Here is a 70,190-nt window from a genome sequence, read left to right on the forward strand (position 1 = left end):
ACTGCACCGGTATCGCAGAGGTCATGGGTTCAAATCCCGTTCAGGCCTGAATTTTTTTAAGGCCTTCTTTTCACTACTGCTTAAGTAGTGTTCATAACTACGAAGATGGCTTTCATATTCACAGCCTGATACGGTAAACGTAACTTGAAATGAGACAAGAAATGTACATCAAGGTAATAGATACTGTCATTGATGTGTAATAGGAATGTACATGCAACACATAACAAATTTAACTCCAAGAGTATTGTGATTTAATGTTCTGCTATACATTAATGATTTTCATCACTGTTTAACGAAATTAGACTGCCACCTTTTTCCGATGATGCAAATGTCTTTTATTCTGGAAAGAGTCTGACCGTATTAGATTTTGTGATAAATGCTTAACTCCTTAATGTTGAAACTTGGCTCTCTGCTTGTAACTGAGCTTTCTCTAAAGATTATCAAGTCTATTTTCGTCATCTTCCCCATCCAAAGACGAAAAAATATAAACCTAGATTATCCATAAATGGAAAAATCTTAAATGAAGAAACTTTATTCGATATCTTGGAGTAATTCTTGACGCTCATCTTTGTTGAAATATGAGATTTTGCTAATAGCAATGCGCTCGTAAATCTACATTACGCTCTAATTCATCTTTTTCCATTTTTTTTCCTTCATAGCGTGGGGTAATTCCTAGGTGTCGAATCTCAATCCCGTATTTTTTCATCAAAATCATGTTATTCGTTTTATCACTTTCTCCTCATTCCTAGAACGTACTGGCCTTATCTTAAGTCCTTAAAAATCCTGAAATTTTTAATGTTTCCAATTTATTCAATAGCTATTTTTACGGGTATAGCAGTTGTGCATCTTCTTAGCCGACTGACTTCTGCTTCCTCTAAAACTGCGAGCATTAGGTAGAGAGAATTAAAATCTTGGATTCTCTCCTTTGTCAGGATATTATGAACTTCAGGGAGAGCACAGTCTTGTCAGATTGTCATCAAAGATAAGGCTTTTGTATAAAGTGAAGTAGTAACGTATTAAATCAAAACTTAGTTAAGAACACTCCCATATCTTGACTTCCATCCAATTGCCTCCAAGACTCTTAGGGCCGCAGGATTGTGATAGCAGAGCGAATGGCTTGTATCACAACAAATATCTGCTTTTGAACTCTCTGCCAGTCTTTCTTCTTTCCTTGTTCATTCGCAATATAAAATGAGTCCATAATACCAGGGAACTTAGTATATGCTTCGGACTTAAAATAAGTTGGAGAAAACACCACGTGTCTGTAAGGAAAGAAAAAGACTGACCGATAAGATTTGAAATAAAAATGGCTTACCTTGCCTTAGTGTTATTTCTTCAATTGTTTATTTGCTTTTGAAACCATTTCAAAGCCACAATTTACAATCTGTTATCTATCGCTGAACAGACGCGCGGCAACATGAATTTTTTTCTTAAATGGTTTTCGAGAAGTATTGGGAAATTAAAAATCATTTAAAGGTTCAGAGCATTACCTGAATACCACGAGGGTTTCTAAGAAGACGGAAACAAATTGTTTGTTCCAGTAGAGCTATCAGCAAAATGCGAGCAACCCATATTCTACAGATCGTATGGGGCTTGCTTTTCTTTTGGTTATGTTGTGTTTCAAATTTGCTTTAGCAACACCTTTTGTATTCATTTTTCCGGTGAGGAGTTAAGAGGAGTATGTACAACCATGACGACGACCGCGGTGAAAACATGCTTGTCGATTGGCTCGTAAAATTACCGGCCTTGAGATGATTTTTTATTTGTTATATAACTTTTTATTTGTAGTATAACTCGAACTCTAAAACTTATTAGAACGGCTTTGAAATGACTTCAGAAGTGGACAATCAAAAACAATATAAAAGAAATGCAACGCGAGTAAGCTACATTTAAAAATTCAAACATACGAATTTTGAGTCTTACTCTGTTGATCCCCAGACCTTCTCTCATAAAGTGCTATTTTAACACGGCTGTCACTGACTTTAGGCTGCCTGAGGTTAAAGTGCTGGTACTGCTCTTTTCTTGTGATGTCACGAATTCTCTTGAACACAGTGTATATTCTTAGTGGTCTTACTCCGTCTCAATTACTTTTATATTTCAATTCTCTCTTTAAGTTTTATTTATTGAGGGAAAGATGTCTTAAAACATTAATAAAAAAAACTCCATTAATAAAAAATGGCCAGGTTCCAAGCACGACATCTTCTCAACTTATGCAAATATGTGCGTGATTTAAGTGAAGTGGACTTTGAAAATGATATGAAAAATTGGTCACTTTACATGTGCCCAGACGCTATCGACTTCTTTGCTATTATCTCAAATCGCTCTATTTCAATAACCAATATCAAGTTATTGTGGTACAATGGGAAGAAGGATCTTCCGCCCACCTCAAGAAAGGCCTATATGAAAGCCCCTTGTTGTTAATGAAGGCTCTGTTAAGCTGTTGTAAGCGATCGTTGATTATTCGAACCTGCAATGCACTAACATGGAAAAGAGACAAAATCATAAAGGTGTCGAGAACGTTATTCGGTTGAACATTGAAAAAAACATTTTTACAATAGAAATAGAGGAACCTCCCACCATTTCACAGACCTCTGCTCAGTGATTGTTGCATGATTTGCGAAACATTTTCTGCCCGCTTGTAAAGAGTTGAATATTCTCAGAGGACTGCACTGGTTTACAAACTGTTGTTTTTGTTGTCTCTTAGATCACGATAGAGTCTCTGTGCCTCAGTGGTAGACCTTTAGCGCAGAATTCAAAGTTTTAGGGTTTGATTCCTTATGTAAAATCAATTTATTTCTTTTCCTACACTTATGACGAGAAGAAAAAAAAAATTCAAGTTACTGTCGTTGTTGTTGTTTGTGCTGTTTCTACACACTTGTAGCAGCCTATACTCACTCTTCATTGTCTTGGGTTTTCAAATTTCTTTGAAACTCATTTGCAACTGCTTGTAACTCTTGGGTGGCGTTTATCAAAAACTCTGTTGGATACCAATAATTGAGAAAATCAGTGCATGAAAAAAGATCACTTTGTGTCCACTTGTACAAGTTAAGATCGAGAAAAAGATCCATTATTTTTGCACATAACCTTAAACAATAAACCATTTCCGTTGAAATTACTTAGTTTAGCTGGTTAATTCAACACACCTAAGGTAATATTATTTGTCCTCAGTAAGCTGCTGTATTTGACCGATGGATCATCTACAAGGCGACAAATGGCCTCAGCTTGACGAACCACATTAAAAGGTGTGAATACCGAGCCTGCGATATCAAAGCCCATTTGTAGCCAAAGCTGCGCAAATGTCAGGTAGTATTTGATGGTTTCCGATGAGTGGCGGCGTGGTATATGAGCTGGATAATTTCCAGACGTCTAATCAAATAGAGAAAAAACTAAGTAAAAAGTTTGTACTTTTTTTTTGTTAAATTGAATTGCAAACAACATTGATAATGATAATAATGGTAATAGCAACGATAATGAAATGTTTCTGTGTTTGAAGTGTTGGGTGCCTCTTCAAATTTGGAATAAATCGTTGGCATTTGAGGCTTAAGTCGTTTAAACATCATTTTAATGTAATAAATTTTTCTTGGACTAAACCAAACTAGGAATTTTTATGGTCAAGTAAAGTAAAGACTTTGGGGATTTATGATATAGCTCTGCCCAAACTTAAATAACAGAACGAAGGGAAAAGAAGAGTCTTGAGATCAGGATTATCTTCAAGCTATTCATCTTACTTGATCAGGTTGAAAGGCCGCTATATCCACACATGGCACACCAATCCTGTACTCAAAAGCAAAGCACCCTCTTCCTGCTCTATCAAACAACGAGAGGCTGGAGTGGAAATAATAAAATTATTCCAGGGTTAAATTTCAAGAAAAACAAGGATTTTGAAATGAATATGTGGTTCTCAGTGAAACCTTAAAAGAAATGTTTCTAAAGGGCATGTAAACCCAAAAAACGTTCATTTTCTTTTGACATAGATGTTTAGTAAATATATCAAGTACACCAAAGGTGCCATTCGTTTTTTCTTAAAAAAATCCATTTTCCAAATTCGAAACATTCGCCATTTTGAATGGCGCCATCTTTCCTGTGACGTCACGGGTGGAACCTCCAAAGTTACGTTTAATAATCGCGTGAGACACGGAGTCTTTTCCACAGCCGTTGTTTGCCGGTCTCGTCATGATTTTTTTACTTACAGTTTGCTTCAATATACTCAGTTTTTTCATGATGGTAAAGCGTTGTGTCGTCCAGTTTTGTACTGATTCAAACAAAACTGGGCATACAACGCAAATATTTCCAAATGACACAAATTTGAAGCCACAATTTGTGAAACTTGTTCAAATGAAAATAGCCGATTTCGTCGAGCCGTTCGAACATTCTGTTGTTTATAGCAGTCATTTTTCTTCCTGGTGTTGTACCGACAATTCAGGCCCTACCAGAAGCAAATTATTCGGAACTAAAAACAACTAGCTGTAGTACTGTATTATTAAATCAATGAAAGAAACAACTCAAGCAAGTCGATCTCAAAATGTAACAAAACAGATGAAACGGAAAACATTTAGCTTACTCGTTTCCGGTGTGATTCTCTGTGCCTTACTGCTGCCTGTACGCGTAATAGGCCGTCTCAAGCACCCAGAAATCGAGGCAAATTGACTAAAAACCTGGATACTCAGTGATACAACTTATCTGGGTTTCAGACCCTCGCTCTTCTACTTTTTGCCACAATTGCCCGATTTCTGTACAACAAACACTTTCCCGAGTTGTCGGCGTTGGTCGATAAGTTCCACACTCGCACCTTTGACAATTTTATATAAAACACCCTCGGAAGCTCAGCGGGTTTAAAAAATTTCTGTTGTATTCTTTTAGATTGTGCCCTTGCTTTATTGGATTTTCATATCAAATACAAATAAATCACACAGTAAATTAGATACCAGTCTGAGTTTCCGAGGAGGTCGCATCGCTGTCAACATGTTCTGCACTGTGTTCGTGCGGATCGCTTCGGTGAACCCTACGCAGCTCATATTGTTAAGGACGTGGCCCAGACTCTCCTAAAGATTCTAGATCATCCCCATCGCCTTCATATACTAAGCTTAGGGCATTCGAGTCGCCATCTTCTGAAAAGCATCTTCGAACTACCGCTACTTACACGAGCTACCACACCAGTTCTACTAGGGAATATCTGTTGCGCAATATTTTAGTTCCTCCGCTTACGTAACGACTCTCGCTATTGTTTTTACCGGAAATGGAATTTCAGTTGAAAATGCCGATTTTCTCCTAAAATAAGTCGAATTGGACAAAACGAATTTCAGATTCGTTTTCTACGCCACTTTTTACATAGTATGAGAAAAGCATGTATTTTTGGGTTTACATGCCCTTTAAGGCACCTGCACTCAATATTTAACATGAGTTCACCGTGTTATAGTTTTACTAACAAACAATAAAGGACAGCGAGGACGTTGATTTCTACAACAACCATATAGAATTATGTTGTCGTGTGATCGAATATCCATTTGCAAACATGTCCACATTTAACACTGCATGATAAATTTTCTTTCAGCCCACACACCAAACTTTGTGGAATACCAATGCATGATGAGGTTTCCTTGAACTTGTATCTGATGTTGAAACATACTTGCTTTGATTTCCAGCTTGCTGAGAATCTTTCTCCTTCCACATTGAATACAACGTCTTTGATATGTTCTGTGGGGCAGTGACCTGCGATCGATACAAATGTTAAGTTAAAAATTTGTGTTAGCGATGAGATAATTTCATATGCGAAAACAAACAGCTTTTCTGTTGTCATTGTTTTAGTCATGCTCAATCTTGTTCAAAAGCTGAAAAGTGAACACCAACTTATTCTTAGAATAAATCCACTTTTTTTTCAATGGCTATGGCTGATTTCATAGCAGGTGTTAAGCTTTTTGACACAGACCCTCGGGGAGCTATTTTCGGACAGTACAAGCAATTATTTGAATGCATCCATAACAAGTAGTGTTTGATGCATATCAAAAGTAAGTTGTTTATTTTGTAGCTGACATGAGGTTCATGCATCAATGACTAAACACTTATTCACATAAAAAGCAGATATAAAACCTTTTTTGCTGTCTGAAGGGCTCTTTGTTCCAACAACGGACTTAATGTCATCACTATTTCACCTATAACAAAACATACACCATTTTTTCAAATGTGTCTCAGAATTGGAAGGATTTTTATACCCCTCGAAGATTCAGAGATCTTCCAATTGGCGGCCGAATACTGTACCACTAGTCACTATCAAGTGACTGTCTGGGTTATGGTAAGTAAATCATGAAAGGTAGAGAGAGGGTTTGTTTGAAAATTTTATGGAAAACAATATTCGTCTTGTAATTGACGTGAAAGCTTGGAAAAACAACCCAAAATTTCCGATGGAGGATGTTTAACAACTAATAAACAATAAGAAAACAAAACACAAAAAATTAATAAGCAATAACTGTCTTACATCTGATACGTGTGAAGGGTCTATATAGTAGGCTGAAGAGTTAGGTATGAAGTATTTCGAAGATAAGGCTGATTCATGCAAAACATTTTGGTTAGTTTTACTGCTCTGTTTTGGGTATAAGACTTAAATATCGTCCTTCAATGCTCATTTGTTATTGGTCAGACGATTTACCTTCTCCAGCCCTATCTACATTGATGTAGGCTACCGCACGTGCATCGAGGATTTTCTGATACTCCTTTGGTAGATGTGAAGGAAAACTGATTAAAATGTACACTTCATTCATGTAACAATACGACTCACGTAAACTAAAGAATGTTCTAATAGAATTGTATCATTTGATTATCTGTGTCAATAACAGAACGAGGATTGCAAGAACTCAACATTAGGTATCTCATCGTAATCTGATCGGTAAGTTCTCGTTAGATTTGCGTTATTTACAACTCATACCCTTCTTATCGTCGGTAGAAAAATCCTAAAAGAATTAATCGTAAAATGTTCTCTGAAGTCGCTTTTGTTGCATTCAATGCCCTTCTCAACGTCAGCAATCATTATAATGCATTACGGATGATATTTGCTATTTTCAATTCAAATGCATCTCAAACTGATTTTGCGACCTATTGAGGTCGTTCTGATAACTCGAGATGTCAATTCTCCTTTAAAAAGTACATTAAAAATAATACATACTTGATTCTTCCTTTGAATGCTTCTCTGAACCCTACCGGAGCTAAATAAATGTCAATTAGGAAGTACCATACCTCGATCCATTGTATAGATCCCATGTTTCCGTATTCACCTGCTCCCCAGCTGCAAATTTTCATGCTTCGCCGGGAAAACCAACCTGAATGAAATTGTCGAGTCAACTCAACTTAAGTTCGACATAATACTTCACCGACAAGGTAATAAAGCTCACCAGCAGCCATACAAATGCACTATACGGTGAAGAAAATTCTTTATTTACCGTGTACTAGTCGATTTAACTGATGGAGATCGTCTCCACCTAATTAAAATTTTCATGACACAAAAGACTTAATCAGACATGTTGACGAAAAGAATAGTACTGAAGTACCTTTCTTTCGAACAGAAAGAAGGATCCTTGTGATCTCCATGAGAATCGCTGTGCCGCTTGATGGACGGTGGCTACCGAGTAGTACATAACGATCTGCAATAACATTTTTTTCTATGTGCACATTTAAATTCAATCGCTGACTTTTAGTTTCAAATCTATTTTCTTAACTAATAACAGTGGATTTATGTCTTAAAAGAAAAATCGACTTCCAATAACTCGAACCGTGAAGGAATATAACTTAACTTCAAATTGGCGGAATTTCGTCATATCCAAGTGAGACTCCAAGGGAACAGGTATCATTCACTTGAAGGGGATCAATAAGTATAATCTAATTTCGAATGATTCTATGCGTGATGCACTTTTACTCCGGCAGTGTTTGTAAAGTTGGCTTTTGAAACCTTCAAGCTGGATGTTTATCGGAAAACAAAACAAAAAAACAAAACAAAACAAAAACAAACAAACCAAAAAACAAAACAGGCCCACATTGTTAACATCCAGGGAAAAAAAACCGAAGAACCACACTTTGGCTTTACTGGTATTATTTTCAAATGCTGTGTGATGGTCAACAATCATATCCAGAGAACTGCTTCCCTTACCTGGTTCTATTTTCCCTTTGATGGTTCCAACTGTATCACAAACGTATTTTTCAACGAGGGAAAGACTCACGTTCAAAGTGACCGTTCTGTTTTGGAGAAATTAAAGCATAGCCTCATATCATCTTGTTAAATTCAGTCTTTTAGAAGTACATTATCAATTTTCTTGTGGCCTAACATTCCAAGGTAAACGCTTGATAACTCTAAGAGGTTCTCTCTAAAGATATGACTATTACACAGCTTCCATGGTATCATTATTTACAGTTGCAACTCGGCCTAGGCCCACGATCTCAATCCCCTCAGTGCGCTTACGTTATAGCTGATTTCACTTCATGATTTGTTGGATTCTTAACTCGTAAAATTTGTTCAGATCTTCATATATTTTCGCAAACTTTGAAAATATGGCTTTAATAGTGAGCAAGACAGCAATGAAACACAGGAGTGAACTTTCTCGCTTTAGGACATACCTTGTGTCATTTGGCTTCATCTGTATTCTGTAGTCAAAGTTTAGTCCACCCTGCCAGTCCTGGGGGGGGTTGTATGGTTAAGCATCCTATTAAATTGATTAAAATGGGACAAACTTCAATTGACGAATGGCAGGAAGATAAACAATTTCCTTTCTTTTAGTTGTGATCCCCTTTTAGGTGCTTGTATCTTAACAATTTTTTTGCTAAAAGCTTCAGGTCCATCGCAGTTCGCCTTTTTTCCCATCTCAATCCTTCTCTTCAGTATTTAGTCTGGTTCCCTTATTAACTCATTTATCCTCGTTTTACTCTTGTGTGAGAAGGGAAAATGTGAGAAACCTCCAGAAACCTTCAGTTTACCTTAATAAAATTTCCGCTTCTCTTTGGTGAATTGGCTGCGCAGGGATCTTGGGGAATGGAATATCATCTATTGTCTCTCTGTAAATTCCAGCTTTATGTAAAAAAAATAATAAGCAAATAAACGTTTAAGGTTCGATGAGTTCCGATGAAAACCGGGTGCGATAAAACTATTGTACTTTGCAGAGTGATAATATTTATTGTACTCATCTACGTGTAAATTGAGCCTAAACCAAACACAATAAGCTTGATGACTGACCTGTGGCTGGGTAACCAGGCGTTACTGGGTCTCCTCTGTTGACCCATAGGCCCATACTCGGTCCCTCATTACTTGGGTACCATAGAAGTGTTGTGGTACCAGAATAGTCAGAAGGATCAACATATAACAAGACTCCGGCTGCCGACCATTTTTGTGCATTGGTAACCTGCTCATCAAGTAGGAAAAGGATTGATCATTATAATTTCAGTGGTTCTTTCACCGTTTCCTTATTTCTTTCTCTTTTTTAACATTTTTGAAGCCTTTATAAGTATCTTGGGTAATGGAAGGGCGAGTAAAAATCACTTTGACAGAGCAAAATTACCCACTGAATTGGAAAACACCGTGTAGAACGTTTAAAGGAATTAATTACTTTTAAAATAAAGTTCTAAACATGATGCTAAAAAACCGCATTATCTGGTTTAAGGCTTGATTCCACTCATCTTCATTTCTACCTTAGAATAGAAGTTCTGTTAAAAGTCCGTTATCTTTCCAAACTCAAAGTTGATGTGCACTTTTAAGGCACATTCAAATCAAAGATTGATTTTGCCTCCCTTACTTTTTTATACATCCACTATATATTATAAATAGTATCTGCTGTGGTCCAAAACATTTGCTCTAGGAAACCTATGATTTAGACTTCCTCCATTAAATCAGCTAACGGCGAAACGATTTTTCAGTATCAAATTAAGAAGCAGTGTTGTACATGAAGCTTAAACTCTCGTCTCGCATTTTATACTTAACAACATAACGCAGCAATAACGTTATTTTTTTAACCTATAACGCTAATATTCAAGAGTCGACCCTATATTTGACCTACCTCTCACAGTAAAGTGACTGATCGCAGCGAAAGTACTCTCTGAACTTTCCCATTCTCTAACACATAACATTGACTTCTAAATAATACATAAAATAAATGAAAACTCAACGGACACCTTATCAGCCTCAGATATTCTTCCATATCGTAGCATCACAATTTTTCCCTTACACGATATGTTTGTATAGTCCAAGTAGTTGAAGTCACTCTCTCTTCCATAGTTGACATACACCAGTTTACCAGACACTGCACCAGAAGCTGAATTGGTGCTAAAAGGAATAGCGTGCTTTGGACCATTATCTTTGTTAGTTGAATCTTCTTTCAGAATTGAAGAATAAACTTCGGTTCCGTTCTGAGTATTCACTGACAGCACGCTAGGCCTCTCGGGATACAACAGTAGAACGTCATAACGCTTCAACTGCACAGCATCGAAGCCGAATGAATTCCATTCGTTTTTGATGAACAGCGCTTGCGCACAACTGTCGTTTGTCCCATCAAGATGTGCATTATTTGCGAAATACCTAGAAAGAGGGATGCTAAACCATTATTATTGGTTCACAATGTTAAATATTTTCCTTCATCTTTTTTTTGTATATTATTTGTGTAATCTAAAGAACCCTTGCTCTAACAACTGAATTGACTCAAATATTGTAACTACATAAAATAGGAAAGTGAGTAAGGTTCTACTAGGTTTTTTTCTCGTTTGAAATTTCTTTACAACCCGATTTGGACAGGATAGGAAAGGAAATAATCACATTGCAATTGAAAATAAGACCACTGATAACGTGAGAGAACGGGAACCCCAAATTAAAATTAAGTACGTTTCTATTTAGAACCAAAAAAAAAAAAACGCTATGTCTAGGTTGAGGTCTGGCTCTCTTAAGGACGGTATAGAATTCCAGCCATAGTAGAAATTGGAAGAAAAGTATAAATTCGTTTTTTTAATCGACATTTCCCTCGGCGTTGCCGTCCTGACTGCTGAAGATCCATCTTGGAAACTCATGCATGAAGTAATTGTATTTCCATGTTGAGAGATATAAAGAGATAAAAGCATGGCATACTTGAGAAATGAACTGAAAGAAGTATTAATATTTAGTGCTTCTTTAAAAGGAATATACTTGAGATACTTGCGAGCCATTTTACGCGGCCTTTGGAAAATGATAAGTTAGAATTATCTATTTTGCTTGTCTCATGAAAATTCAATTTAGCAAGCATCAGAGTAAACTAGTGAATTTGAATTCTGATCATTCAACACGGATCTGGAAATTCCGCGTTATTCTTCAAAGTCACTGAAACCAAATTCCACTCAGCCACGAAACATTTCAAATATTTGATTTTCAGCTCAGTCTAAATTAGCCTGGTGAATTTTTATTTTTCTTCTTGATTGGCTGTCCACTTGTCAAGTTAACCATGTCAAAATTAACCTTTAGTTTCATCCTTCTCTTCAATTTGCTGAAAGCCTAAGATGACGATCCGAATGAATTCACCTATTTTTAGTATTCATCTTGGTCCTACATTACAGGAGCCTTTAAAATTGATTGAAAAGATTCAATCTCATGCACTGGTGGCTCGTATATCTTCTCTATCTTTCAAGTTAGTAGGCTTAATTGTAACGAAAACCAATGTACATGACGACTTGTACAGTTTTTGGAGAGATTTTGTTACTAACACAGCATTTAAACAATAGAATGTCTTCACTGCTAAAAATGATTGATTCCTCAGCTGGCATTGAAATGTGCTCTAATTTTGCTCTGTTGGGCACAAAAATTTAAACGTGGAGATTATCTTTTCAATTAGTGATCATCTGATAGTTGCGTTTCCAGCGAAAAAAGAATCAGGTTTAAAGGGCATGTAAACCCAAAAAACGTTCATTTTCTTTTCACATAGATGTTTAGTAAATATATCAAGTACACCAAAGGTACCATTCGTTTTTTCTCAAAAGTCCATTTTCACTTTGTAAAAGCTCTTCCAAATTCGAAACATTCGCCATCTTGAATGGCGCCATCTTTCCTGTGACGTCACGGGTGGACCCTACAAAGTCTTGTTTTATAATCGCGTGAGGCACGAAGGAGTCTTTTCTACAGCCGTAGTCGCCGGTCTTGTCATGATTTTTTTACTTACAGTTTGCTTCAATATATTCAATTTTTTTCGTAATGGTAAAGCGTTGTGTCGTCCAGTTTTGTACTGATTTAAACAAAACTTATTTTCAAATGACGCAAATTTGAAGCGACAATTTGTGAAATTTGTATAAGTGAAAATAGCCGATTTCGTCGGCTCGACGAAATCGGCTATTTTCACTTATACAAATTTCACAAATTGTTTGTAGCAGTAATTTTTCTTCCTGGTGCTGTACCGAAGATTCAGGCCTTACTAGAAGCAAATTATTCGGAAGTGTAAAAACGACCCATACAGTCGGTAGACGACGAGGATTCGGAAGTGGCCGATCGAACTGAGAAAGAAGTTGAGCTCTTCAAAAGTTAGAGGTCAACGGAGACAGTACAAAATCGATTTACATGAAAACGTTTCGTTAATTAAACAACGATAGCTTTATTGGTTCTCTAAAAACATCTTTTTTCTCATCTAATGAAAGATTATGGGGAAGCCAGTTGTTCGGGAGCCAGCGCTGAGCCCATATAAGACACTGACTCCTCTGATCCTTTGCCTGAATTCGAAACACGTATCAAAGAAAGAAAATTCGTTGATGTCAGTGTGTAATAACGTGATCTGGAATTTTGTTGGTTCGATGCAAAGAATTCTATACAGGATCCCATAATCAACCCTTATGTTGTATAAGAAAATCCATGCCAGCCCCACTTGGTGCTTCCTTTGAGAAACCCTGCAGAGAAACAACAGAAGAATTTGTGTCACGATTTTCACAGCAGTGAAAATACATTCAAAGGTCAGTAGGACAATATTCATCATTTTGAGTACAACTTAAAAGATCCTGATTTCAGCTAGCAAAACTATCTTTTCAGTATTTCAAATCGAAGCAAACACAAACAGGGTTGGATAATTATGAAGGCCTCACAAGGAAATGTATATGGTACAACTTGTTTATCGATAGAAATGCTTCGGAGATGAAGGAAAGCAATACATAGATATCTCATAAAGAACGGGCATAACCTCCAGTGCTGTAAGACATAAATAACTAAGATCTGCATTAACATATACCTTTATTTCTCTAAAAGGTTTGGCGGTTTTAATCCAGTGTAAGGCGATCCAAAATCCGCTGGAAAAATGTTTCGGATATTGCTTAACGCACAAGATGGCACAGCGACCCTGAAGTGTTTGCCGAGATATTCCCAACACCAACGAATAAGCTATCTGTAGGCAATTTAGCGAAATTTCCTGCCAAGAAAGAAGCGAAAAACAACTAGCTCTAGTATTGTATTATTAAGTCAAATCGATCTCAAAATGTAACAAAACAGATGAAACAGAAAACATTTAGCTTACTCGTTTCCGGTGTGATTATCTGTGCCTTGCTGCTGCCTGTACGCGCACTTGGCCGTCTCCAGCACCCAGAAATCAATGCAAATTGACTGAAAACCTGGATGCTCAGTGATACAACTTATCTAGGTTTCAGGCCCTTGCTACTCTACTTTTTGCCACAATTGCCCGATTTCTGTACAACAAACACTTTCATGAGTTGTCGGCATTGGTTGACAAGTTCCACACTCGCACCTTTGATAATTTTATATAAAACACTCTCAGAAGCTCAAGTTTAAAAAATTTCTGTTGCATTCTTTTAGATTGTACCCTCGCTTTATTAGATTTTTATGTCAAATACAAATAAATCACACAGTAAATTAAATACCAGTCTGAGTTTCCGAGACGGTCGCATCGCTGTCGACATGTTCTGTACCGTCTTCGTGCGGATCGCTACGGTGAACCCTACGCGGCTCATATTGTTAAGAACGTGGCCCAGACTCTCCTGAAGATTCTGGATTATCCCCATTGCTGTCATGTACTAAGCTTAAGGCATTCGAGTCGCTATCTTCTGAAAAAATATCTTCCAAACTACCGCTACTTACACGAACTCCTACACCAGTTCTATTGGGGAATATGTGTTGCGCAATATTTTAGTTCCACCGCTTACGTCACGACTTCTCGCTATTGTTTTTACCGGAAATGGAATTTCAGTTGAAAATGCCGATTTTCTCCTAAAATAAGTCGAATTGGACAAAACGAATTTCAAATTCGTTTTCTACGCCACTTTTTACACAGTATAAGAAAAACATGTATTTTTGGGTTTACATGCCCTTTAATAAATGTCGGTTGAAGAGGGACAAAGCTCATAATTATAGAAACCTCCTTGTAGCATTATGGAAAGAACTAGAAAAGAAAATTGATGAGCGTCTTAATATTTGATGTATTCAATGTTAGATCCAGAAGATTTGAAAACTTGAATGTTTAGCTCTCACAAGGACTCGTTATTCACAAAACGCCTGTGCTAATTATCATTCTTTGGCAGCATTATCAGGATTGATGCTCGTGTTTAAATTGCTTAAACGTAAATAAAGTGGTGCATAAGTTCATGCCTCTACGTATTATGGTTATGTAAAATGGTACTCACTTTAGATAATAGGCGATCTTCCGTCCTGAAATTAGTTCGAAAGCTTCTTGCTCAAGTAATTTTCTTGATGTGTCATCATTTTCATTTTTGGCGCCACAGCAGTTTGAGTACTCAGCACCCGGGCAGGAAAAATAACCGGTGATAAACCCGACGATGAAGATAAAAAAAATGAATGAAAAGAAACCTAACACAAACTTCTTTTGCACTGACATTCCCGTTAGAATCCTGGTGGAAAACCACCGATTTTCACGCGGCTAGCTACTTGCCTCTCATTACAGTGTGTTCACGTTTATATGGAAATTTTGTTTGAAGTAAGTCCAGTGTCAACATGATCGTTAGACATCTGTAAACACACTGACTGACAATCAATTTTCCAGCTGTTGCTTAGTTCTTGAATTCTACCGGTGGATTTAAAGGTGCCTAATTATTTAGTCCCCCTCAGTTTGCGAAAACAGCCTTCTCTTGAAAATGTTAACCAATGTGGGAAGGCTTTCAAAACTAGGCTTCCAGGAATGCGTTATTTCGATCAACTCGTATGGTTTATCAATTAGAATTATCGCTGAATAATCTTATAATTACAGGGGCATGAATCGATCGAGAGAAAAAAGCCGCACGGCCCAACGCTAATTAGAAGGATAGTGGATACAAAACACGCAACAAAAGATTTGTACTTGTGGGTGAACTGGAGAAGCTTTGAATCTTTGTTGCTGTCTGTCTGGTGATATGGGAAGGTAAGAAAAGAAAACTCTTTGAAAACAAACATTAGTGTACATAAGCTTCTTGCAAAGAAGAGTTTGTTATAAAGGAAGTTCGGAACAATTAGACATTAAGAATTTATATGAAGGATTCTTATCATCTTGAAATATGTAAATCTCTCGTGATCAAAATCAGAAATGTCAAGGGCAATGATGACAGGAAATTTGCCTGTTTTTGCATTTGCTATATACTTATAGCAATTTTCTTTAGTATCGACAGTGAAATATTCCGTCTGGCGTCAGACAGCCAGTCGACCAGAATTATGGTGAATGACACGTATCATTAACTAACATTAGAATTCAGCGTTACCATCAGGATCTAACACCAAGTCAACACTGTTTTAGTCTTTATAAAGACGCGTTTCCCTGTCGAAAAACGTCTTTGCTAAATGAAAAAAGAGATAAATATATTAATGAATAATGAGAACGAAAACATTCCCAGTACAGAAACCCTAAGAATTCAGTACTCAGCTTGGGAAATAATGCCATTTGCAGAGGGAAGAGAAATTACAAGGAGCACTGTGACAGTCTTTCAGCTGCTTCCAACACGTATATTCGGAGGAGTGCCTCTTTTTAGATGCAGGTGTTTTAGACCCACTCGGACACAAGCGAATTTTCTCTCACTTTTCCATATACCACGGTATACGTTACCGCAGAACTTGATTGGACGTCAGTTTTGATCAATTTTGATGAGATGTATGTTTGTCTGTCTGCAGTTGATGTTAGGGGCGGAGAAGTCAAACAAACCAAAGGCTAATAAATTGGCTTTTGTGACTGTTTGCATCTCGATTGGCTAAAACAAAGAAACCCCACCCACAACCGTCGCAGCTTAACTTTTCAGTCAGGCGTCCCTTCGACACAATAAATGGAGGCCATCATGTCTAGGTTGTTTTAAAGTTTTATTGTTCAGATTAAAAACAAACTGTACTTCGCTGGTCTTTTTAAAGTGATATTTCCCGGTTGACTAATCTCAAAACTTTGTCACGAAAACATTGTGCAATATTCCGTGATTGATGTAGGAATTATCGTTTGACAGTCAATTGTAATAGTACTCTATTTTTCGATTTTAAAGCAGAATATAATGTAACAGCTATAACTTGAAAATGGGACATGTAAAAATATCAAATTGAGGGTGTTAAGCTAAGATCATTTAAGACTATTATGTTCAAATTGCGTATATTGAGCACCCTCTGGGCAGGTTTGTAAAGATGATCATATTACCGATCATGGCGTAAGTGCTATAGTCACGAAGAAATACAGTTCTGAAGCTATCCTTATCAATGATTTAGTAATTCGGTCTGATTTCGCTTTGTCTTGTTTTTGCATCCTTCAAGAAATGCTTTTTCCTTTAACTAAGAATGTCTTTATAAAGAGACTATTCGAACTCATGTAGTGGAGTTTCTCTCGTCTTGATTTCTTTCTTAATGTACATTTAAAGGTGAATGGTTACGAGAGTGTTTTGGGTTGTAAAAAGCAATATTCTTTAATATATCAGATCCTACTATTTTATATCTTAGGTGACTCAACCCGACTTCATTGTTGTATTGTTACGAAGAGGTACTAATTTTTCATGTTTAGATTCCAAGTGAGCTTTAAAAGCGTGGGTACATGTAGTAATTACAATATACAGTGGATTCACATTTGTGACTAATTTACAACTTGTGGTTTATTTCTCTCTGCAATGGCCCACAATTACTTCTTGAAATTTTCAGATTTTAGGGTTGGCTCATAACTCCTTTCACTTTGTTCCCATGAAATGAAATTGACCGTAATTTAATCGAAAATGTGAGTACGGTGTGAGCAGAGCTTCAAACGCAAAACTGACAATTTACACACCCATCAGTACAATCTGAGATAAAATTGAAGAAAAATACATATTAGAAGCAAGGAAAGATGTACAGCAAAAGAGGGCTGATAAATGTGTATTTGGGTCCTTGTAATTGAGGACGTTTTAGTCAGTTTTACAGTGGCTTTGGTAAATAGGCCTTCTCTGGGACCTTAAGTCGCCGTAACTTTAGGTGACTTTGGGCGATTTAAGGCGACTTTAGCAAAATTGGCAGAAAAAATATTGCGACTTTAGGCGATTTAAGGCGACTTAAGGCGACTTAAAGCGATAAAACCAAAGTTAGCAACTGTCTCTCCACAAACTTTAAAAATGTCTACAAAATCCCTTGCAATAAACACAACAGTCGTTTCGGTTACTTTGGTATGCTCGTAAGTCACCATAGTCTAAAATATCCAGATTTCAAATCAGTTTAGCTAAAAATGTTCAGGCAGAATAACCACAACAATCATTGTAAAATTATACAGTCAAAGCTGGTGAATAAATAGCCAGTTAACCAATTTAGCTGAAAATGTTTAGACAGAATTACCGCAAGAGGTGTTGTAAAATTATACAGTCAAAGCTAGTAAATAAATAGCCAGGAAAACATCATGGGTTATATGCCCAACATCAAGCAAACCTATCATAAATAAGCACATAGTGCCATAAATTTTTAATTTAAGAAAAGAGACACAAATTTGATGAAACTAACCATAAATTTTCCACATAATTAATTAAAAATAACATGATTATTTACGTGTATTAATTATTTCACAAAACTCCACAAATTATATAAATTATTATCTTGGTAAACTTTTCTCCCATACTTTTGGCACTTGCACTGTCAATTTTGGCATGAAAGTTTGGCAGGTCGCATGCCTTTCCGACAGCGTCCAAAATTGTACGACCCAACCAATTTGTTATTCTCCTGCCTCAGTTAGACAAAACACCCCAATACCATACTGAGAACCAAATGCTAAGGTCCTTCGTAAAACTACTTCTCTTCCAGTCTCTCCAACTACTTTTCTAGCTGCAGAAAACTATGATTGGAGTAGAGTGGATAGAGTCAATTGGGAAGGGTAGAACCCTTATGACATTGCGTAACCAATAGCAACCTAAGGAAAATTAAGGCGACTTAAGGTGACTTAAGGCGACTTAAGGTCTCAGAGTAGGCCTGTAAATGTTGATTCTAATGTTTTAGAATTAATAACAAACGCTTCACAGAAAATTTGGAATCCAAGCAATATGAGCAAATGAAAACAGATATACATACAGACTTGTTCTCGTCGTAGTTAGATTGTAATTTTCCCACTTCGAGGTGTTGGTATATGTTTCAAAGCCATTTGATATAAATAACGCTGCGCTGGCTGATTTAAGCGAGAAAGTGTAATCCATCAAAAGATGATTACTCATCTGCAATGACTAAAACGATCATTCTATGGCAAAAATAATGCATATTAATATAATTACAGAGCACATGTGTTACAAAATGGGAAACATCTCTTCTCTCTGAATAGAATAAGAATGATGATCTCTATCTTAATACCCTAATTGCGGCACTGTGCGTTCCAAACTTCATGATGTGAAACACTTTTCATACTTGAAAAATCTACGCTACCTATGGTACAATCTGCACATAAACTAATCATAACTAGATCTCCTCTATTAATTGGAGACTAGCACAGTTGTAGCCTTTTTCGCTTTACAGACTGAGAGAACCAAATATCCTAAAATGATTAATATTTTTTACATGTATGACTGGGTAACCCTTTAAACCATTAGTATAAAGACGAACAAAATGTTTATGAAAGCATAAAATTAAAAAACTTGAATTTTCTCAAACTAATTCTTAACTTTGCACAATTAATTACAGCTGGCAGTAAGATTTTTTTGAAATAAGCAGTACATCAAGAAAGTATTTTTTCCATCGGTTAAATAGATTTCAGAGTCATGACATTAGTGGCAGATTGGATATAAAATACTGCAACAGACAACTCCTTCTCCACTAGTTCCCAGTCTTTGCTGTTAAGCTGCTGCACGGAGTACAAGGCATCCACCAATCCAGGGAAGCTGCTGCCAGCGTAAGCGTTGTGGGCACTGGGAGCGAACACCACGTGACTAAAAAGATATGAGGTGGCATAAAAAAACTGAACAAAAAAACGAATTTCTTAAAGACATTTGTCACATGAAAGATTTAAGGTATTACGAGGTGTCTCTGGTAGTAGGGTATATTGTGTTTAACCTTAATAAAGAAGAATTTTGTTGGATATCTACCGAGCCGCCAAGTAGGAGGTTATTACGCACCATTTTTACTGTCACTGGGGTGAATCAAAAAGAATGTAACTCTTTGTGCCAAATTGCACATGAGAAGCGTGTTGTTTGGGTAGTTTATATAACTTTACTTAATAAACACTTCACGAACTTTTTCCGAAACTCAACCCCGTCATTTTAAATAGGAAATTGAAGATTAATTCCCCGTTGAATTATAATATTACCGCATGTAAGGCCTTCCCGGCAGTCCTTGAGGGTTGATAAAGGCTCTCTCGAGCTGCATCAGGCGATCATTGGCTATTCGAAGTTTCAAGGAACTATTGTTGGAAACATAAAGTTAAAACAAATAAATATCAGGTAGTATCGACAAACCGATTTCACACTAATGAAAACGTGCTCTACAATGTATTTTACTCACTCCTTTTGGTCAACAGAATTCAACCATTCTTCGAATTCGGAGGTTACGTCACTGAAGTTAGTAACAGTAGACATAAGATTATCTAAGAGAGAAAAAAAGGATTAAGTTACTTTCTGTTGGCTCGGGGGAAATCTGTCTTTCTGACATGTCACGATCTGAAATTTCAAAATTCGCAAAAAATGACCGAGTCCAAATAGGCCACTTACCAAGGACTATATTGTGCTGATTGAGAATTTTATCGTACTTAGTTTGGACGTCTTTGGCATAGTAAGTTAATCTGCTAGCATATTGTGAGCAGTTGAAGGGCAGCAATGGCTGATCAGTCAAAGTCAAAGCAATCTGAAGCCACAACTGAGTCAATGTCTTGTGATATTCAAAATCACGATCAACAAAGGTCTTCATCCAGTAAAATGTGTCATGTACACTGTGGTAAACTGGATAGTTAGAAACAGGCCACTTAACCTGTAAGACATAAGAAACGATTTAACAAATCGATAGTGGTTTAGCGTGGTCTTTACTCTCATCGACTACGATATCCAACATCATAGTGATCAAAATGTTGTAAACTAACGAGGCACAGCCGAGTGAGTCCGCAGCAAGTTAACCAAAAATAACCAAGCTAAATCGCTGTTGGTTTGTTTTTTTTTAACATAATGTCGACGTCAGAATTTCCGAGTCATCCATGTTTGAGAGCTGATAAAGGCATCGCGTGACAATTTGACGTGAGCAGCGTTGTTTGTATCCTTGTCGACAATTACTGCCAATTGGGTTAGAATCTATGTTTTAGTTTTGTGTAAGGATGTCATGACCAATGTATTAAACATAAATCTTTGTAACACAGGAGTTTGTTAAGACAACCATCGTAGCATAATCTTTAACGATCTTGTTTTCTAGAATTGAACCCGAAAGGGAATTGTTAATCAAGGTGTTTGGTGAATGAGAATTTTATGGCGCAGACAGCTTGGAAGCACAGATTATTTTACTATTTTCCATTGCAGGTTAAAGGTCATGTGATGATCTAACCTTGTCATAAGTGAACTCAAAGTAAATTGATGGCACCCCCAGCCGAAAGTACACGGTCTGGTGGTCACTTCCAGAACCAACCTTTGAAACACTGAAATTCAATAGAATTAAAATTCATAGAATGTATATATCCTTTATATTCATATCCTCACAAGGATATTGATTGACTGCGTGCAAATTAATGAGCCACACTTTAGGTGATGCTTCTCTATAAATCTTTCGAAAACATAACCGACTGAAAAATACTCACGTTGGCAGCTTTGGATTGTCTTTATTCGGGACTTTCTTCTTCCAGTCGTCAAATAACATTTCAGTGGATTCTCTTACACCAGGAGGTTTGATCTACAGAAATAATGATATTGTTTTGTATGTTTTATTGCCCATGAACTCGACTTAGACCAGAGAGTGTATTGATCATTACACCGGTAAATGAATGGCCCGAATGCCTTTAGCGTGAGGGCGTGCTAAAGTTATATTAAGTGTTCCCAACTTACCTTTTTAGTTGCCTCCATAAAAGCAAATTCTAAGAGGGGACTGGACTGAACCATTAAACTGTAATTCCCTAAATTTGAAAGAAATATATATTGATTCACAGCGAAGGTGACAAGACAACTTAGATGAACACTTTCATCTGGTGAACAATGTTCCAGCGAGGAATTAAAGAGATGAATTCCACTTGTTGAACAACTTAAAAAATATCACGCCCAGATCTTTGAAAATTGCGACGATTTTTTATATTTCCTTCGTCTTAATTATAAAATAGATTCCCCTTGTCCCTGTTTAAATAGATTACAGATAATACACTGACCTGCGCAAAATAAGGCACTTCTCTGATAAAGAAGTAAGGGTTACCCACCTACCTTTCACAGCAACGTCAACATTGAGATAAGCAACAGCTCGATTGGAAAGAAGATTGGCAAAATCCTTTAATAAAGAAGAAAAATGACGAATTATTACAATATGCGATTATCAAAGCGACCAAATTGTGCGAGTTTAAGTTCTATTTTGGTGATTTTTTCAGTGTATTTATTTCAAGCATGATCCATGCCTCTTACCACGGAGTAACGCGCATGAACCAGATTAAACCTCAACATTCCTATAATCAGTTTCAGATCAGTTTGGGATATTTACAAACAAGCAGATACCACCCATATTTCAAAAATTGTATGTTTGTTACGTTTCTTCGTACTGTTTAACTTACCTCAGCCCATTCAGTTGAACCAAGCATCCCATGCTCCTCTGCTCCCCAACTACAAAGCACTATGGTCCTTCGTGGTTTCCACCCTATGAAATATACGCACATAAGATACGACCAACCGAAACCTGCCAAATCCACCAAACCATAAGCTGATTACGTTACCTTTTTTTCGCATTTCTCCTAGTCGCATGGAAAGTTCCATCAAAGCCGCTGTACCGCTGGACGCATCTGCAGCACCAAAGATCCAGGAGTCTCTGTGGTTGCCAAGTAACACCAATCGATCTGTTTGAAAAACAAACCGTACAACGTAAAGAAATGGAATAATCATGGGTGACGAAGAAGTGTGATTTTCAATTAACTCACCTGGTTCTTCTTGTCCATTTATATTGCCGATAACGTTATACACGGCCGTTTTCTCCAGCTTCATTTTTATGTCTAAGTTGACTTTCCTGAAAGAGACGTTAAAGCGACGGGGAAAGAAGAACATGTAAGCGTAAGCTCGGGAATGAATGAATGAATTAGAAGCTAAAATAAGCTTAACGATCATCCCTGACTTTGCTAATAAGATTTCTTTACCTTTTGTCTTGAGTTGCCATAGTAATGTTGTACTTGATTTGTAATTCTCCCTGCCAGTCCTCAGGGGCTTCATTTCCAGTCAGTAGTCTAAAGATTTCATACAAAATGCTATATTCACAAAATTTCGGCTGATTATAGAAATAGTTTTAAGCTATAAAATTTACGAAATTTCTGTATAGTGTACGTTTTAGCACCCAAGTTAATACAAAAAAAGGAATGGCTCATAAAACTACTCAGTTAAGAATGCAAATTAACTTAACTGAAGTTAATGAAGCATAATAAGTAGTCGTCGACTACATGGGGTTGGGGATTCAGGATTTTTCTTCATCCCCAGCTATAGTGTTTGTTCTCTGCCTCGCTTATTAAAATCATTCTAAACAGTTTGATTATATATGTTCAATATTTCCAAGTGTGCCCGGGAGTGCTTGCCTGGTTTTCCTTGCAAAAAAAGTTTCGACAACATCATTTGCGTACATTTTAGGAAGGAATCATGTCAGAAGTCAACACCTACTTTAAAAAATGCGCAGCGTCCTCGTACGAGATGGGGTAAACTGGAATACTGGGGAGAGCAGCTTTGTTTTCTGAAATTCTGTAGATTCCGTCTTAAAAACAATATCGAAAAATCATTGATATTAGGACAGCTTAAAAACTATTCCATTAAACGCTAAATCGTTAGCTTAAAGCCGATTTGTAACACTCAGTCAAGCAATAAATGCAACCCACCTCTTGCAGGATATCCTGGGGTTAGAGGATCTCCCTGTTCGAAATTAAGTAGAGTTCCTCTTTGTATTCCCGAAGGAGGAAGCCACCAACTGTTTGGGAAAGTGTTGCCAGCTCCCTCAAGACTGACGTCAGATGGGTCTGTGTACAAGATCAGTCCAATGGCGCCTGCTTCTGCTGCGATTCTCGCCTGAAAATAGATTGATCCAAAATCCGCCTCACGACAAGTTGCGACACACATTCAGTTCATCTAGTTTTCTTTTTTTTTTTCTAGTATACTTTGGCTTAATTTATTTTATATAGCAGATCCCGGTTTATAATCTACTCGACAGCCTGTTTGAAAGAGGTCTTCAAGCGCCTTATTCAAATGGTTATATGTGAACATTACCTGCCCAATCTGTCCGATGATACTCACTTTGTCTCCTCTGTAAATTTTTCCGTACTTCGCAATCACAATCTGACCCTTAACGCTGATGTTCATTTCGCGGAGTTCCTGAAAATCCTCCACCATTGCATAGTTGACGTAAACCAAACGTGCCTGTCAAAAATTAATACAAAACAGGTTTCTGTTGTATCGTGAGGAAAACTGCCGAAAGTTCTGTTCTGTATAATATTTCCTAATGTGTCCCAACATGTAAATGAATCTTCCCCGAGTTTCATAGTTTATCACAATAAACTTAGTCTCAGTTTAAAGCTTCATTAATTTAGAACCACAATTACTTCTTAATATGTCTTAACATGTCTTGTCTCCTTCATTTTATACAGAGATACCTCTGAATGAATCGATGTAAATAGGCCTGGTCTCCATGTAATTGCCTTGACCAGGTTGTCTCAAAATTTGGAGGCCGGATCAAGGCCAATCGGAAGACAGCCGTTCAGACACGACAATCGTGAAAGAATTTTTCGAGACTAAACTTAGTACTTCTGGATAGTTTGACTTCGGGACGTAGATAAAAAATTATCATATGTTCAATTGTTGATGGCAATTTTCTGATTTGTTACGCTAACCTACATTTTTCAATGTGCAGGTTGTGTGTGAGTGTTTGTTGGTTGGTTGGTTCCGTGTTTTATTCTCAAACTAGAGAAAAACTCCCATGCTTTAAAGAGAAAATTAATATAAAGACGATATATGTGAGTTGATTTGATTTCAGGGTGGAACCACTCTTAACGATAGACGCAATCGAAATGTATCTTGGTGTAACCAATTTTTCCGGAATCCGTTGCATCTGCCGAATAACAGTAATTAGTGTCGACAACGGCGTTTCTCAAATGCTCGAGGCTATTGCTTGAAAGCCATTGCGTTGCTCAAGTCATCTTGATCGTGCAGTTTATGTCTCATGACTAAAGGGATAATCGTAACAACCCAAGCGATCATGGATAAATAAGAAGGTTTAGAAATTAATTTGTCAACTCAACTATTACAAGAGAGAACTGTATGAGTGTTCATGTGTAATGGGGTCACCATATCACCTTCGTTCATTTCATGCCACGTGTAAGGATATAAGACAAATCTCGAAATGTGCCAGCTTCAAAGGGGTAACTGTAAGGGTTATGCATCTAAAACTATTTAGCATTAGCATTTGTGTTTTGAAATCCGCTGGTTTTTCAATCTTGTGTGTCATTAACCACCTTTTTATCTTTTGGTGCATTCTTGTCGGGTTATTGTTTTTCTTCCCTGCTAAACTTCCTTGTCTAAAGCATTTCCTCAAATCAACTAGCTTAATTTTCAACGAACTCATAGAAAGACCACTCAGAAGATAGCTTCTCCTCACTTTGTTTATGCAAAGTACCCATCCTCAGCATTTTTATCATTCCTCACTTACCGTGACATTTCCACTACTGGAGTAAGCATTAAAAGGTGTAAGTACATCTGGAGAATCCTCAGAACGCTCGAGTACTTTCTCCTCTCTCTGAGCAGTAAAGACAGTTGAGCCGTTGGCGGATTTTATCGACGCTATGCCGGGTCTGTCCGGATAGGAAAGCAGTACATCGTACTTTTTCAGTTCGACTTTGTCCAGTCCATACTGTTCCCATTTCTCTTTGATGAATTTTGCTTGCTCATAGCTGACTTTGGACCCACTTGGATGAGGCGCTTTGGAAAAATATCTAAAGAATCGCGGAAAAATACAATGCAGTTATCGAGATGAAAAATATTAAGTTTGTCAACAGTAAGGTTGTCAACTTAAGTACCCACTTTCTCCCCCGTCCATCAAAGTAAGCATGCTACGTCAATCCTATTTTAAGCAAAATATACCACTATAATATTTATACAAAATGAAATCTCTGCCTGTAGATAGGAGAACTAAATATATGAACAACTGTCAAGGAGGGGATGTCTGTGATGATATTCACCAAGCATTAAAAGAAAGAAAAGAAAGGAATACGAATTAAATTTCTGAAGTTCGTAGGTACTGATCGGTGATTACAGCAAGTCATATAGAGTTCGTTTAGCTAAATGTTGCTAAAGATTGAGATATAAGTAGATACTTCGTTGAGCAATCTTCGTGTCTGACGATTCTCTGTACTGAACTAGTCAAAAGCTCTTATAATAATCACAAAAAAACATTTTAAAACACTCTGTACAAAGCAAGTACCTCCTCTGTCAATTTGTTAAATTGTTTTTAAAGAACCGCTTTTAGCGTGACTGCCTGCAAAACTTCGTGACAGAAACTTGTCGCCTTATTTTAATAATGCATGCTAATTTTAACATTGACTTACCTTAAAGACTCTTTTATGTTTCTACTCGATATTCTATTGATAAATGGCCCGTGGAGACTGTCTAAGTCTTCACGGGACGAGACTGTTGCTTTACACTCACGAATATTTTGTGTCGATATGAAATAACCGCACACAGTTCCTAGTCCACATAGAACAAAATGATGAGTGTTCTCATTACAAAACGCCTCGATCTCCATTTGATTGGAATAATTGTGTTTGTCTCCTCTTCGTCGGGATTAAGACGCGAGTATCTTCTCCCTCGAAATTGTCGTGAAAGTTCAAAATCTGTGTGAGAGTTGAGAAGCGGTTCCGAGTCATAATCGTCGTAGATATATTCATCTTCTACTGGAAAATCCCCTCTTAAAAATCCATCGTCGAAATTAAATTCACTTTGTGTACCACGTGGAGAGATAGAGTCTGACAAAGCCATCGACTACTTGGCAACACGTTGATTATTTCCGTTTTGTCGCTTGTTTTTTTTCCTTCCGGGAACCAATTTCAATTACAGATGATACCTTCTATCTAGATTTCATACAAGAAGACTTTGTAAGTGCATAATTATTATTCACTTCCAAAAAGAGTGCCGTATACAATAATTTGCCACCAGTAGCTTTGTCTGTTGTTATCATCGTAGCTAAGGGGTTGGTAATGAAAAAAACTTCTTTTTAAAAAAAGGTCCAGTCTCTCTCGTTTCAAAATTCGCAACCCTGCACGTTTTATTTCAAAGTCGTCAACATGAACCAAGAAATAAAGAGCTAACAGTTTTTTCGACGAGTTCAACATGTATGTAACTGCTTCCGTTGAAGCTAAATGTCACCGCTTCCGATAAAAGCTGCGAAATATTATCTGGTTAGATTGACGCCCTCTTGATTAGTTCCGTTAGACGGAAAATTATAGTTAGCGTTTCATTTCAGGATAAGACCCCGTGTGATCAAAATCGTTTTTTGAATAGAAGACAATTTAGACCGTAATCCTCGATCAAAATAATCAAGACCCACGAACGTTGGTGAGCAATAACTTGGTTTGTGATTATATTACCTAGCTCGTAGTTGTTACTCAAAGCCAAACTTATCGCTCGTTTTTTACCTTTTTTTTTGTTCCTTTAATTGCCACGTGTTCGTTTCCAAAATCGAGATCATTCTTAAGCTATGATCACAATACTTAGGTAATTTCTTCACGTAATGATTTCAGTTGACCGCTTCGATATATTAACGCCCCAAGGAATAGGAAAAGGAATGAAGAAAGAAAAGATCCTACATTGGTTTGGTGTTTATCGCATGCGCGTGTATCAACCCGGGAATCGAGTTTCCAAATCTAGCTTGAAAGGAAACATTTACACTGTAACGTTATGAGCTTTAACGCATAGTTGGTTTGAAAACGCCAGCTTGAATTAAAAGGGAGGAAGGTGAAAAAAAAAACAACAACAACAACAAAGACTATTTAGCACAAGAGATTTTCGGAGGGCTTAGGCCGAATGTTAATTCCGGAAGTGAAAAAATTGATGGTTAAGCCCTTCAACGAATTCTATGTTGTTCAGCCATGGAGCATTGACAGATTCTTTGTGGGGGAATCAGATTTGTTTTTCTCGTTATTCTACGCTTGTAACAAAAGAATTGCGTCTTTCATTACTGTTATCATTTTCAATGCTTGAAAATTTTAAAATAAATATGTTAAGTACGTCGTCCTTTCCCCATTTCTTCTTAAGTTTACCAATGTCCTAAAATAAGACTATTATTATTGGCGAAACTAGAGCAAAACAGTTGTAGGCCCAACATACTTGTAAAGAACTAAACACCCGTTTATTAGTATCTTTTGTTTTTGCCCTTTGGGATTTTTGAATGGTAGTTTGTCGTGCGTGCGGAACATATTTTAGCGTGTTAGTCGAGTAATTTACTGTAATATATTAGTATCTAAAGGATGTGTAAGCCTCTTCGGGTCAGTTTTTTCGCTTGCCATTTCCAAGCGGTCATTTTCGCCCTACGGCAGCTAGATTTCACGTTATAGTTCGTCGCCGCTCCAGTGCAGTTTTTTCCCAGCTCCTAACAAATGTAAGTGTTACTTTGGTCCAACTTTCCGTTGCATTTTAGTTCACTTTGTGACGTTCTTTTCTTTGTTTGTATTTTAGTTTTAGCCGCTTTGAACAACCGCAACTTCAACATCGTTTCTTAAATGAAGCGCGTTAATACAATGCTAGAGTGTTTGGAGTGTTTAGTCCACTGTTGGAAGTTCTAATTCTCCTGTTAGGCTAAATACCATTCAAATTATTCATATTAGAACTCAAATGTTCGAAATGAATTGTGGGGCAAGGACCGTTTCTCTGGTGGCCTACTGGATGATATGATATCAGTTCTTTACTCTATCAGTAACTGTACTTTTCTCAGTCACTACCACTAAAATTTTAACAAGAATGGATGCATTTCAAATGCATGTAATTCACGTAGGTGCATCTTAGTCCCACCACGCAGCCGCAGAAACAGAGAAAAATCATCAAGGCACAATGTATATTTGTTATTTGTATACCTCCAATGGGCGGCCGGAGTCACGAATCAAGAAGAGATTAATATTCGAACTGAAAACTGTGATAAATGATTGTTAAATTTGCTTTAGGAAAAATACGCCTTTACGATACATGCCAATTTAAAATATCGCTAAAAAGCTCTTAGAAACCTTGTTCGTGAAAAAATTCAGCAAAACTGATCTTTAATAGCTTGAACGCCAGAAAATTGATTTTGTAGTCTAACTAAACACTTTAATATCAGAATTCAACCAGGTTTTTCTCAGATCAATTGTCACCTTTAGGTCGTCTCCATCCAGGAACTGATAATCGTCGTTTAACTTTGGTAGCTTGGTGGATGTTTTTCGGAAGATTAAAGTGCAATTTTATGTAGATGACACATCAATGGACGGTTCTGATAATCTGAAGTTAATAAAGCCTTTAAAAGTGCAAAAGGAAATGGTTAAAGGCCAATCGTAATGAAACAATCTTGTTAGTCAAAATAAAACGACTGCTGCGCCAAGACAGAGCAGGTAATAATTGATATGCAAGAAGAATTGAAATAAGCTTCACCCTGGACAGCTGGAAGCCTACACTTCCCAAATTATTTCTCGTTTCAATTTATTTAAAATTATTCCTTAGCCTTAGTTTAGTTTCGTAACATCAATTTTTTTCATCACTAGTTCTTTTATTGTGAAGACGAAGATACGATTCACGATACGTCCTTGGCTAAAGCCACCATGCCTGAATGTGATGATCGTGGAAGTCAGATGGAAGGCTTGATCTAAATGATCAGAACTTACGAACTATAAAATGGCATGTCTCGTTTTTAAATAATGTTGTAAGGTCTCTACTAGAATTAAAAAGAATGCGAAAAGGTCCCGGCAACCATTATATCAAAAACTGTTTTCCTTGAGTTTCTCACTGCTTAAGTACACACTGCAACCTCACGCAGCCTGATTTCGAAGCAGGATATATTAAAGAGATATAGAAGTGTTTTGGTACAAGGGCTTGTAAAAACCAATGTTTGGTTAGTCCAATGCCTTGCCTGAACTGGGATTATATTTTTCTCGACATGATTCACTGACTTTGGCATGGCAAGCATGTGTACCTACGTTTTAATGATATAACCAAAACAAGATTTTATGCCGTGACTCCCAATAAAATATAAACGCGAGAGCGCCCTGATTTCCCTTGAAGCGGTTTAAGCCGAAAAAAAAACAATCATAGAAGAACATCATAGGCGTATTTTGTTAGGAAAACGCTTTAAATGGTGTCTCAAGTGGATTTCTATAAGTATGCACGACTAGTTGAAGCAAAATGTGTACAAGGGTCAAACAGATGTAGCATTTGCACCCTTCCTCACAAACATTTAGCTCGTATTAAAAATACTATTTTTTTTTCTGGGTGATTTTCCCTTACTTTACATAAATGATAAGTTCCTGCTATTTCTTTTTTATACAAAATATCGAGCAACTAATTTGATATACTCAATTTATGTATCCACACCGTTCAGATGCCCCCATCTCGATATACACTTAATAAGGCGGTGGTAGACTCACCCCAAATGTTCTTCTATCTTCTCTTTAGAGATTGCTTTTACAGCTTCCTCGTGCAATGAATCTGAATTTCCACCTTTCTGTTTCTCTTATTCTTTGTCTTTATCTCCGCATCCTGGTTTGATAGCTCGTGTTACCAAGTAGCCACCAATAAAAGCAGCTATAAATAATACTACAACTATTACTGTAGTTATAGCTATGCGTTTCTTGCCGCTTCGACGACTTTTTCGTTCGTCTTGCGGGCTAAGGGCTGCATCCTCGTCTCCTTTAACGGGGCTAAACTCTACCCTTTCAGCCATATCTTGCAGGGATACTCGTGCTTGCAAGCTTCAGTGTTTCGGGACGGTGCCCCATTAAGCGGACGCTAACTAAGCGAAGGCGATTTAGGAGGTGTTTACGAGTCTTGATCCATCAACTGGTCTCGTACCCAAGCCTTCCACGGCCAAGCGGTCGCCTGCAGTTAAATAGTGCTTCATCTTGCTATACTCGTACTCATTCCGACTATGCCCCCCTTTGTCTTGGTATCAAGGTTAATTGATTGTTCCGGGGCCATATCCGGCCAAACTTGCGCAAACGGTTGGTTAGAGCGGCTTACACTGTGGTTTCCAGCAATGAACTCTTGGTGAACTGCGGGGTGAGTTAACTGCAACATGTGCATGTCAGAGAGATAGACTGGAAACCATCTGGAATAGTTGACCCTGTCCATAGAGAAAAAAAGGGGAACCATTTCTGTTGTGGCGGAGAGCTGGAGTTTCCAGTTTCCGGTTCGTTCAGCTTTAACGAACTGCAGAAGCAGCAGCACCATATTAATGTATCCTTCCCAGAAACTAAAAACTTTGGACTTTTCTCTGCCTTCAGATTTGAACCGCTCAAACAGTGTCATGAGAGGATTGACACAACCTTGAAATGCTTTCCAGGCATCGTTAACGAAGCAATCCTGCCTCACTGTATTCCGACACTCCCTGCTTTGGTCAGCAACACTCTGTCTGACTCGGTCATCCATACCAACTGCTTGTCTTGACAGTCAGTCTAGGAAGGCTTTCCACAACAACCTGAAGAGCGCCTCCATGGTTAACTTGTGGGCACGAATACCTCTGTTATATGACTTGCCAAGCATCAAAACTGAGGTAGTACCAGCTGCATAAACCCCCTACTCAATCAGTAAGTCTTCCAAGCCTGACTGTGCATACTTCTTTCCAAGCAGAGAGAGAAAGTTAAGGGCAATGTGGAACCCTCCCATTCTGATCACAGTGTTTTTAAACTCCTCTGGGTATTTCATTTGTAGCTGCTTGGCTTTTGCGTAGAGGGCAAGATCAAAGGTAGTTACAGAATCGTGCTGTCTCATTGTGTCGCATATCTTTTGGGCCAGTTTCATCAAGGTGTAAAGAGTGCTAAAGTTGCTAGACTCTGCATGGATCATTGGGTGATAGCCGATGTTGGTCTTCACAGGAATGGTGGGGTGTGTGATGGCATTGAACCCACTCCAACCAGGTATAGTCTGTTCCTCTGGAGACTGTTGATTAAATGCCATGAGAGGATCAGAAAGACGAAGTAACATCCAGCAAAGGTCATCCATGCGGACAGATAGAAACTGTTGGTCGCACTGAAACCAGGTAATAACATCGTTCCCAACAAAATTAGTTAAAGCAGGACGTCTGCCTCCGAAACTAACTTCCTGCATGGCAGCTACATTTTGAGCAGAATCCAGTGATCGCTTCTTCTTAGAGTGGTCAGCAAGCACAATCCATTCTGGCAGAGGACCGTACTGTTTTGGCTGATATATAGCAAGTGTTGTTGCATGCGTTGTGTTCTTGCCGTCGATGGTTTCTTCATTAATATCGTTGTTATCAGCCGCCCACTGAATGAATGCACCAGGTCTTATGTTACTAGGGATGACAACACCACTGGCACGTGCTCTCGCTAAGCTTTCATTTGCCAAGCTGGTCTCCACTTGTTCGATCTCTTCATAGGAAGAACAGTAACCCATTCTGTTTAAAAGTGTTATCAGTTGTTTGGAACCAGTTAAGTGCTTGACGGTCATAACGAGACCTACGTGCTTGGGCAGCTTTACTCTGGCATGTGATGCACAATGAATAAGATCCTGCCCAGCCATTACAATCTTCCGCTCATCGGTTGTACTCCTTGCACTAGGAGGTGAGTCGTCGCTGTACTGTTCTCCAGTAACAATCCACCTGATAAGCCAATAAAGGCTCTTGGGAAGAAGAGATTTTGCAGTAGTGTAAATCTCGGATGTCAAGTGGGTTGATGTTAATGCCCTCACATCTCAGCATCTTCCGCCTGATAATAGAAGCTATAGTGTAGATGTCTAGGAAACTGAAAGTTTCTGACTCTGGCTTATCCATGCTGATAGAGTTTGTTTCGTCACGTAATGGACAAGTGCTCGCTGCATTTATGATATCAATTAAGGAGATGGAGCTGCTGAAAACAATTTCCGGTCTGGATTGTTGAGGTGACTGATGGAAAACAAGACGTTCCTTAAAATGAGCCATTAATCGTGCTTTCAGCTTCTGCTTTGTGTAGCTACCTGCATCAATTCCTATCTTTTCCAGCTCCTTCTTGAACATTGCCAGCAAAACATTCATGTCGTAGGCTTTTCCTTCCTCAATTTCGAGGGTTATGACCTTCAGTAACTGATTGAAGGCTTGATCAAAAGTGCTTTCCTCTCTTGTGGATGTAGCGACGTTCTGTTTCCGCTTGATATTAACCTTGCTGATATAACAGGCATGACACGCTTTGTGGTATTTTCCCTCCGCTGCAATAAGATCATAGCTAACCGACCGAAGTATGGCTAACAGTTTATGGTCTCCTCTTGCCTCTGCAGATTCCTTTATACTGTTGCATGCTTCAAAGGTGGCGATGTTTATTAGCTGTCGGTCCTTTTTTCTTGTTGCATTTTTGCAGAAAAGACACTTTGACCAATCAAACACCATGCGTCGCTCTTAAGATTCTGCTTGAACATCGCTTGAGGATTGTACTCCATAATACCGTAAATTCTGTTTGCTGATATATGTTTCGTAACACGATGAATGCCACAAAATATCTTTCCCGGCTACATTACGGAGATCGTCAGCTGACAAACGATGCGAGATTTCATCTTGCCGAACTTCAAGAGCAGATATGACTTTCTGTATTGAAGACAGTTTTCCAGAGCGAAGGACGTCCCTGCTAAAAATGCACTCATCGAAAGAAGTTTTCTTTTCTCTCTTTGCTGGCATGGGAAAAAGCTGCCAACCATCCTTTTCCTCCGTGTCGTCTACAGCATTTGTGAGACTTATTATCTGCGCAGATAATTTATTTCCAGACGTTTTCACTTTTAAATCGGCTTTTACAAAAAATACATCAGAATTACGTATCTGACAGAGTTTTAAAATAAAAAAGAGCTCTGTCTAAAAATCCTGCTGATAACCTCAACACATTGCTAAAACATGTTTTTTAAAGGAAGGAATATGATCAAGCAGGAAAGGAAGTACAAATGATAATATTACTAGCAAGTGCAATAGCGATGTTCTAGAGTCTCAGCGCATGAATTTTGAGAAAAACGAGAGCAAAAAAGTCGCCGTAATACAGTTAAGATATCAAACCTTATCTATCTGATACAAATCTGATTCTGAGGATCCAAAATGGCGGTCTGAAAATAAGGCCTGGATACTAATTTGCCATGGCTTGAACCATTCCTTATCTTTCAGAGAAGACAAGGCATTCATTGTTCCTAAAGCAACCATAACCGCTGAAGCTCAATACTTTAAACCACACCAGACAGAGCTCAAGGATATTTAAGGCGGTATATAGCCTTTATAGAACGTTTTGTTGAAAAAAATATTAAATATTTCATAGAACTTTGAAATAACACTGCAGTTAACTGATATTCATAAAATCTGAATATATATATATATAAGAAAAATGTTCATTAAAATTATATTCTTGTGATATTACTTTTTTTACATCTTTTTCATACCACTTTTTCAAAGATTTGACCCGTTTTGATCGTGCTTTTATTCCAGCCTCGTTTCCATGTAAACAGTGACGGAAGAGAGACCAGCACTAACATTGTCGATTTTCTGGAGTTCTACGCTTCCAAATGTTTTTTTTTGATGTAATTCGAAAGTACACGACTTCTTTGTATCGTTATATGATGAAAAGCCTGAATAAGTCCTTTACCCTAGTCTCAGCAGGATTTGAAATATGTCAGGATCGACCAAAGAGGCTGCTTTTTGAGGAAAAAATAGTCATGTGACAATCACGTGACATACTGTCGTACCATGTGAACACTCATATTGTAGGCAGGTGCATGCTCATCACTTTTCCAAAAAGGTTTGGAGCACTTTAGCGGAAGAAGATGAAATTTGAGGTCAATTTCTGTTTGAGCCTCGTCTCTATGCTGAGTGCCATGTCATGATATAAAGCCCCATTTTTCTCGTCAGGGGTATCACAATTCGGGACTACATAGTATCTTAGCTTAAAGAGCAGGTATTGGTCTATCAGAATCAGCTGTCAAACCTTTTCTGTCAGGTGGGTTGAACGAAACCATTTTTTGCTGGGTCTGGCCCCTTGACTAGGTTTGCATGGGCGATATACTTCACCTCAGCAGATGTTCAGTACCTCATTATACTCTTCTGACATTTAAACCGATCTAAGAATCACTCGGTAATGTTCTATTTTTCGAATGATCGTCATTTTTTGTCATGCAACTTAAAGCAATTAAATAACTGTCGAGAATTATGGTACGATTCATAAATTAACGAAGGATGAATGAAGCACGGGACCCTAATCGAGGTTAAAAAAAAGGCTCGTGATCAATATAAAAACAATGATCATCATTACACGAGGGCAGAAAAACGTTACCAAGTATATTCAGAATCGTTTGGCACAAACAACAGGGTGTTAATAAGCTGGCCGTATAGTAGCGTTTGAAAACAGGTAGGAAGAAAAAGCAGCAGACCCTTCAGAGTTCTCAATCTTGTTTTTATTGACTTTTGGAATTAATTGTCGACCTATTTTCAGCGCCGGTGCTTCAGTCCCTTTTTCTTGTTTTATTTCATTCTCTATGTGTCATATGTTATTCATAAAACATTGTAACACTTCCATTTCTCACGCACATAAATGTTACCATTAAAAGTGCTCAGCAGAAATTCAAATTTGTATAGGTAATCACATGATTTCGAGTGCAATTTAGAATAAATAAGCACGAGTTTATTTTTTTAAAGACTAAAAAAATTATACGAGCCCGTAGGGCGAGTGCAATTTGTGATATTTGAAAAAATTAACAATTGCTTATTTATTCCAAATTGCACGAGAGAAATCATGTGATTACGTGTTAATAATAAACATGAAAAAATACGAGATAGCCTATCATAATTAAGCATAAGCCAAGAGCGTGTATCAAGTGCAAAAGTAATTTATTCAAACCGTGCGTTCAGTCAAAACAATAATATGCAATGATATCTTCACATCTTTAAGACGCAAAAAAGTTCAAAGTCCGGCTAAACAGTTCAAGGAGTTGTTCAGTCCGTGTCCGAATCACTTTCGATGAAATGGAATCGTCGTTTCCTAAGTTTAACCATGTTTGTTTTTAATTTCAGCATTGGATCACTCGAACAAAGTGTTAAGCTGGGTCGGTTCGTAATTTTCGATTTCCTTGGCAATTCCCATCTCTAAACACCACTTTTTCCAAACCGACAACCAAAAAGAAGTGATTTTTACAGTGTTTTTGTTATTTGAGCTGTTTTTCAGCCGCGGTGGCGAAAGAAAACCTACCTAAAACGCCAGCCATCGTTTCACTCGCAAATTTACAAATTTTGTCGCGGCATCCAAGGCTCGCCCCAAGGATTTGATTGGCTGTCAATGAGTTTCTTTGATTGTTGACCAATCAAAATGTCTGATTTGTTACTTTCTTTGCACTGAATTAACCCTCTTCTGCACTGAATTAACTCTCTTCTGCACTGAATAACCTGAAAACTGCATTGATCTTAACCAATCAGAACTGAACGACAGATCTAAACCCCAATCTAACGAAGATCGCGGGCTCACTTATACAATAATAATAATAACAATAACATGAAACGCTTTCAGACATAATTTAAAATTGCACTTAGCTTTAAGTCAACTTTTTAGTGGAGCAATTGTTAATCTAGTACTATGAGATTACAATAGAAATGTCTTCCTTTTACTTAAGACCTCTAAATGGCGAAAAGGACATTGTGGTTCCCTTTGGCAAAACCACGATCGGAAGAGGTCCTTTACTTGGGGTAGGATTTGCAAAAGCATAGCAACATTTTGAGTTGGTTCTTTAGAAATTCGCTTCGTGTTCTCTTCAAGCTATACTTACCATATCTATTTATTCTTTTCCAACAGGTGACAGACAAACGAGTGTCTAGATCGCATGCGGTACTGGAGGTGAAAGATGAAAATCTTACTATTCTGCCCGTAAGTGATTAAGCTAAGTGATGACTGTTGCCTAATCATTTAGTGGAGACACTCACTCTTTAATTGCTTTCTGAAATCTATCTTTATTCATGGATCAAGTATCTAACAAGCTGGTTCAATTATGTTACTTGATCACAGTACTTTTACATCATTCAGTAGTCCTAGAGTAATATATCACTAACATTGGAAAAAATACTTTTACTATGTTCTCAGTATAATACAGATGACAAGACAATGCACATGCCAGCGATTTTACCCCATACCCACCCCTATCGCACATTATTTCACCCTTCACCTTTCTGTTAGCCATCATAGTTTTTTCCTCACACACTGTAAGAATTTTTTAAAGTAATTATTTTTTATTCGCTAAGTATGATGATAGGGGATTAGAGCAGATGTGACTCCATGTTAAATTTTTTCCCTTCATCTTAACTTTATCTTACTCTGTTACCTGGCTGAATACCCAAATGGGAAAAGCAACAAATCTAAAGTACTGAATTGCTTCCCACATGCATATACATGTACACCATGTCTCCTTCTGGTGTGCAGAACCAATCACCTGGACTCTTTTACAGTTCTGTAAATCTCATGGATATATCATTGTTTTTCCATTAAAGTAAGGAAGTTATGTAGATTTTATCCTGGCCTATTCATAAAATTTTTTGGTTTCTGGTTAAGGATGGTTGTATGGTTATTTTTTTCCAATCTTTGGGGTTATTTGTTAGGTGTACTCGAGAGGCTTCAGTTCATGAGAAGAGACTGGGAAAAGATTCAGGGGTTTGGGGGAGGAGGTGATCCTAAACCAAACAGCTCCAGATTTTAGATTCCCAAAGTTTGGCACCTCTGTAAATGGGCATTAATGAGTTATTATTTGAGATTCTCAGTTTGCTGCCAAATGTCATACCAGTAAACAATATTCAGACAGCAATCTTCTTAGACCAACTCCAGGCAAGGTGTGAATGGCAGTTGTAAAGGTTGACTGGTTATTTATTGGTGATGATTCATTATGACTGAAGTTATTCCTTACCTTTTAGCTTCACATCAATCCAACCTTCTTGAAATCTTCTGATGGAAAGAAGTTTGTAAGTTTGAAGAAAGGCAAAACCAGAGTCCTGATTGATGGTGATGTTATTGCATTGCTTCCAGACAGCTTGTGCTTTATGGTTGTTTGTCAGGGAGACTCACTTGAGAATGGTGTAACAGAAGAACAAGTGGGAATCTCCAAGAATAAGATGTTAGATAAGCTTCTTACTAAGTCAAACAAGGCTCATGATAAGGAAAAACCTACAAAATCATCAGACACACCCACAGGTGCTGTATTGCTAGTGAGTAATGCATTGGGTATTTTGTATTTCAAGAACTTGAAGGGAGTTGAGAAGTGGGGGATCAGTTTATAGTTGATTAAAATTTTAGGTATTTGACGTGGGAAAAAATAAGTGATTAAAGTGGTTTGAAGAATTAAAAACAAGAAAAAGTGAAGAAAAATGTTTTTTTCCTTATTATGTGTGAAACAATGAGATATCAGACAACAGGCCTTTGGATTATATATTCTAACCCTCTACCACAGAGCTTCAGAGACTCTGGTGAGCTAGGCCAATTTCACTAGGTTTGGTTTTTGTGACCCACCAAAAAATGATATCACAACAGATGAAAGAGGGTCCTCAATAAATTTTTCAGGATCCTGGACTTCTTTTGAATGAACTATAACATTAAATGACATTTTTATTTTTAAAACAATTATATTCTTATAGAAATCATGTCTATAAACTTTTATAATTGTAGCTTTAAGACTGAGGTATAACATTACTTTTAATTATTCTGATATTGTTTGCAGATATGTTGCTGGATGAATTCATGAATACTAAGCCTTCCTTAGGAACATTTTCTGCTGATGCATTTACTAAACATGCCAATGTGAACTTCACAAACAGTAAACCATCCACTCAAGACACAATTACAGCTAATTCCTCCTTCTCTGTGGTAGGTATCAGTAGATTATCATTAAATTAAATCGATGAATCTTTAAAGCAATCAGCCCCTATGAAAGCGCAAAGTGTAATTTTGTTACTTTGATTGAGTTATCTGTTGTGGTGAATCAAATATTTCAAAATGTGTATTAAGTCTTGTTATCTAATTATAATCTGCAATAATATATGTTAAACTAGATTCAACACACATGTACATAACTTTTCTAAGAGGCCTAGAACTCTGTTCTTTAGATAGAAAAAGATATGATACCACCATACAGACCATTGGTAGAGCCTGCACCTTTGCTGCAAAAGACACGCAAACTACCCTCATGGTTAATAGAGTCAACAAGTCAAGTAAAATCTCCTGCTAAGAATTCAGTTAACAGGAGAGGGAGAACTTTGGTTAGCCAAAATGTAGAGAAGAAAACAGCCGCAGGTAATAGTTGTAGAGTGAATTTACCCCCTAGAAGTCTATTATTCAGGCTGGTGCTGTCTTCTTTAAGTTGTTGGATTCAAATTATTGCATGTAACATTTCAGTGAATAATTTCTTATGTTTAACAAAATAAGTTGCTTAATCATAAAAATTACAATTTCCTTGATTGTGATTAGTTTAAAAAACTCCTATTTTCCATGTAGTAATTCACTTGCCAAGTTGTTATCAGACAGTTTGTTATCAGGCAGTTTGTTATCGAACAGTTTGTTATCAGAGCGGTTCAATATGCCAAACGCATTCAAAGTTTTAGTTTAAATCTACCAATTACATTAATTTTAAATTTTTAGTTCAAATTAGCTGATTACAACCTTGGTTTCAATCACCATAGAAGCAGTGTACAGATTCATAAATTGGGGCTTCTTACAAAATGGAGGAATTTTTTCCCTTGAACAATGACAATAGTTTAAAAGATATTTTGATTTTTGTCAATTTCAGAGAGGCATTTTTCAGTCTTTAATGCAATTTCCCTTTCTTTCTTAGATTGGCTATTCTTCTTTTCCTAGAAATGCTAATTTTTATGATTAATTGGTACAAAGACTTTGTGTTGTCCAATTTGGTCTGTAATCATACTTGTGACAAATAAATCACACTCCTGCTGTGTAGAGGTCTGATTTTGTTATCACTTGTATGGTTACAGACCAAATTGGACTCCACTGAGTCCTTTTACAATTACTTCTTGCCTATTGTTACCTTACTGTATGGTGGCTTGTAATGTTACTACATACCTACATGAACTATAGTTAAAAAAAAACAGCACCTGACATTATGATTTTGCAATAGGCAAAATTGTTCAATCTGTAATATTGTATGCCAAAAAAAAATAGATAAGCAAATAATTAATAGAGTAAGAAATTAAAAACCATGTCCAGTGACCTCCTTATTATTTACTTATTGTGGTCTATTCATACTGTCATCACTTGATTTCCCAAATTTCACTGTTCACTCTCTTACTTTGAAGATAACAAAGAAAGAAACAAAATCACTTGGAGGGAAAAATTGTCAGCAAAGGAGGAACAGAAGGTTTCAGGCATAGATGAGGATTTTACCATGGGGGATGATGATGAATCTGAGCATTTGAAGGATAGAGGAAAGACCAAATTTGCAAAGAAAAGATCATCTACAAGCACTGAAGACAATGAGGAAGATGTCAAACCCACAGAAAGCAAGAAAACAAGAACAAGCAGAATACTAGGGAATGAAAATGATGTTGACAACGAGCCTTCAGGACCAAAAAGCAAGAAGGATATTCGTAAAACATTTTCAGGAGATACTGATACTGGTGGAAGTGATGATGAGATGTCTGCATCCAAAGTAGAAAGAACCCAAATCAAGGTAAAAATTGGTACTTCCTCTTTAATCAGCAGCCCTTTTGAATAAGTCGCCAACCTGTTTGACAAAGTTTAAAACAAGTGCCCTTCCCTCCCTGAATAGGCACCCTCTTTCCTTCCCTTCCCCAGTTTTATGGGCCAACACTGAAATATGAATGGGTGTTTATTATTGTTTATGTTAAGTGATCTCATCCAGCCTTTTTATGATCAGAGGTGGTAATTCATTTTTGCAGCATCATTACAATACAAGAAACTGTCCTCTACTTTAAGGGGGACATTGGGGTGTGCTGTATTGTGGTATCACAAAATTTCTCATGGTATTTGGGTAAAATTAATCTTGAATTGTGGTATTCTGGAAACTCGTGTGATACAGTTTTTTAACATTTTGGATAGTATTAAAAATTATCCTTCAAGTCCTCCACAGTTTTCCAAGCCTTTTCCAGTTTGTTTTGGAAACAGGCTGAAACAGTAGCTGAAGATTTAAGGTTCTCTAATCCTTCATGGGAGTTATTATATGAAGCATGATCACAACTGATTTTGAACAGTCCTGTTTGATCAATGACTTTAGTGGCCAAGTACAAGTCACAGCTTTGTGGTCCTGTACTGAAGTGACATTTTTTTGTTATTAAAAAAAAAAAACTATGTTAGTTTGTAGAGTGGTATGTTGTTCAAACCAATGAGATCACTGCATTTGGGTATGTATCTTGTACCACTATAAGGGTATGTATCTGGCACCAATCAGATTGCCGCATTAAGGTATATATCTCTCACCAATCAATATCACAGCTTTCTTTTGGAATCAGGGGGCTGTGCACAAAGAATGATGTAAACCATAAATTTTGGGCTAATTTTGATAAGTGTAATGGTTTGTGGCCTTCATGGGAGCCTCGTTGCTTAGGGTCAAGATTTATCAGGATATGAAAGGTTCACATTTAACCTTTTTGTATCATTATTAAGTTAAAAGGTGTTTTTTCCACTCCTTTACTCACAACTCGCATACCAAACAACTTACATTCCATCACGTATCATGAAAACAACATCTAAAGTCCAATCAGAACATACCAAATCATATCACTACATGAACATTTGACAATTTTTCAGGTGCTTGAATTGTTTACTACAAATCAAATTCCATTTTGTCAAGTAATAGTAAATTTTATTTGCAGTTCTCCCACATTTTGACTATTTCGATGAATATAATTGGCTTTTAGCTACCTTGGACTTAATTCAATCGCATGTTAATTTCTTGTGAACAACCTGCATTTTATCATTTATTTCACACATAGAGGGCAAAGTCCAGGTAGGCAATAAGCAATCAAGAAGCGCTCTTTAAAATATTATCCTTTTCTTTTGATCAATGTATCTTCTTTTATTCAAGATCGCAGTATATCTTTGGATAGGGTCTATTGGAGATACAACAGAGTTTCAGTTTGCTTTTCATAGTAAAATTATGCTGAATTATATTTTTGAGGCAACTAATTGTAGATGAATAATTTTGATTTTCTCTCTATTTAAGGTATTTTTCCAACTGTATCACACTATTACTAGTCCATGTATTTGTTTAAGTATAGTACTTGGGAGGTTGGGAGAACACTCGATAAGCTGGAAACCACTCAGCTTCGCATTGTGGTTTTCCACGCTTATCTCATGTTCTCCCAACCTCCCGTGTGTTTACATCAGGCTATGTAAACATGAAAACCATTTTACATTTCTTCAATAGTGACTACATACATCATACATGTATTGTTAGACAAACTATTAAACATTTTTTGCTCTGTAGACGGCATGAAAAATTATGCTACCAGTTGAGCCTCTCCAAAATGGCTATGGGGCAGGGAAAAGGTGCTGTTGTATGAGACCTGTATTTTTTTGAAGAGGAAACAATATTTTTTTAAAAAAATTATTTATTATAGTAGAATCCTAATTAACTGATGCAAAGGTTTTTAAATTAAGCCGTTACCAACAGTTCTACGGTTGTAATGTTTTTCCCTCTTCTTTTGCAGGAAAATGAAGAAGAATCAGACAAAATGAAACTTCCACCCTGTCCTTATGGAAAGAAATGCTACAGGTATATCTACCAAGCTACTGAAACCAATTGAAGCTGCTATCTTAATTTAGGGATTGAAAATTATTAGTTTTACAATGTATTTGACTTTCTTGATTATTAATGGTCTCATTTTTACAATACCAGATTTCCAGCTGAGCACTCCTTAAGGTGCTTTGTTTATACACTTATTGTACAGTGAATTATTTTTATAATAAGTGAATAAGAATTTGATGGTGTTTTCATGATTAAAGTAATAGTTGTGCATGAGTAAATCAATTTTAACAATAGAAACAGTGTTGCTATATAGCTTACACATTGCATTTCTTCAGTTGTACAGATATAAATTTACCTTGAATTATTTCCTTAAATCTTGTGAAGAAGGAAACCCTCTGTGATCACAAATTTGATAATTATTCATCTTGTTTAGCAGAGATAAAAATAGAATGCTTGCTCCATTTTTTACTTTTCTGCCCTATTATTTTATACACTAAGTGTTAGTCTGCTGACTATAGGTTAAGATTGCTGATTTTAATTGGCAGCCTAACTTTTTGAAAATAGCATTAAAGTTTATAGACTTTCTTTTCATTAGGTGATTTGGAAAAGCAACTGTTTCAATAAGATTTTCAGTTGACACTTGTAAACCCACATGAAAAATCCTGTGTGAAAAAAAAATTGTGAATGTCATTATGCTAACTGTGAAGTTTTCCTTTAGTTCAGATAATCATGATAGTGATAGGCAGCACTATTTTGACCCATATTGAATTACAGTGTAGTTAATACTTTGATAAATCAATTCTTTTTCCTTTTCATTTGTTCCTGGCTTTGATGATGTTAAGGAACTTGGTGATCTCCATTTCTTTATCACTGAATTGTTATCAGTATAGATTGTTAAATTCATCTTTCTGCCACGCTTGGAAAAATGTGAATACTGTTCAGAGCCACCTCAATAATTAAAATATGTATGGTGGCTGAAAATTTGCAGAAAGATATAAATATATCTTGAAGTGCTCATTGCACTTCAGTTACAAAAAACAGGGTAATCAACTCGTTCAGGAGTTTCAGGCACATGAAGTTAAAAAATATGGGTGCATGACTATTAGAGACTGTTTTGCTGCAATGGGAAACTTAGATGATCACATTTTGTTGAGAAATAATTAGGTATTATTGAGCATGTTTTTACCACCTGTCTCAAGAAGAATTACAAACTGAAAAAAAAAAGCTACCTTTCAACAAATAATTTTTCAAAAAAAGAAAAGAAAACCATTTTGAGCTCCCTTCTGTTACTGACCCTGCCTGTCCAGACTGCACCTGTAACCATTATGGAATGTGAAAGAACCCACATAACTCCTCAAATAGAGGCAGGGATGTACTTGTAGACCTTCGAGTGCTGGTGTGGCCAGCTTTACTTCATGTATCCATACTTTAGTGATGGACAGGTGTAATCATGAACAGATACAATGAAATTTTGTAATTGTTAGGAAACTCATTTGATGCATGGTAGGAAAATGTTTGGTATGAGTTCACTACATCTAAAACAATACACAGTAATGATATTGTTTCCCCAAAACAGGAAAAATCCTTTGCATTTCAAAGAGTATTTGCACCCTGACAAGGATAGTAGTGATGATGATGATGATGATGATGATGATAAAGTGGCTGGAGATGATAGTGATGATTACAGACCTGTTTGTCCTTATGGCTCCAGTTGTTACAGGCAGAACCCTCAACACAGAAAAGATTTCGAACACACTGATGCCGTAGGTAGGCTGGGAAGTGTCATGATATGCCATGCTGCATTGATTAGGTTTGGTATGTCCTCAGCAGCTACATGTAGGTGTAATAATCCAAATAGAAACTGCCCGAAATTAGTTTGATTCAATTATGATGCCAACCAATTCTAGCTGAAATGATAAAGATTAGCTGAGAAATTTGGTCTGGGATTAGTTTTAATCTTGCTAAAGGAAAATAAGTTTGATTGAGTTTGGATTGCATAGATTAATACTGTAACAGTTTTCCACTGAAATTTTTCTCATTTATCTAAAAAGGTCCCAAACATAAAACAACAAAGAAAAGGAAAAACCTTGATGGCACAAGTGATGATGATGGCCACGATACATATGATTACAATGACAGCTTCTTAGCTGATGATGCCAGTGATGTTGAGGAGGATGGTAGTAGCTACTCAGGGTCTGATGACCCTGATTGGCAGCCAGTACAAGGTGATGATAATGGCAAGGAGGATGTCAACCAGTTGTTACATGAGGCTAAAGGGTTTCTGTGCAATAAGAAAATGACAAAACCAGTTTGAGAAACTTTTACAGTGTCCAATTGTTAGGTAACCAAAAATGTAAGTTTTTATTAATACACAATTGTAGCAAGTAGAAACCTTTTTTGTAATTTGAGTTCATTCTTTAAACATGTGTATGTGGAGTTCAGAAAAATTAGGAAGAGAGGTGCTTTTTGCGTTCTTTCCTGTATTTACTGGTGGTTAACCTGTACATACAAAGTAATGTACATGAACTAGAACTAAACAAGTAGTGTGAGACACTTCATAGATGAATTTTTGAATGAGTAGCTTCAGTGTTGTCATTGCACAAGAAGATAAACACACAATAATATAAGTTATAAGGCTAATATAGGCCTACATGAAGGGTTGCAAATGTTACTTTTCACCTATTTTGTCACAAGTTCTCAACCCCATAATAGAGGAAAGTGTAAACTCTAGTAATCAAGTTTTATCTTTGAAACTATACAAGACAACAGTGGTCATGCATTTGATATCCGTAACTTTGTTCATTGTAAAGTAATACCATAGTAATGATGGTAACAGAGATGTAAAAAGCTGATTTCTCATAACTGATGCTTTTTCAAATCACTATTTCACAAATTCAGCTTCAAAGAATGATAGAATTGGTAACTTGCGCACAGTGTAGCAGCTTGAAATGTTGTATGGCCTTTATTAATAACTTTTGTAAAATTAATACTTTTGGGAAATGTTAACAATGAAGTGTTATGATTTGAAAATGTCCATTTAATTACGTCTTCCATAATAATGATTAAATAATACATATTTGGTTTTATTTTTGGTTCAAAGATGTTCATATTTATCAATTATTCCATGAGCTCACATTGGATATGACATGGTAAATAGTCAATAAGGTTTGTAGTGCTGAGTTGGCTATAACTACACTCATATCCAACAAGCATGAATAGAATAAATTGTTTTATTTAGTTTTGTTAAATCCTGAAGTTTGGATATTTAGAGCTTTTTTTCAACCCTGCAACAGTTGATGCAATGCATTTCCATATAAAGTTTATTGGAATTTGAGCTGATAACCGTTGTTGTGCAAAATCAATTGGAACACTGGAAATGCAATATTTTGGAGCTGAAAATTTAATAATTTCGATTACCCTGACTCTTAATTATCTGGATAATTTATCCCATTGCCCACAAGTCCTGTTAATCTAGATTTGACCATACTCTGATGCTAATATAGGCACAACGTAATGTTGCAGCACAAGAAAGAAAACAGCATGCTGTTCTAAATTCTGGAAGATACCTATATCCAAGCAACACAGGTATCAAGTGATGACTAGGAACAAAAATAGTGTTGTGTACATTAACCTTTTGGTAGATGTGCAGCATTACACTCTTCACCATGTAAACATTGTGTGAAAGTCATTGCACTAAATAAACATACATATGCATTGAAATGTCATGAAAGAATTGTTTCAATAAAGTAAGACACTTGATGATTCACAACAGACTGAGACTTGTTCTGGGACCTGGCAGTTTATTAAATATGTATCCTACGTACATAAAAGTATTCATCAGATACACTAAACAAGGGTGGCTGGTAATCTGTGATAAATTATAAACAGACAATGAAAAATGAAAACAATCAAAACTGCCTAAGGTGTGGGTAGGAGGAAAACTTACAGAAAACTGTAGATCTAACTTCAGAAGCTAGAACAATTTTGCAATTAGAAAATGTGCTTAATGTGTGTTATCTAACCATTGGTTCAGCCCAAGTTTTTGACTTGCATGTCAAACAAATTGCTCAGTCTAGGAAAAGACAAATGTAACCTGCCTGTACTAATTTCAGACCTCTTCATTTTTGATGTCCAGATTCATATTAATGAGATAAATATTGATGTTAAGTTACAGAACATGTATTCTTGGTTTTTACTCCATTCACTATTTGTGAGGAGTGCAGCCTCCTGATTGTGGAAATTGTGTTTTTAAAAATGATATGTAAATCAAATAGGATTTCTAAAACAGGATGCAATATTTCAAAGGCATAACAGGGTGCTTCAAACTCTTATAAGTGAAAAGAGAAAAGTAAGTACGTTACATTTTAGGTCATTAATGTAATTGATAAATAGTTAAAACCCAGAGCTTCTAACTGTACAACAAAGAACATACTGTTCCACAAAACTTACAACACTTCAATTATGAATTTCCAGTAGTTTACCCTTTTACCTTGCTGTAAGCTACAATTAGTGGCTAACTGCTATAGAATGTTTTTGAGTGAGGTCACACAAGTTCGTTGCTCTGCTTTTTGGCCCTTATTAATAAAATCCATGTTTCTTTTCTTTGTTTACTACTAAAAGGAACAGTTGTAGTGATCTGCAAAAATCTTGTAGTTATTTTTTTTCTGTTAAAATTAGCCATGCTTCTTGCTCTCTTGATCTTGTAATTGTTTCACCACACATCCCTTGAAAGATGTCAGCCGCACATCTATCTCACCTTGCTCAAGCTTGAGGCAAAAACAATAAAATTGTTTTTTAATGGCTATGACAAAACCTTTGAACAATAAAAAAAAAAGAAGCAGAAGAAGAGCTTTACAGTGATGTAATATCAATTCCACAATTTCTACAGAAACGGCTATACTGTATTCGGTCACAAATCGACTAAAACCAAGAAATCTGCAGACTTTGACCAGGACCAGTGCTCCCCAAAAAATTTAAGCTCAGCTTATCAAGAAATGGTGACCAGATCACACCAAGCCAAATCTGATATAAATAAATTTATATTACAAGCTGAATTATGCACACATTTGGATCTACTGGAGTACAGACGTTGAGATGTCAAAATTAACAGGTATTATAGGTAACAGAAGACGTCTATATGTGGTGAAAACATTGGTGATATCGGGTACGTTATACCTCGTGTGCCACTTTTTTCTTCTTACCACATATTGCGATCATCTGCGATCTGTTATGGAATAGCTGCACAGAAAAATTTTCTTTAGCTGCTCTTTGAAAGCTCTAAAAGATAGCGCTGCTCTAATTTTGTCCGAAATTGTGTTTCATAATTTGGTACAATGTACTTGGGCCCCCACGATCCTAAGATATTCCAGGCAAAATTCAATACAATGACATTCAGGCATAAATCCATGTGAAGTAGCCTTACATCTCATTAACACTGGTACTTAATAACAGGATTACATAACTGAAAATATTAAACAAATATACTCGCCTCATCCCAAGCATACAGCTCATTGTAGCAGAATTGTGATATACACTTCCGTGTACATTTAGTAAGTTCAAACCCAACAAACCCTTGACAGGTTATAGTTTCACAATCTTTTTCCAATGGCGAATACCTCTTGGCCTGAAAAATATGACAGACGGAGGAGTTCTTGTGACAAACAAGGAATTTTATTATTAACGTAATTAGTTTTATTTTGTTTTCATCAAAACAAGAAAACCTTGGTCTACAAGTTTAGAGTACTTCTAAAATTTACCTCAAATTTACTTTCGAACTAACTTCAACACAGTTTTACTTACTTCCCGAAAATATACTTCCACACTCGAACATAATTCAACTAAACGAAATAGGTGCAACCAAACTCAAGCGTTATTGGGTTTCAAGTAAGTGTTCAAAGAAATTTTGAATTAGTTTCACCTGTTATTCCAACCTCACGAATTTCTTCGCAAATTTAACCAATACTCACTAGCCTCTGTTTTTTCCTGAAAGTGTAATGCTTGTATCGAAAATCTTTTGCATCAGAGAACCTTATTAGCAATGCACTACAAAGTAGCAAAACCAAAACATTCTGAAGCTTTCTAAAAACCATTTTCATGGCTAACGCCTCCTGTGCTTGTTATGGACTGGCGACCATAAATACAGGAATGGCTCCGACCTGTGATTGAATGATAAAAATAGTAAAAGTTAATAAGTTATATCTTAACTCCTTGCTCATGGATATTGTTGACCGCGTGTCTCGAAGCGGAACAATGAAATATCAATGTAAAAACACCGATGAGTCAAACAAGAAATGGCTACTTACATAACGAAGAGAAGGCAGAGTCTATCTTGTTCAGCGAGGTCGTTAAGCGATATTCCGGCGATGAAAAAGTCATCCGCTGACAAGCTCCGCTGACAAGCTCCGCTGACAAGCTCCGCTGACAAGCTCCGCTGACAAGCTCCGCTGACAAAACTCATTTAGTCAGTTTAGTCGGACGACCAGAGACTAGAGCCATGCGTGTATTTAACCTCAGACAGGAATGGCTTCAACTCATGCGTATATTAATTTTTTTCGTTCTGGCTCGATAATTTATTCACTGAGATGAAAACTGAAGAGCGATTCATTAAGTTCTTCTTATGTTGAAGTCTATAGTGCTTGCAAATGAAGCCCTCTTTCATTACTACAAGGCCATGTAGGTTCTTAGTTTTAAAAATAATGCAGCAATTGCGTGTCACGTTTGGAAAATCACGCAATGTTGCGTGACGCTGCGACCGATGTTTTTAATTTACAGTATGCTCTGCCAGAGAAATATGGCTTGGCCGCAATCGAGGGAGTTTTTTTCGTGGAAAACTGATTTTTTAGGTTATTGTTCACATGAAGGACAAATCTATTCATCGGGCTCTTCATCTGTTTTTGCAGTCAAACCAGTGGCAGTAGCTCTCGCACTGAATTGTGTCGAAGTACCTTGACTGTTTTCAGTGATGGAACAAGAAAGAGTACAATGATTTTATAAAACTTGTTCTAAAATTAATGAAGGCTGTTCATCACATGACGCTGTATTGGAACGAGTAAATCTCGTTTACTATTGTATCACACTACTGTTTTAGACAAGGTATTTATACCACTTTAATTTAAGAAAGAATAAGTAGAACATAAACCACATTTTCTGTGAAGTACACGAGCCATCCTAACCTAATTTGCCAACTGCTTTCCAGGAATCATCTGTAAAAAACGTAGGTCCAGCCAAGCCTATATGGTCATTGACCCCCGCAATAGCAGCCAACAATAGCTTATAAATATAGGCGTTCAGTCGTAACTTGTAAAACTCCCTGAAGAAGTTTTACAGTTGCTGTTCGCACAGCGCTGCTTACTAGTTTAGTTTTAATTTTTTTCCAATTTTTTTTTTAATTGTTTAAAAAATTATTAAAACATTATTGAAAAAAAAATTATTAAACATTTGAGTCGGAGCTATTCCTGTCAGCGATATTCCTTAACCTCTGCTTTTGTTGTTTCGGGACATCTTCGGTCATTTAACGCTTAGTAACGATTTTTTCGAATGCCTTCGAATGTTACATGGAATATTAACAGGTGATTGCACTGTTTTTCGGTGCTAACTTGATGTTTCTCTCATAGTGTACTACGATAAATATCATACAATCATTTCACAATGGCGCGTGAAAAAAGAAAGCTTTACCTTGCAGAAATGTCTTAAAAGAAGTGATCGGTGCATCAAGAAAACTTAGAGGAAAAATTGTTTTTCTTTAAAGAGAGAGCATTTTACCGTTTGAATCAGCTAATTATTTCTAGTAGATCCGAAGATTTAATTTTTCAGTTCCAACCGTGGCACCGCAACAGATGATAGTCATCTCAAAATAATTTCACAGTGGCGTCTCCGGCACTTAATTGAAAAAAAAAAAGACTTTTTCCATGCAGAAATATCTGAATAGATTTGATCTGCACATCGTGAAAACTTAGAAGAAAAATTTCGTTTATTCGAAATTGATCATTTCAACCAGCGACAAATACTCAGAAGAGCCGCTAAATTTGCGAAGCGAGCAGGTCCAGAATACGTTGAGTTCAACAGGGTGACGCCATTCGATGGAATGGAGGAGTGGTGGAATGGTGGAATATTCTACATCGGGATATATGGGATTGCCTTATTGTAAGAAACAAAAGTCTCACAAAAATGAATTGCAATGAAATGAGAAAATGATTTGTAATTAACAAGCAAATCAAAATTTAAAAAAGGCTAGTTTAATCATTATTGGAGCCTCCGGACAAACCGACAGAGGAACAGTGAAGTTCTTGAACTAGCCCCTACAAATTATTATCACTATTACTTTTGTTATCATCATCATTATTATTTTATCACTAATATGATTATTTGTTACCATTAAATTAGTAGGTGAGAGTCAATTTTTCAGCTATGCTCAATGGTTGTCTTCACGCGGCAGGGACTGGATCACAGGAAGGTTACAAATTGATCTTGACTAGTTCCCAGTGCTTTTGGCCTGATGGTCTTCAACCCAAAACACTCTTTACCTCATGTTCATGTCCTCCTCACCTAAATTATCTGATATCAATAATTGCTAATATGAACTAAATTATCAGATATATATAATCTAAATGAAGTGTGTAGCACTGGTACCTAGGAAGGTATGTCCGATAGAGGACTGGGTTTCATTCCTGTAAAACATGGCGGAATCCACGGAATCAAGTGAGTAATGACCCTTTTTGACGTTTTTCAGCAAAAGCGTTCCTTTTCCTCTTGAGTTGTACTATTTATTTTTAAAATAAAATTCATCTAGATCGTGGCAAAGAACGAAAAAAGCGACCTACGCTTTTAGAGGTGCTGGAAACAGCTCGAAAAATACTGAGAAGAGATGACCACGGGCAACCCTCTCCTTCTGCATCAACTGGCACGGTTATGAGAACTCGAGCCCCGGCAGTGTACCATTTTTCGAAAGATTCACGTACAGGACGACGCAAGACTCACTGCCAATATCGCCCAAGAAGCAGCGCAGCAGCCAGCAAAAACGTACTTCAGCTGACAGACGTCGGACTCGCGAATGATACCGACGTTCTAGGTATTAACACTAGTATTAATCAATCCTAAATTAGCTTGAGCGATGTAGTACATGTATATCTTTAAGCTTAATTATTAAGATCGGGTGAAGATGTAAGCTTCTTGGACACGTGTATTCCTTTAGATTCTTTTTAATGTTTACATATTAAGGATTTACTCGGAATTTATATGGGATTGAGTCTCTATTCTTTATTAACTCGATAATTAAGTTCTACTGCGAGGGAGTTTCAATAAACCTTCTTCTTCTTCTTCTTCTATAATAATGTATAATGTATAATAATAATAATAATAATAATTATTATTATTATTATAGTAATGATGATGATGATGATAATGATGATAATAATATTAATGACAAAAATAATTGAGATTTATATAGCGCAAGTTCCATATACCCTCACAAATAGAAGAGAGCTGAGAAGGCTATAATTTTGTTCCTGCCAAAGCCAGTAAATTCTTTGATAATAATTTTAGTATCCTAAATTAATGCTGTTTTTAAAAGTGTATTCTTCAATTTAATTGTTTCATCATGTAAACCAAATAAACTACCGAATTTTGTTAAGTTTATCATATTGGAGGTGTAAAGATATACACATGGGTATAGAAAACAAGTTTGTTCTGGTCATTAGAGCAAAATCTTATAAAAGTTGCATTGCCACCCAATTTTTTAGACATTGATTCCTGTTCGGACAGCGGTGTGGATCCGCCATCATCCTCAGCTGAAACAAGTATGAATTTTTTTGTCATCTATTATTATTATTATTATTATTATTATTATTGTTGTTGTTGTTGTTGTTGTTGTTAATATTATTATTATTATTATTACTATTATTATTATTACAAAATTTCATCTGTTGCTAATTCACTTTTATGTTTGCAATAGTTAATTTTGATTTCAAAATTACATTGATAAACATTTAGTGGATCTCAGTTTAAATTTAAAACAGCAAGTTGTAGTGGCTTTATAATAATGCATTAGATGAGAAAGGTATTTTGTAGCCTTGTTGCTTTTATTAGATATCTTTATCATTTATCGTCATCATCATCAATCATCAATTATTATTTTATTCCAGCTAATTTGGACAGCATTTTAAAATCAGCTAATGAACTCTTAAAGGAATGGCGTGCATCAAAGTCACCAAAGCAGAACTGGGGCCAACGCACTGCCATCTTGAATGAAAATTGGGAGTCTGTGCGTGCTCTCTTGATGAATGCTGTAGTATCTGGTTATGCAGTGGATGAGACCCAGTGCATGAAATGTTTAGAACATATAGCCGAGGTCCGCTGTTACGACTGTCACACATACACAAGATTGTGTGGCCATTGTGACCAGTTGGTCCACGAAATGCAGCCATATCATGATCGTGATGGGTCAACTGGTGGCTTTTTCAAACCAATCCCACCAACATTGTCTTTGGACTCTAATGGCAAATGGGTTTTAGTCGGTAAGTACAGCATTAGTTAGCAGCACATTATCCTTAATGATATGTACTATAAAATGCTTTTTTTTACTTGTATTTTGAAGCACTGTTGCTGTTGCGGCAAACGAACATCAAGGCTCGATGAAATGCCAAGAAAATCGTGACCGGAGAAAAATGCCAACCAAATCCAGGGAATATATTACAGGGACATAACTTTAATCAATCTCGTAAACTGTAAACGAATTTAAAAAGGGACTTATATAATAGATTGTATTCAATTAAACACGTGGCGACTTAACAGCGTAAATGAATCTAACATAATAAAGGAACTAATAAATGAACCAAATGCTGGCTAAACACAAAATATACATACAAATAAGGACGAAAGAGCTTGCTCGAAACGAGATAAACAACAAAAAGGTGAAAACAACTTACATATCAGTCCCTATACGCCGGTGGCTTGAAATCACACTTTATAAATTAACTTTGTATGTACTCCGAACATGAACAGGCGATTAATGAAAGCGGGCGAGAAAAACTATTTAAAGGAATCAAATGGCACAAAGGCCAACTGTAACGCAAATGTCACGCAAGTTCGAAAGTCACGCATTTACAGTTGCAATTACATTTTCTTTTTTGCTTATAAACTGCAATACAGCTATATAGGTTTTGCTGTGGGTATCGCAGCTAGTTTTGAATTCCATTAAATGGTTTAGATTCTGGGGATACAAATTGTCAATATTTTCTTTTAGATCGTTTTTTACCATCATGAAGCGCAAGTTTGGTCTGCCCCTACTGCAACAGTTCAAAAACTATCCAAAGAGTTGGAAAACATAATCGTTGCATTGTTATTAATTTAAGGGGTAAGATTTTAATTCATTCATGTTTTTTAATACTAAGCATAGAAAACTCTGCTACAGTCATATGAAAACTATTATTTAAAGTATCATTTGTTGTTTATAAAATTATGCAGTTAATTGAGTGAGTGAACCACACAACTGAACAGGCTATGTAACACTTCATCACATGTTAGCCTTACAAGAAATTCAAATACTTAGAAAATTGTCACATCAATTGTAGTAAATGTTGTTAAATATCACAAGGTACCTTTTGACATTTTGGCATTTGAGTCTTCTCCTCTCTTTTTAGGTAGGTTTGATATGAACCATGTCCTGTTTAGATGCCTTCAGTGCCAAAAAGACCTACCCACATCCAATCCAGTTGTTGTTACTCAGCTTGGATTTTGGCCTGGTAGTGTCAGCAACATGACCTATGTTTTTGATCCAGAGGTTTTTTTACACTGGGATCTGTTCCAGAAGGAAAGTCCTGGTTGTTCCGAGAGATCTTATCTTACATCTCTGGAACAGTTTTCTTTAAGAAAAAGAAGGGTATGTTTTTCCTACAATGCTGAGTACTAAATTATTAAAACCCCTTTTCTATGCATTAAGGCCCTATTTCCCTCTTAGGGAAAAGGAAATGGTGATGATGATGATGATGATTCTATGAATTAACTGCATGAAGCAGATATCATATTATATAATTATATTCGTGGTTATAGTCAACTACCTCTTAACAGACGCCTTTATAGGATGGACACATTTCTTAGACGGACACCTTCTGTTTGTCCCGTACTGTAACTAAACGCCTCATAAGACAGACACCTCTCCAAGATGGATAACCCCCACTTTAAAAACCCTCAATGGACACTTGTGAAAGATAGTTTTATGTGAATAATACCTCAAAACAGAAATGTATGTACTGAATATGAAAAGAAATCACTATTTAGAGAAGCAAATTTCTTGTCACGTAACTAAATATGTCAAGAAGAATTAGTAAGGGCATTACAATTTCAAAAATTCGCACAAAGGCAATGAATTTTCCAATAATATTGTGTTCCAGTTTGTAGTTTTTATGACTTAAAACACGCTAAATACAGTTGTGTATTCATTGTGCATCAGCATCTTCAGTTAAGCTTTATTATCTCAGAATCGCTGGTCTCATGTTACCTCTATAAGTTTATTCTTTTTATTTAAAAAAACTTGATGTATAGTTACTGTAAGGCAAACTAAATTTCCCTGAATGTTCCCTCTCTTACTTGTTACCATGTTCGTGGACAAAATTTTCATCTCAGCCTGGCCCTTTGTTGTTAAAGTCATTGAAATTTCATGCAAATTATCCTGCAAGTGCAAGTCATTTTCGCTTACCAATAATATATATTTTATTTCATGTCTTTTAGGTTGGAACCATCAACAGTAATTCCTTTTCATGTGCTTTTAAGGAGTGGAAATATTGCCAGTATAAGGTTAATATTTTACGCCACATGGATTGGATGAAGTGCCCAGCTTGTGAAGACTCTCAACATTCAGTCCATGTGGATGGAAATATGAAGCTTTACAGATTCAAGTCTGCTGGATCATGAGTGCTCTGCAAAACCATTTTCTAGTTCTTAGGACTTCCTTCAAGACTTAAAATGTACCCTTCTTGGATAGTTTCCCAGTTCAAATGTCTTCTTTCAATAACCTTAACATTCATTTGTCCATCTGCCAAAATGGATATTGTTTAGTACATTAATATATAATTTTACTAAGTTCACATTTCTGACTAGTTGTTTCATTTTCTAGGTAGTAGTTAATTAAAATTGTTTTATATGCAGTGTATTTTTTTTTCAGAAGACAAAGAGATTGTTTCTATGGTGATGTCTTTGTTGCCTCAAACACAGAGGTTGACAAGCACATTCAAAAAGTGTATCAAGGCTCCAAACACAGTGTAAGCAACTATTCAAATTTCCCAGAAACTATCGGCTGTTAATATTTTTATGAGCCAAATGAATAAGTGATAGCAGTTCCTTTAGTTATCAAGGGAAAATAAGGTTGCGGGTAGTTTTAAAGCATGATAACTGTTTTTTTTTTTTATCTAATTACATGTTGTTATCATGTTGTCAACTTTGCAGACCAACAAACAAGATCAGAACAATTGTGGTGAAACTAACTGGCGAGCAGCTAGTAATACACTGCGCAAGAAAAAAAATCTTTCAGAGACTGGATTGGAAATAGCTGGATGCAGACACTCACTGGCACAGAAGGCTGTTAATATGATGTATGGAGAAATTTATGGGTATGCCCACTATCTTCAGAAATCATATTTTATTCCAAAACAGGTGAAGTACTTTTGGTATGATGTTGTTTGCAAGTTCTGGCCATGGCTTCAAAAGCATGATGGTGAATCGGCGAAAAATATGAAACCAGCATTATCCGTGATGCATGCCAAGGCCCACTCATGGTCTTGTCAGGTGGGTTATTGCTGAAACTGAATTAATTTTTTGTTGAACTTCTCCAGAAATATGTTTTATGAATAGACAATTTCGCATTTCAATATTAATAATATTAAAAGCAATTACAATTACAATTACATTTACAATAACAATAATAATGATAATAATAATCTTAGTATTTCTATAGTACAAATTAACCCATAATAGTTCATACTTCTTTCTGCTTGCAATTGTTATTTTTATGATTGCAATTTTTACTTTAACCTCATCACCAGCAGCAGTATAGAGTTATACACTTTTTCAATTCATGTGATCTTCAAACAAGAAGTGAGATATTATTGACCTGTAGATCAGAGTATGACTATGAGAATCCATACCAGTTGTCTCCCACTCAACTGGTCATCAACAGAAAAGAGTGTACGCTCCAGGGAGCATATCTGCATTGAAATTAAAAAAAAATCATACTCATACTTTTTCTTGATCTCGTACTTGTACTGTTATCAATGGTTGTTATTTATGGCAACCACAAAATCAGTATCTGCCAAGTGCCATTTCACCAATTAATGTAGGCTGTAAGTGGTTACTTCTCTGCTTTCTTACTCAGAGGTCAGTGTTATAGGATTAGTAGAACAAAGAAATTTTTCTGATTTTCCATGGTAGTTTCATGATATAAATAAATTACAGGACATATCAATGGTGTTTCTATTCTTTTTTGATATTTAAATTGTGCAGGTTATCTGGGGTGGTAGATGGCAGAATGGTGCTTCTGCAACCACTGGAGAGGAAGTGGAGCAAATAAACAGCCATTTCTCTCGACTAGGCACCAGTACTAAGCATATGCTTCCTGAAGGTATCTTAAGTTATAAATGTAACTATTAACATCTAATTTGTAGGTTTTCTTGTCATTCAGCTTTAAGTATTACCATACTTACACCTTAAGCATCTACTGTTGTCAAGTTAAGAAAAAACAGGTTAGAAACATAGTAGCACATACACTGGTTACAGCTCTTAGTTGCCATTCTTTAAGTGTTGGGGGTACTGAGTAAGTCACGCCCAGCTTAATTGAAGGTTTGCTGTTTTTCCACTTTCATGCCATAATCTTCAGTAGAAGGTTTTTTCTTTCAATGCCAAAATGTAGTCAAGTATATATATATATATATATATATATATATATATATATATATATAAATTTTACATTTACGAATTGTATAGAATGGAAACTTCTGAATCAAGTCAAATAAATGTTTAATTTTTTGATTTTTCTCTCTTTTTTATTTGTTGACCTCTTTTTTTTTTTTTCTTTTGTCATACACAGGACGAGAAGAATTGCTCACAGAGCATGCCCTGCAGTGGAATCGTAAAAAGGTTGAAAGATTGCCTCAGTCTCTGGCAAAGCGATACACAAAGGTATAGGTATCATTATTTTAGCAGTAAGAAGCTTGTGTGGAATTCGCTTTAAGCCCAGTTGAAGTATGACAGTTTAACCTTTTTTTTTACGTTATAGAGAAATCTGTTACTCTCAGAGATATTTTCCTTTGTGGTTTCAGTTGTATTTTTTTAGATCATAGTTATTCAAGACATGCTTGTAACTTGTTTGTTAACACGTTGGCAGTGCATTGAGGGTAAACCAGTGTACTGTTCATTTTGCTAAGCATTTTAAGAAAATGTTGTACACCCCTCATGCACTTAGTGTCAAGTCTTGCCTCCACAGGTGAAGATGCAGCTATCCACTATAGAAAGTGAACTTTCAGGGATCCTCAAGGAGCTTCATGTTTCAGCTGATGTGCTGTCTTCCTGGAAGGAAGAGATCTATCGTGCTGCCTAGAGTAAGATTTTTGTTGGTACTTAGCCATCACTCCTGCCAAGTTAATAATGGTATTACTGAATATTTTCCACATTATTATGGAGATCTAAAGAAGTCTTTTTTTTTTTTATATGTATCACTTTGCATTAACATGAACTGGTATTCTATTATTCTACATCATTGCTATTCTTGGAGAATTTATTATTGCTATATCGACACATACTTACCTTCTTTTAATACTCTGTTTCAGAAGAGCAGAGTTCTCAGTCCTCCATAAAAGTAATTATTTCACCGCAAGAAAAAGAGTTTTTGATAAAGACATCACAATCTCAAACCATGCCAACAAGGCTTAAGAACCTGTGTGAAGCTGCCAAGGAGTTGTATGGCCAGCTGTATGACCCAGTAGTTGCAGGATCTACTGCTGGTCATGAAAACGTGGCATGCACAAATGCTGGAGAAGTAGTTAGTGATGGAGAAGAGATTTTGGTGGAAAAAGTCTCTACCCATTTAAGAAATCGGATGGAACGTCACCACTTCTCAATTGCTCAGATGGTGTACAACATGGCAAGGCTGGGAGGTTAGTTCTGACTAGATATATACAGTAGAGACCACGCTACTCAGACACTCATTTCCCGTGGGAGAGGAAGAACAATTTTTGTTAGCGGGGGTTTGAGTTAGCAGGGCAGATACTCTTCAAAGACAGTAAAGACCTTATTTAAGTAAGTTTTCAACAGTTTTTTTTTTTAACCTTCAGGCTAATTGGTGAATTCCTGTTATCATAAAGATTAAAGATACCAACCACTCAAGCAACTGACTCTGAGTTGACTCTTACTGAGTTCTAGTTACCAGGGTTAATTAATTTGGATGACATTTGAGGCAATGGAAGACAAAACTAGTTCGAGTTTGCAGGGAGTTCAAGATAGCAGATAGTAAATAACTGACAAAAATAGGGTCAAAACTATGGAGAATTAAAATTTGTTCAAGTGAATGGGAAATTCACGTTAACTAAGTCCGAGAAAGCGGGTTTCTACTGTTATTTTACCCAAATTAGTGTCAATGAGGTTTATTACCTTTATCATTATCGAATAAGTAATCCTACGCAGTTTACTTGGCAATGACATCTAGACAATGTCCAAACGTTGCTTATTACGGTAGCTGATTTTAGTGTTAAATTATTATTATTATTATTATTATTATTATTATTTTTATACCTTGTTACAGTTTACACGAGAAATAAGAGACTAGAACAGAAAAATCTGGCTATTCTTTGTTACCCCCCCCCCCCCTACAGTCATTTATTTTATAGCCGTACCTAGTAGACTTTTTTGTATATTAGATTCCAGTAAGCAGAGGACAAGGATTCGGCGAAAAGTTTCCATTGAGAAGGAATTGTTGCAGAAGGTTGTCACAAAGTATAATCAACTGGTTGGGGAAAGTGCCAAGGTTTCCCTAGAAAGCATTGAGAATGGAGTCTTCCCGTGACATGTAACTGTTAGCTCAGTGGATGACCGTGGTAAGAACAACTGCTTGTCCCGCATTTTTCTTTAGTGATTATGTAATTGCCTCACGGTTTTAAGCTATTGCTGATCAATGCTTAGTTATCAGTTGCATTATTTGACAACTGCAAGATATACTAGTAGCCCGTCTTTCCATGTTAACAAGTTTTCCTACAGTTTTCTGAAACGCTGTTTTCGATTCTGTTTAGATTTGTAGCTTTCATCTGGAGTAGTTTTATTTGTTTGTTGTTTTGATGTTAAAACCACCTTTATTTGTACAATGTAGTTCCTCGGAGTACAAAGAGAGCGGCAGTGGAAAAGCAAATGGAAATCGATAGGTTCAAAGAGGAGCTTCCGCTGATAAAGAGAGAGATGAACTCCTTCATTTCGTTCTACAAGGATCGAATCATTCCTGAAATTGATAAGAAGAAAAAGGAGTTACAAATTTCTTTAAATGGTAACAGTGTATACTATGCCATGTCCCATTTCCATAGCAAAGAAATTTAACACTCCAACTTCTTTTTGCTTATTTAACACCTTAACTCTTAATCTTGAAGTGGTTTTTCCCGTAAGGTTTGGTTAAACTTGCCGAGATAGCTTTGGCGAGTAGTAAGACCTATTACACCTCCCTACTACTTTAACGATGATCAAAATTTAAAGTTAAACAATTTTCCTCTTTTGCATCATTAAAATTTTTTCCAACCTAATTTTTGGCGTGGAGATTATTCATTTGGAGATTGACTCATTTTATTGTTAGATGCCGAGGATACAGGTTCTCAAGTGTGTCAATTAGATGAGGATTGCACTACTGCAAGTGAAAACAACTTTGTGGAAAGAGTAAGATGCGATAAGGCGTATGCTTTATACTTTAGATGCTGGATCTGTCGTACTTTGTTTCTTGGTGCTGTTAAGTTTTTCAATATCATTGGTGATGTAGCTGTCCATGGCTGCCGTTATGAATAAATCGAAGGGTTGGAAACACCTTGGAAAATCGACTACCTCTAGTTACGACCACCACTGTTAATAGAAGCTCTCGTAAGCGTCTGCTACAACTTTTGGAAACCATCAACTGGTCTTTTTCCCTTTCAAGCTCTCAGAGGTTCTGAGTTGTATTGCTACTTGATCACATTACCTGTTATACAACTTTGCTTTATAAATCTTGTTGATGGGAATGTCCAATGTAAAATTAAAGATGATTTACAAACAAATAAGGAGTGTTACTCAAAGACCAAGGTGACCAAGCTTTCAAAAAGATCTCTCAAGCTCCCGAAATTTCTTGTTTCAGCGTGTAGTCGCTTACAAGAGCTTTGACTGTAGGGTGCATTCACGCACGCACGCACACACACACACATACCTATCATTGGAATTTAAGCTACGCCATGCTTATTAGGTTACACAAGCCGAAACAGCGCTCTTTTGTTTCTTTTATTTAGGTGTCAGACTGTGCCGCTCTTTCTATAAGTGGAAAGGTGACCAAGGGAAAGATTTCTTTGTTGGAAGAGGGGAAGGAGTTCTGCTTGAAGCAGATTGCAGCTGGCTTGAATGCTTTTTCGTCAGTGTTATCAAATGAGTTGCCGTCATTTAAAGAGCTGGCTGTCAATTCCGAGGACGATGGTTCTGAGCAGGAGGAAGAGGATGATGTTGAAGATGTATCGGAAGGCGAAGAGGATGAAGGGGACAAAGACGACCTAGGTGATCTACAGGAAGAACAAGTAGCGGGTGCCATTCGAGCTGATGATGAACTGACAGAGTTCACTGATGAACTGCAGCCGTTTCCTCCTTTGCGTTCTGAGTTGATAGGTGAAAACATATATGTTTGGCGTTTCCCTCAGGACATCAGTCAGAGCACGTTTAACAAACGTAATGGAAGTAATGCATGCAGTTTTATTTCTATTCTTCTCGCATGCCTTTTTAAAAGGAAAAATATGCAGATTCCAAGGGAAGGATTTCTGCCTAGTAATGTACTCCGAATATTGTGTTCTGTTCAAGAAGCTGCTACTCTCGTATCCTTCTCCAATGTGCATGTGTCTGTAGCAGAGCCCTTACCAGTAAGATTGGAAGATGTTCACGAGTTGTCCACCTTGTGTGGGCAGTTACGTAAATTGACCGACGGTAAAACCTACTTTTTAAATATTGTAATTAACGAGAAGACCTCTTTGTTTGTGCTTACTCCACCGAATATCATGTATATTGACACACATCTTCACGGATCCAGTGGTGCTGTCATAGTAAAAGGCTCCACATTGAATTTAAGTGACTTCTGTAAGTTTGTGTGGGCTTTGGAAGAACATGACCAAAGTACTTTTGGGAACCTTAGCGCTTTGACGTTTCCCTAAAGGGGAAGTATCATGAGCTGCCCATCTGAAAACTTGTTGGTGGAATTCGGTCACTACTAGAAAACTAATTATTGTTTCTCTAAATTTCACGCTTGTAGAATGTCTACAACTTCACTCTTGTAGAATGCTTACCTTCGTCAATGAATTTGACATTTAAAACTTCTCAGTACTGTGCTCTCCATCGGTTGAAGTGCAAATGTCTCTATTTCCAAAGGCATTTGTCTTAACAAAGATTGGACTAGTCTTCTTCAATTTTAAGTGTCGGGGCGACTTTGCAGCTCTCGCTACTTCACCTTAAAAGCAAATTGAACATAAGTAAGGCGTTGAGAATATGTTCAGGTTGCTGCCCGCTAACAGCAGATCGACGATTGTTTGATGGCAATAGTGCCCTGCATACCCACGTCGCCAAGCACACGGGAAGGTCTCCACGCATAGGTCTCTCTCTCGTAAACCCCCTAGGCATACACGCATCTTGTAAATATCGTTGCACGTAGTTTTGCTCTTTGGGCGCTGGTCAACAGGACTTCAGCACAAGTCCCACATGTAAACAAAGCTTCTTTATTGAAAAATATACAGTGAACGGTTAATAATGCCTTGTCATTACTTTTGTTAATACCATTAAATATTAATTATAAGTTTATTATATACCTTTCTTAATCGGTTTTATTCCTTTTTTGGCACGTATTAAAACCTGTTGTTGTTATTATCATGGTCTTGCTATGGCAATATCCATCATTTTTGCAGTTGGCGGCATCTACCGTTACATCGACATAAAGGCGTGGCCATGCCAATCAACGCAGCAAAATTAAAATTGGGTTAACATGTTAGTCATTTGACGTGGCAGGTTAAAAAGACCTTAAGGGTGCCCCCCTTGGTGTGGCTTAAGTAGATTGAGACCCAATTATTCCCTTGTTGAAAATAGGTTTTTGCTTTTTCTTCGCTGAAAAAGGGCAAATGAAATTAGAACTGGTCTGAGAAATTTTAACCCCTTGATTCCTGATAAACGTCTTCATTTTACATTTGCCTGGAGCACACAAAATAGTAAAAAAAATGGGTGTCTATTTGTCACAGTCATTTTGATAATAACGAAAGCGAAAAAAAAAATTATAAAATCACATTGAGCTTGTAATAGCAATATTTCCGACCTGGAGAGATAAACATCAATGTACGAATACCACTTGCGCTGTTGTGTTAAAAGCTTCTCAATAGGCAATTCCCTATATGACAAGCGCCTGCAGGGGATTATGGTAGTTGCATTTATCGCTTCTAAGTCTTGGACTTCTTTTTATTTTCTTATTTCTTTGTCTTATTTTTTTTACCATGATTCCCTGCAGGCACGTCTTAGAGGGAATTCCCTATTCCCTTCATTTGCTGTAATGTGCTTTGTATCATGATATTGGATGCGGTGTGGGCAATATAAGAACCTATTCCTTTCTTTCCGTCATTTGCCGTACAGTGCTTGCAATTTGGGTCCGTTTTGGACAATATTACAGCGTATTTACATCGAGCTACGTTCGGATAGTAAATTCTCTGATGTGCGAATACGTCCTCACTTTCGTACATTTGCCGTAGAGTGCCTGCATATTGGGTGCGTTTTGGGCAATATTGGACCCTATTCACATAGATGTACGTTGGGGTTGTAATTTCTCTGTTGGGCAAATGGGTCATCACTCCCGTACATTTGCCGTAAAGTGCTTGTAAATTGGTTGCGTTTTTGGGCAATATTAGATCCTATTCACATAGACCTATACGTTCTACTCCCTCTTCCACTGTTCTGCGGAAAGGTCCTTGCCGTAATTTGCCTTAATGTGCTTGCATATTGGGTGCGTTTAGGGCAATATTAAACCCTATTCACATAGATGTACGTTTTAATCCCTCTTCCACTGTTCCGCAAAAAGGTCCTTTCTTTCCGTAATTTGCCTTAATGTGCTTGCATATTGGGTGCATTAAGGGGAATATTAAACCCAATTCACATAGATCTACGTTCTAATTCCACTTTCACTGTTGTTCGAAAAGGTCCCGTTTTTCGTACATTTGCTGTAAAGTGCTTGAATATTGAGTGCGTTATGTACAATATTAGACCCTATTCACGTACTACGTTCGGATCGTAATTTCTCTGTTGTGCGAATGGGTCTTGTCCTTCAAACATTTGCCGTAAAGTGCTTGCATATTGGCTGCGTCTCGGGCAATATTAGACCCTGTTCACATAGATCTACCTTCGGATCGCAATTTCTCTGTTGTGCGAAAGGTGCTCACTTTCTTCCATTTGCCGTAAAGTGCTTTCAAATTGGTTGCGTTTTGGGCAATATTACACCCTATTCACATAGATCTACGTTCCAATCTCTCTTCTAATGTTCTGTCAAAAGGTCCTTTCTTGCCGTAATTTGCCGCAATGTGCTTTCATTTGGGGTTATTTTTGGGCAATATTAAACCCTATTCGCATAAATCGACGTTCTCATCCCACTTTCACTGATCTGCGAAAAGGTCCTACCATTTGTGCATTTGCCGTAAAGTGCTTGCAAATTGGTTGCGTTTGGACAATATTAGATCCTATTCACATAGATCTACGTTCTAATGTCTCTTCCACTGTTCTGCGAAAAGGTCATTCTTGCCGTTATTTGCTTGCATAGATCTATGTGCTTGCATGTTGGGTGTGTTTAATTTAGGGCAATATTGAACCCTATTCACATAGATCTACGTTCTAATTCCACTTTCACTGTTGTTCGAAAAGGTCACGCCTCTCGTACATTTGCCGTAAAGTGCTTGAATATTGGGTGCGTTTTGTACAATATTAGACCCTTTTCACATAGATCATGTTCGGATCGTAATTTTCTCTGATGTGCGAATTTGTCTTCACCTTCGTACATTTACCGTAAATTGCCTGCATACTCACTGGTTGCGTCTTGGGCAATGTTAGACCCTATTCAGATAGACCTACGTTCGAATCGCACCAATTCACTGTCATTTGCCTTACTGTGCTTGCATATTGGGTGCGTTTTGGCCAATATAAAACCCTATTCACATAGATCTACGTTCTATTCCCAGAAAAGGTCCTTCCTTACTTTCCTTTTGTGCATTTTCCGTAAAGTGCTTGCATATGAGATGCTTTTTGGACAATATTATTAGACCCTATTCACATAGATCTACGGTGGGATCGCAGTTTCACCGGTTTGTGCGAATAGCTCCTCGCTTTCGTACATTTGCCTTGAAGCGCTTGTATATTGGTTGCGTTTTGAGCAATATTAAACCCTATTCACATAGATCTACGTTCGGAATGCGCTTTCTCTGTTGTGCGAAAAGGTCCCCACTTTCGTACATTTGCCGAAAAGTGCTTGCAGTTGGGTGTGTTTTGGAAACTATTCTGCGGAACGGTTCTTATACTTTCCGTCATTTGCCGTGATGCGCTTGCATATTGCTTGCGTTTTGGGCAATATTAAACCCTATTCACATAGATCTACAGTGCCAAGCACCGAACATTCACTGCGTAAGTTGAGTTCACCTGGCGAACTTATGACTTCGGGTAAGGAAGGTAGACACAACGGATACCTGCACGATCGACAATTGCAGCCTGGTATATCACAAAGAACAATGTAAAGCCTTAGATCTCTGCTAGGTCCCTAGCAGAGCATTTACAAGGCAGCTAGGGTTACCCTGGCGCTAGGGTAACCCTAGCAGTCATGTTAACCCTGGCTACCTTGTACACGAGTCATCGAAAAAGAGAAGAAGTGTGCGAATGCCAGGGTAACCCTCTTGTTAGGGTAACCCTAGCAATAGGGCTATCCCACCTGCTTTCGGCAATTGGTCCCCAGTGTAGTTCATTATTGGGTGCGTTATGTTGGACAAATGGACGCCTTTGGGATAGATATCTCTTTTCAAATTACATCTTTATTGTTGTGAGAAATATCAATTGATTTCCACGGTTTGTCGTCAAATTTTTGCATATTGGGTGTGTTATAGATACATATTAGATCTCGTTCACATAACTCGATTTTCACTTTGGTTCTGATGAATCTACACGCAACGGCAATGTTTCGTCTTGAACTGCCCATTACAAAAATAGGGCGCTTGCCGTTCACTGTAGGTGATGCCTGAAAGACAGCAAAGGATTTACCAATTCTGGGTATCCAAATTATGTTGCGAGACATTGCTCAATATATTTTCACAATATTCTAGAATTCTACAGCGCTCGTTGGACCTTGTAATATCACGAGGGACATATCGTCAAAGCCCAAAAATTGGTAAATTTCGGAAAGGTGTTGCCTTTTCATTTCATGCTAAGTGTCCTAAAACAATGTGATTTTAATAAAAATGTCTATGCGAACAAGGTCCAGTATTTGATCATAACACACACTATATGGGTATCCGGTTAGATCGCTCCATGGTTAGATCGCTCCAAGTCAGATCGCTCCATACCGATGTCAGATCGCTCCACTCGAAAGTTAGTTCGCTCCATCAAATAAGTTACTTCGCTCCATACATAAGTTACTTCGCTCCATGTAGAAACCTAATACACTAACTTACTTCTGATCTTTATAGTTTATAGTTGATGATGTGTATTGCGTCTTGCGATCGAGTTGCTGATCGACGTATTCGCTAACTTGAGGCCACCAAAGCGAATTACCGATGTTGGAACAAGTGTTTCAGTGTGTAATGAACGTAGAAAACTAATAAACTAACTTACTTCTGATATTTGTAGTTTATAGTTGATGATGCTGCTTGCGATCAAGTTGCTGAAATATAAAGTGATCGACGATTCGTTCACTTGAACCCACCAAAGCGAATTACCAATGATGAAATAAGTGTTTCAGTGCGTAATGATAAAATAAGTGTTTCAGTGTGTAATAAATGATAAAGTTATGGTCTAAATGTGTTAAAAAGATCATTCGAATAAAATACTGGCCCGTGTGTATCCGCCATCTTTACTTTAGTCGCGTTACAATACTTTCTTTTCTTTTCCCTTATCCTTGTCTTTTATCAACCTTCCACGTTAGTTTTCTTCATGGAGCGAAGTAACTTATGTGTGGAGCGAAGTAACTTATGTGTGGAGCGAAGTAACTTATGTATGGAGCGAATTAACTTATGTATGGAGCGAAGTAACTTATTTGATGGAGCGAACTAACTTTCGAGTGGAGCGATCTGACCGGTATGGAGCGATCTGACTTGGAGCGATCTAACCATGGAGCGATCTAACCGTAATTCACTATATGTAATTCAACGGAAGTCTGAGAATACAGAATACGGAATACGGGCAATCTTACGAAACGGTTAGTCAACAGTCCTACTGTAGGTTGGTTCATTGTCTGAAGGACAGTACTTCATTTTTTTTCTTCCGAGAAAAAAAGATAAGCTACAAGAAACTTCACACTTTGCTTGTGCACTTCCATAATTTTTTCTACAAGCTGGTATAAAAGGAATTAATCTAAGAAATATTTCATTTCAACCATAACAGCGCCGAAATTAATGTATTGTTGGTAACATATATTGCTGTAAATTGGAGTTGATGTTCTTAGTAGCATAAAACGCAAGGCCTTAATTCAATTTATATACAAAGCACTTCTACAAATTTAACTGTTTAAAGGTAGGGGTGAAAGGAAGAAAGGTAAACCTCAGAAGAATATTCTTCGAAGTAACAGCAAATAAGGCAAGCTTCTTTAGTACTTGACAGCTAATTACAAGTTCATTCAGTGAACACAAGGAAACCATTGTAGCCACATTACAGCAAAACACCCCCAATTTAAAAAGGAACAAAAAAAGTGATCCCCTACCACACACAAATCATTATTATAAAGATGGAAAAAAGTTTCGACATGTCGTCATGCAGAAGGACAAGGTGTTCTGTTTCTGTAGAAAAGCACGCACATGTGACGGTTAATAATCGAACGGTGAGCAATTCCTCCATATCCAATCAGATCACATACGCCAACTAACCTAACTAAAAAAATCACGAGAACTTAAGAAAACGTTGGCAGTTTTAACTTTCATTTTAACAAAGCGTGAGACTTGTCGTCGCCGTAGAGGCTGCTTGATTTCCTCCGTCGACGACTATTATCTTCGCAAGCTGTGCCCTTGGCAAAGCAAAGAAGCGCCCGGGCGATAATTGACTGTTTTCTTCTTCATCTCCCAATACGATAGGTGCAGCCACTCCTCCTTCCTGGTTAGCCACCCAAGTTACCTGCACCACATTAAAGCCTTGTGGTACAGGCTTGCCATGAAGGGTGTGCCGCTGGGGACAAAGGTAGCCCACTGCCACATTTTTTGTATTCTCTCGGTAAAAAACCACAGTTGGCCGAGGGCTGCCAACCGACGTCTCGTCGGGCAGTCCAGACCCTACAAAGAAAGAAATGATACAAAGTAACGGAAAAAAATACGCAGTAATTTTGAACGTTTATAGCGTCAAAATAATACACACATTTTGGCACTTGAGAAGTGAGGCCTAGATTTGTTACTAGTTAGTGATTACAGCGTACCGACGATCGAAGTATACAAATGATTATGCCCATCGATTACAACCTTGCCTTTGTCATAATGACGTACTTCACGTAGTAATCCAAAGGTTATTGCATCAAATCATTTTCAAAAACTTTTTCTTTTTTTTTCCTAAATGGAAATGAATTGGTTGTCTCGAAAGTTCGGCTTCATAACTTCATGATTTATCACACGAGATATAAATACACTGTGACAGGATTTAACCACGATATTACTTTGTAGTACCGTTTTCCGGGGAGGTTGCCACTGTCTCACAATCCTGCTAACATGGCATATCAGGAATGGCATTTATGGCTGGTAAAATACAACTCAGTGATATTTATTTCAGGGGGACATTTAAAATAGTATAACATCTCATTCTAATAAATAGTGTATTAAAATCATTATCGACGAGAGGGTCAAAAGTAGCATCACCTCGATTTTCCTTTCTAACTTTTAACAGGCCAAATTGAATTTTTAAGCAGAGGTAGCACAGCACTTGACGATAGCCTTTCATCTGAATGTCATTTGGAATTGAATGGCATCAGGTTAAATTAGTTGTTGGGTTTTGTACTGCATGATACATAGTTTATAAATACGCAGAAACACATATATGTATAAACAGTGTCCATACCATGTGATAATGGCTGAGACGTTGTTCCCTCAGTTGTGCTCCCTCTTGCCTGACGATCCAGCGAGTCAGGAACATTGTTAGCTGGTAAATAAGGTGAGAAACACACGGTATGTCAAGTTCTTCTCTTGATAATGCACATTCATTAATGACCATGGTCTGAAATTAGTCAATTGCCAGAGCTTTCACATGGAGAAAAGATATATTTAGGTGTCCTTAAACATGGATTAATCCTGTCTTAAACTTAGGTTTAATAAGTTTAAGTTGATGTTTAAGTCACTTATACCTAGATTTAAGTTGGACTTAAACCTGGCTTATACTATCTTAAGGCTAAAACTTAATGCAGGTTTAAGTGCACATTAAATGTGTCCAAAACATTCCTGTATGTTTAAGTACTGTTTAATTGAAGTAAACAGAGCTCAAACATTTAATGTTGTCAAAGTACCATTTAATGCAAATTAATCTGCTCAAAATTTGTTGCTTATTTTAGTTTTGAATCAAATTTGTGAAATCAGTGAAATATTATTGTTTTGTTGTTTCATTACTAAACTGCCACCCACCAGGTCACATATCACACTAAACAATATATGTTTCAAATTTCTTTTACTTTAAATTCACTGGTACACATTCTTAAAGCTACTGCCTATTTGTAATTAACCCTTTAACTCCCAGGAGTGATTAACAAGTAACTTCTCCCTAAAATATCTTTACCTTATCCAGCAAAGAGATAATGAGAATTCTCAAACTTATCAGGTATAGGTCTTTGTCTTGATATCACACCAGATTCTCATAACTAAGTTACAGGGAAATATGTAGCAGCTAGAGAGGATAGTTACCAATCAGATCTTGGGAGTTAAAGGGTTAAAATGTCACACATACCTAGCTTATTTATGCTTGACAGGAACAAATTTTCCCCATCATAAGTCAATAAATTTAACAATACTTGGAAGAAACTATCCCTGTGATCTAGATGACAATAATTTGTTCTAACAAAACAATTACTTCAGTTTGCCATTAAATACATGATAAATAAATGAATAAAAAGTAGAAAAGGTGTTAAGTATTTTTTCAATCACGACTCTTTGTTTATCTGCCTGACAGCCCAAAGTGGGCCAGCAGGTGCAGGCCTCTCCGACATGCCACCAACACTCCTTGGCTTAGCCATTGCCCTGGCATGGGGGGTCAAATTATTTTTGTAGGTTCTGTCTAGCCTGGCTTTTGCATTTGTCAAGCTTGTTCTTTCCCATGATAGCTTCTTGGTTACATATCTT

The 70,190-nt window shown here is 37.0% G+C and overlaps 7 protein-coding genes and 1 long non-coding RNA gene across 13 annotated transcripts in view; 2 read left to right on the plus strand and 6 right to left on the minus strand.

Moving 5' to 3' along the window:
- Nucleotides 1–228: 228 nt before the first annotated feature.
- On the minus strand, nucleotides 229–15,438 carry LOC113683790 (N-acetylated-alpha-linked acidic dipeptidase 2). The gene is given in 17 exon segments (XM_027201070.2): nucleotides 229–1,262; nucleotides 2,385–2,477; nucleotides 2,896–2,977; nucleotides 3,144–3,366; nucleotides 3,729–3,825; nucleotides 5,627–5,709; nucleotides 6,088–6,149; nucleotides 6,644–6,707; nucleotides 7,228–7,310; nucleotides 7,539–7,631; nucleotides 8,135–8,220; nucleotides 8,599–8,665; nucleotides 8,668–8,684; nucleotides 8,956–9,046; nucleotides 9,212–9,377; nucleotides 10,144–10,546; nucleotides 14,599–15,438. Coding segments are annotated over 17 exon segments (2,103 nt in total). The 5' UTR covers nucleotides 14,811–15,438; the 3' UTR covers nucleotides 229–1,081.
- On the minus strand, nucleotides 12,649–14,141 carry LOC149042703 (uncharacterized). Its single transcript, XM_089213349.1, has 3 exons — nucleotides 13,840–14,141; nucleotides 13,197–13,373; nucleotides 12,649–12,861 (listed from the first exon to the last, which is right to left on the minus strand). Exons 1-3 carry the CDS (start codon nucleotides 13,987–13,989, stop codon nucleotides 12,799–12,801), a joined length of 390 nt encoding a protein of 129 aa, XP_089069475.1. The 5' UTR covers nucleotides 13,990–14,141; the 3' UTR covers nucleotides 12,649–12,798.
- Nucleotides 15,439–18,455: 3,017 nt separating the features above from the next.
- LOC113683786 (putative N-acetylated-alpha-linked acidic dipeptidase) lies at nucleotides 18,456–28,515 on the minus strand. The gene is given in 18 exon segments (XM_027201067.2): nucleotides 18,456–19,293; nucleotides 19,671–19,763; nucleotides 19,865–19,946; nucleotides 20,071–20,326; nucleotides 20,888–20,978; nucleotides 21,138–21,229; nucleotides 21,382–21,449; nucleotides 21,748–21,811; nucleotides 22,089–22,171; nucleotides 22,248–22,367; nucleotides 22,449–22,534; nucleotides 22,662–22,748; nucleotides 23,173–23,263; nucleotides 23,385–23,571; nucleotides 23,797–23,919; nucleotides 25,205–25,487; nucleotides 26,100–26,250; nucleotides 26,253–28,515. Coding segments are annotated over 18 exon segments (2,421 nt in total). The 5' UTR covers nucleotides 26,530–28,515; the 3' UTR covers nucleotides 18,456–19,106.
- Nucleotides 28,516–36,197: 7,682 nt separating this feature from the next.
- Nucleotides 36,198–46,195, plus strand: LOC113670273 (aprataxin and PNK-like factor). Of its 2 annotated transcripts, none has more exons than XM_027186388.2 (9): nucleotides 36,198–36,418; nucleotides 36,525–36,596; nucleotides 37,631–37,907; nucleotides 38,431–38,576; nucleotides 38,816–39,002; nucleotides 40,019–40,392; nucleotides 42,392–42,456; nucleotides 44,006–44,196; nucleotides 44,481–46,195. In XM_027186388.2, the coding sequence occupies exons 1-9, from the start codon at nucleotides 36,326–36,328 to the stop codon at nucleotides 44,741–44,743; spliced, it is 1,668 nt and encodes a 555-aa protein (XP_027042189.2). In that variant the 5' UTR covers nucleotides 36,198–36,325; the 3' UTR covers nucleotides 44,744–46,195. The 2 variants fall into 2 exon arrangements, with proteins under 2 accessions (XP_027042189.2, XP_027042198.2); XM_027186397.2 differs by having other exon boundaries at nucleotides 36,212–36,418; nucleotides 37,743–37,907.
- Nucleotides 46,196–46,212: 17 nt separating this feature from the next.
- LOC113670284 (uncharacterized) lies at nucleotides 46,213–48,858 on the minus strand. The gene is made up of 4 exons (XM_089213534.1): nucleotides 48,732–48,858; nucleotides 48,396–48,584; nucleotides 47,918–48,052; nucleotides 46,213–47,195 (listed from the first exon to the last, which is right to left on the minus strand). Exons 2-4 carry the CDS (start codon nucleotides 48,522–48,524, stop codon nucleotides 47,103–47,105), a joined length of 357 nt encoding a protein of 118 aa, XP_089069660.1. The 5' UTR covers nucleotides 48,525–48,584; nucleotides 48,732–48,858; the 3' UTR covers nucleotides 46,213–47,102.
- A 2,066-nt stretch (nucleotides 48,859–50,924) lies between these two features.
- Nucleotides 50,925–60,192, plus strand: LOC149042704 (uncharacterized). Of its 2 annotated transcripts, XM_089213532.1 has the most exons (13): nucleotides 50,926–51,126; nucleotides 51,218–51,496; nucleotides 52,167–52,223; nucleotides 54,066–54,304; nucleotides 55,153–55,331; nucleotides 55,586–55,682; nucleotides 55,867–56,205; nucleotides 56,920–57,037; nucleotides 57,503–57,594; nucleotides 57,899–58,013; nucleotides 58,242–58,568; nucleotides 59,328–59,504; nucleotides 59,774–60,192. In XM_089213532.1, exons 1-10 carry the CDS (start codon nucleotides 51,105–51,107, stop codon nucleotides 58,010–58,012), a joined length of 1,536 nt encoding a protein of 511 aa, XP_089069658.1. In that variant the 5' UTR covers nucleotides 50,926–51,104; the 3' UTR covers nucleotide 58,013; nucleotides 58,242–58,568; nucleotides 59,328–59,504; nucleotides 59,774–60,192. The 2 variants fall into 2 exon arrangements, with proteins under 2 accessions (XP_089069659.1, XP_089069658.1); XM_089213533.1 differs by lacking the exon at nucleotides 59,774–60,192 and having other exon boundaries at nucleotides 50,925–51,126; nucleotides 58,245–58,568.
- Nucleotides 60,193–67,181: 6,989 nt separating this feature from the next.
- LOC149042705 (uncharacterized) overlaps nucleotides 67,182–70,190 on the minus strand; it is a 13,860-nt gene continuing 10,851 nt past the window's right edge. Inside the window, exons 7-8 of one of the 3 annotated variants that reach the window (XM_089213436.1) lie at nucleotides 68,923–69,003; nucleotides 67,182–68,150 (exon numbers count right to left, since the gene is read on the minus strand). In XM_089213436.1, coding sequence (XP_089069562.1) covers nucleotides 67,807–68,150; nucleotides 68,923–69,003 — 425 coding nt within the window. In that variant the 3' untranslated portion in view covers nucleotides 67,182–67,806. Of the gene's footprint in view, nucleotides 68,151–68,433; nucleotides 68,604–68,922; nucleotides 69,004–70,190 lie in introns of those variants that run through there. The other 2 variants (XM_089213437.1, XM_089213438.1) reach the window with 2 other exon arrangements.
- Nucleotides 69,506–70,190, minus strand: part of LOC149042706 (uncharacterized) — a 3,059-nt gene continuing 2,374 nt past the window's right edge. For both annotated transcript variants that reach the window (XR_016188746.1, XR_016188745.1), the window contains one exon: nucleotides 69,506–70,190. This exon is cut by the window's right edge and continues 167 nt beyond it. This is a non-coding gene — a long non-coding RNA (uncharacterized LOC149042706).

The sequence above is a fragment of the Pocillopora damicornis genome, chromosome 7 (genome assembly GCF_964200805.1).
Source record: "Pocillopora damicornis chromosome 7, jaPocDami1.2, whole genome shotgun sequence".
Lineage (NCBI taxonomy): Eukaryota > Metazoa > Cnidaria > Anthozoa > Scleractinia > Pocilloporidae > Pocillopora > Pocillopora damicornis.

Excerpts from the sequence above, each read along its gene's own strand:
- LOC149042703 (XM_089213349.1), bottom strand. The coding sequence starts at position 13,989 with ATGACAGCAATGGGGATAATCCAGAATCTTCAGGAGAGTCTGGGCCAC. Across the intron at positions 13,374-13,839 it reads CGTCTCGGAAACTCAGACTG|GAAATTTCGCTAAATTGCCT; the intron begins GTATTTAATTTA and ends CTTTCTTGGCAG. Across the intron at positions 12,862-13,196 it reads AACCTTTTAGAGAAATAAAG|GGTTTCTCAAAGGAAGCACC; the intron begins GTATATGTTAAT and ends GTTTCTCTGCAG.
- LOC113670273 (XM_027186388.2), top strand. The coding sequence starts at position 36,326 with ATGTCTTCCTTTTACTTAAGACCTCTAAATGGCGAAAAGGACATTGTG. Across the intron at positions 36,419-36,524 it reads GAAGAGGTCCTTTACTTGGG|GTGACAGACAAACGAGTGTC; the intron begins GTAGGATTTGCA and ends CTTTTCCAACAG. Across the intron at positions 40,393-42,391 it reads TAGAAAGAACCCAAATCAAG|GAAAATGAAGAAGAATCAGA; the intron begins GTAAAAATTGGT and ends CTTCTTTTGCAG.
- LOC113670284 (XM_089213534.1), bottom strand. The coding sequence starts at position 48,524 with ATGAAAATGGTTTTTAGAAAGCTTCAGAATGTTTTGGTTTTGCTACTT. Across the intron at positions 48,053-48,395 it reads TCAGGAAAAAACAGAGGCTA|GCCAAGAGGTATTCGCCATT; the intron begins GTGAGTATTGGT and ends CATATTTTTCAG. Across the intron at positions 47,196-47,917 it reads AGCTGTATGCTTGGGATGAG|CTTGAGCAAGGTGAGATAGA; the intron begins GCGAGTATATTT and ends TTTTGCCTCAAG.
- LOC149042704 (XM_089213533.1), top strand. The coding sequence starts at position 51,105 with ATGGCGGAATCCACGGAATCAA. Across the intron at positions 55,332-55,585 it reads AGATTCAAGTCTGCTGGATC|AAGACAAAGAGATTGTTTCT; the intron begins ATGAGTGCTCTG and ends TTTTTTTTTCAG. Across the intron at positions 55,683-55,866 it reads ATCAAGGCTCCAAACACAGT|ACCAACAAACAAGATCAGAA; the intron begins GTAAGCAACTAT and ends TCAACTTTGCAG.